Source organism: Neofelis nebulosa, chromosome X (assembly GCF_028018385.1).
Source record: "Neofelis nebulosa isolate mNeoNeb1 chromosome X, mNeoNeb1.pri, whole genome shotgun sequence".
NCBI classification, from domain to species: domain Eukaryota; kingdom Metazoa; phylum Chordata; class Mammalia; order Carnivora; family Felidae; genus Neofelis; species Neofelis nebulosa.
Genome location: NC_080800.1, coordinates 45,042,473 through 45,114,561, shown reverse-complemented (window position 1 = coordinate 45,114,561; position 72,089 = coordinate 45,042,473). Strand labels below are relative to the sequence as shown.

General features: G+C 40.8%; 1 protein-coding gene, 1 long non-coding RNA gene and 1 pseudogene across 5 annotated transcripts; 2 read left to right on the top strand and 1 right to left on the bottom strand.

Moving 5' to 3' along the window:
• The first annotated feature begins 9,659 nt into the window (after positions 1 to 9,659).
• LOC131502067 (dynactin subunit 6-like) lies at positions 9,660 to 10,390 on the top strand (annotated as a pseudogene).
• Positions 10,391 to 26,978: 16,588 nt separating this feature from the next.
• LOC131502360 (uncharacterized) lies at positions 26,979 to 34,808 on the bottom strand. Of its 2 annotated transcripts, none has more exons than XR_009257022.1 (5): positions 34,659 to 34,808; positions 32,873 to 32,962; positions 29,957 to 30,063; positions 28,910 to 29,207; positions 26,979 to 27,430 (listed from the first exon to the last, which is right to left on the bottom strand). It is a non-coding gene; the product is annotated as an uncharacterized LOC131502360 (long non-coding RNA). The 2 variants fall into 2 exon arrangements; XR_009257021.1 differs by lacking the exon at positions 34,659 to 34,808 and adding an exon at positions 34,334 to 34,601.
• Positions 34,809 to 34,850: 42 nt separating this feature from the next.
• LOC131502359 (diphosphoinositol polyphosphate phosphohydrolase 3-beta) lies at positions 34,851 to 41,000 on the top strand. Of its 3 annotated transcripts, none has more exons than XM_058713100.1 (2): positions 34,851 to 35,537; positions 39,827 to 41,000. In XM_058713100.1, coding segments are annotated over exons 1-2 (495 nt in total). In that variant the 5' UTR covers positions 34,851 to 35,043; the 3' UTR covers positions 39,828 to 41,000. The 3 variants fall into 3 exon arrangements, with proteins under 3 accessions (XP_058569083.1, XP_058569082.1, XP_058569080.1); XM_058713099.1 differs by having other exon boundaries at positions 34,851 to 35,776; XM_058713097.1 differs by having other exon boundaries at positions 34,851 to 35,776; positions 39,432 to 41,000.
• The last annotated feature ends 31,089 nt before the right edge of the window (positions 41,001 to 72,089 follow it).

The window sequence follows — 72,089 nt, the reverse complement described above, 5'->3', positions numbered from 1 at the left end:
GCAATCAAAACAGTATGGCACTGGCATAATAATAGATACATAGGTCAATGGAACAGAATAGAAAGCCCAGAAGTAAACCCACAATTATATGGTTAATTAATCTTCAACAAAGGAGACAAGAATATGCAATAGGAAAAATACAGTCTCTTCAACAAATGGTGTTGGAAGAAGTGGACAGTTCCATGTAAAAGAATGAAACTGGATCATTTTCTTACACCATACACAAAAACAATCTCAGAATGGATTAAAGACCTAACTGTGAGATATGAAACCATAACAATCCTAGAAGAGAGCACAGACGGTAATGACCCTGATATCAGTTGTAACAACATTTTTTTCTAGATATGTCTCCTAAGGCAAGGGAAATAAAAGCAAAAGTGAACAATTGGGACTACATCAAAACAAAAAGCTTATTTACAGGTAAGGAAACAATCAGCAAAACTAAAAGGTAAGCCACTGAATGGGAGAAGATACTTGCAAATGACATATACGATAAACGCTTTCTATCCAAAATACATAAGGAACTTATACAAATCAACACCCAAAACCCAAAAAATCTAATTTACATATTGACTGAAGATACGAACAGACGTTTCTTCAAAGAAGACATCCAGATGGCCAACAGAGCCATGAAAAGTTGCTCAACATCACTCATCATCAGGAAAATGCAAATCTAAAGTGCAATGAGCTATCACCTCACACCTGTCAGAATGGCTAAAATCAAACACACAAGAAACAACTGTTGGTGAGGATGTGGTGGAAAAAAGAAACTTCTTGGGGCGCCTGGGTGGCTCAGTCGGTTAAGTGGCCGACTTCGGCTCAGGTCATGATCTCGCGGTCTGTGAGTTTGAGCCCCGCGTCGGGCTCTGTGCTGACAGCTCAGAGCCTGGAGCCTGTTTCAGATTCTGTGTCTCCCTCTCTCTGACCCTCCCCCGTTCATGCTCTGTCTCTCTCTGTCTCAAAAATAAATAAACATTAAAAAATTTTTTTTAAAAAAAAGGAAACTTCTTGCACTATTGGTGGGAATCCAAACTGGTGCAGCCACAATGGAAAACAGTACGGAGGTTCATTGAAAATTGAAAAAATAAAGCTGTCCTGCAATCCAGTAATTGCACTACTGTGTTTACACAAAAAATGTAAATAAACATAGGTGTTTATTGCAGCATTATTTATAAAGGCCATCTTACGGAAGCAAGGGAAATGTCCATCGACAGGTGAATGGATAAAGAATGGATAAAGAATACATGTACATATGAATATACATATATACACACACACATATATATATGTCACTCAGATATAAAAAAGAATGAAATCTTGCCATTTGCAATGATATGGATGGAGCTAGAGAGTATAATGCTAAGTGAAATAAGTCAGAGAAAGACAAATACCATATAACTTCACTCATATGTGGAATTTAAGAAACAAATGAGCAAAAGCAAAAAAAAAGGAGAAATAGAGAAATAGACTCTTAATTATAGAGAATTATGGCTATTAGAGGGAAGATGGATGGGGAAATGGGTGAAATAGGTGATAAGAAGCAAGTAGGGTACTTGTAATAAGCACTGGGTGATGTATGGAATTGTTGAATCACTATATTGTACACCTGCAATTAATATAAAACTGTATGCTAATTATACTGGAATTTAAAAAACTACAATGTAGTATCATCTCACAATTGTCAGAATGGCTAAACTCAAAAGCTAAAAAATAAGTGTTGGTGAGGATGTGGAGAATAAGGAACCCTCCTGAACTGTTGGTTGAAATGAAAACTTGTACAGCCACTGTGCAAAACAGTATGGAGTTTCCTTAAAAAGTTAAAAATAGAACTGCCCTACTATTCAGTAACTGCACTACTGTGTATTTACCCAAAAAATACAAAAACACTAATTCAGAAGGATACATGCACTCCTATGTATATTGCAGCGTTATTTACAATAGCCAAATTGTGGGAGAAGTCCAAGTGTCTATTGCTAGATGAATGAATAAAGAAGATGTGGTGTGTCTATATACAAAATGATTAGTTTTTAACATAGCTCCTTAAGTAGTTTTTACTTTTTTGCTGTAGAACCTGTTGAATGAATATGCGTCTGATAATTACATTATTTTATTTCAAAGTGTAAAGATATATTTTACTCAGGTTTATACTGACAGAATCAAGAAAGTGAATTCAAAGATGAATGTAATAGTCACTTACAAGTGAATACTTCAACCTTAGCAAGGAACAGACAGCTCTCTGGCTCCCATTCTACATTTTGGGATACTCCTGCTCTGTCCATTTCTTTGGTTCACTTCCCCTGTGCCCCTCCTTAGTATTCCCACTATAGTCTATACTCATTTGCATTTCAGAATCTACAGTTTGTGTTTTTTGTTTTCAAATTTTTATTTATATTCTAGTTAATTAACATATAGTGTAATATTGGTTTAGGGAGTAGAATTTAGTGATTCATCACATACATATAACACCCAGTGCTCATCATAACAAGTGCCCTCCTTAATGCCCATCACACACCTAGCCCATTCCCCACTCACCTCGCTCCATCAATCCTCCATTTGTTCACTATTGTTAAAGTCTCTTATGGTTTGTTCCCCTCTCTTTTTTTCCCTTTCCATGTGTTCATCTGTTTTGTTTCTTTTTAAAAATTTTTTAATATTTATTTATTTTTGAGAGAGTGAGACAGAGGGCAAACAAGGAAGGGGCAGGGAGAGAGAGAGGGTGAGACAAAATCCAAAGTAGGCTCCAAGCTCTAAGCTGTCAGCACAGAGCCTGACACGGGCTCAAACTCACAAACTGAGATCACAACCTGAGCTGAAGTCAGACACTTAACCAATGGAGCCAACCAGGAGTCCCTCTCGTCTGTTTTGTTTCTTTTTTTTTTTTTTTAATTAATTAATTTATTTATTTTTTAATATATGAAATTTACTGTCAAATTGGTTTCCATACAACACCCAGTGCTCATCCCAAAAGGTGCCCTCCTCAATACCCATCACCCACCCTGCCCTCCCTCCCACCCCCCATCAACCATCAGTTTGTTCTCAGTTTTTAACAGTCTCTTATGCTTTGGCTCTCTCCCACTCTAACCTCTTTTTTTTTTTTCCCTTCCCCTCCCCCATGGGTTTCTGTTACGTTTCTCAGGATCCACATAAGAGTGAAACCATATGGTATCTGTCTTTCTCTGTATGGCTTATTTCACTTAGCATCACACTCTCCAGTTCCATCCACGTTGCTACAAAAGGCCATATTTCATTTTTTCTCATTGCCACGTAGTATTCCATTGTGTATATAAACCACAATTTCTTTATCCATTCATCAGTTGATGGACATTTAGGCTCTTTCCATAATTTGGCTATTGTTGAGAGTGCTGCTATAGACATTGGGGTACAAGTGCCCCTATGCATCAGTACTCCTGTATCCCTTGGATAAATTCCTAGCAGTGCTATTGCTGGGTCATAGGGTAGGTCTATTTTTAATTTTCTGAGGAACCTCCACACTGCTTTCCAGAGCGGCTGCACCAATTTGCATTCCCACCAACAGTGCAAGAGGGTTCCCGTCTCTCCACATCCTCTCCAGCATCTATAGTCTCCTGATTTCTTCATTTTGGCCACTCTGACTGGCGTGAGGTGGTATCTGAGTGTGGTTTTGATTTGTATTTCCCTGATGAGGAGCGACGTTGAACATCTTTTCATGTGCCTGTTGGCCATCCGGATGTCTTCTTTAGAGAAGTGTCTATTCATGTTTTCTGCCCATTTCTTCACTGGGTTATTTGTTTTTCGGGTGTGGAGTTTGATGAGCTCTTTATAGATTTTGGATACTAGCCCTTTGTCCGATGTGTCATTTGCAAATATCTTTTCCCATTCCGTTGGTTGCCTTTTAGTTTTGTTGGTTGTTTCCTTTGCTGTGCAGAAGCTTTTTATCTTCATAAGGTCCCAGTAATTCACTTTTGCTTTTAATTCCCTTGCCTTTGGGGATGTGCCGAGTAAGAGATTGCTACGGCTGAGGTCAGAGAGGTCTTTTCCTGCTTTCTCCTCTAAGGTTTTGATGGTTTCCTGTCTCACATTCAGGTCCTTTATCCATTTTGAGTTTATTTTTGTGAATGGTGTGAGAAAGTGGTCTAGTTTCAACCTTCTGCATGTTGCTGTCCAGTTCTCCCAGCACCATTTGTTAAAGAGACTGTCTTTTTTCCATTGGATGTTCTTTCCTGCTTTGTCAAAAATGAGTTGGCCATACGTTTGTGGGTCTAGTTCTGGGGTTTCTATTCGATTCCATTGGTCTATGTGTCTGTTTTTATGCCAATACCATGCTGTCTTGATGATGACAGCTTTGTAGTAGAGGCTAAAGTCTGGGATTGTGATGCCTCCTGCTTTGGTCTTCTTCTTCAAAATTACTTTGGCTATTCGGGGCCTTTTGTGGTTCCATATGAATTTTAGGATGGCTTGTTCTAGTTTCAAGAAGAATGCTGGTGCAATTTTGATTGGGATTGCATTGAATATGTAGATAGCTTTGGGTAGTATTGACATTTTGACAATATTTATTCTTCCAATCCATGAGCAGGGAATGTCTTTCCATTTCTTTATATCTTCTTCAATTACCTGCATAAGCTTTCTATAGTTTTCAGGATACAGATCTTTTACATCTTTGGTTAGATTTATTCCTAGGTATTTTATGCTTCTTGGTGCAATTGTGAATGGGATCAGTTTCTTTATTTGTCTTTCTGTTGCTTCATTGTTAGTGTATAAGAATGCGACTGATTTCTGTACATTGATTTTGTATCCTGCAACTTTGCTGAATTCATGTATCAGTTCTAGCAGACTTTTGGTGGAGTCTATCGGATTTTCCATGTATAATATCATGTCATCTGCAAAAAGCGAAAGCTTGACTTCATCTTTGCCAATTTGGATGCCTTTGATTTCCTTTTGTTGTCTGATTGCTGATGCTAGAACTTCCAGCACTATATTAAACAACAGCGGTGGGCATCCCTGTCGTGTTCCTGATCTCAGGGAAAAAGCTCTCAGTTTTTCCCCATTGAGGATGATGTTAGCTGTGGGCTTTTCATAAATGGCTTTTATGATCTTTAAGTATGTTCCTTCTATCCCGACTTTCTCAAGGGTTTTTATTAAGAAAGGGTGCTGGATTTTGTCAAAGGCCTTTTCTGCATCGATTGACAGGATCATATGGTTCTTCTCTTTTTTTTTGTTAATGTGATGTATCACGTTGATCGATTTGCGAATGTTGAACCAGCCCTGCATCCCAGGAATGAATCCCACTTGATCATGGTGAATAATTCTTTTTATATGCTGTTGAATTCGATTTGCTAGTATCTTATTGAGAATTTTTGCATCCATATTCATCAGGGATATTGGCCTGTAGTTCTCTTTTTTTACTGGGTCTCTGTCTGGTTTAGGAATCAAAGTAATACTGGCTTCCTAGAATGAGTCTGGAAGTTTTCCTTCCCTTTCTATTTCTTGGAATAGCTTGAGAAGGATAGGTATTATCTCTGCTTTAAACGTCTGGTAGAACTCCCCTGGGAAGCCATCTGGTCCTGGACTCTTATTTGTTGGGAGATTTTTGATAACCGATTCAATTTCTTCGTTGGTTATGGGTCTGTTCAAGCTTTCTATTTCCTCCTGATTGAGTTTTGGAAGAGTGTGGGTGTTTAGGAATTTGTCCATTTCTTCCAGGTTGTCCAATTGGTTAGCATATAATTTTTCATAGTATTCCCTGATAATTGTTTGTATCTCTGAGGGATTGGTTGTAATAATTCCATTTTCATTCATGATTTTATCTATTTGGATCATCTCCCTTTTCTTTTTGAGAAGCCTGGCTAGAGGTTTGTCAATTTTGTTTATTTTTTCAAAAAACCAACTCTTGGTTTCGTTGATCTGCTCTACAGTTTTTTTAGATTCTATATTGTTTATTTCTGCTCTGATCTTTATGATTTCTCTTCTTCTGCTGGGTTTAGGCTGCCTTTGCTGTTCTGCTTCTATTTCCTTTAGGTGTGCTGTTAGATTTTGTATTTGGGATTTTTCTTGTTTCTTGAGATAGGCCTGGATTGCAATGTATTTTCCTCTCAGGACTGCCTTCGCTGCGTCCCAAAGCGTTTGGATTGTTGTATTTTCATTTTCGTTTGTTTCCATATATTTTTTAATTTCTTCTCTAATTGCCTGGTTGACCCACTCATTCGTGAGTAGGGTGTTCTTTAACCTCCATGCTTTTGGAGGTTTTCCAGACTTTTTCCTGTGGTTGATTTCAAGCTTCATAGCATTGTGGTCTGAAAGTATGCATGGTATAATTTCAATTCTTGTAAACTTATGAAGGGCTGTTTTGTGACCCAGTATATGATCTATCTTGGAGAATGTTCCATGTGCACTCGAGAAGAAAGTATATTCTGTTGCTTTGGGATGCAGAGTTCTAAATATATCTGTCAAGTCCATCTGATCCAATGTATCATTCAGGGCCCTTGTTTCTTTATTGACTGTGTGTCTAGATGATCTATCCATTTCTGTAAGTGGGGTGTTAAAGTCCCCTGCAATGATCACATTCTTATCAATAAGGTTGCTTATGTTTATGAATAACTGTTTTATATATCTGGGGGCTCCGGTATTTGCCGCATAGACATTTATAATTGTTCGCTCTTCCTGATGGATAGACCCTGTAATTATTATATAATGCCCTTCTTCATCTCTTGTTACAGCCTTTAATTTAAAGTCTAGTTTGTCTGATATAAGTATGGCTACTCCAGCTTTCTTTTGGCTTCCAGTAGCATGATAAATAGTTCTCCATCCCCTCACTCTCAATCTAAAGGTGTCCTCAGATCTCAAATGAGTCTCTTGTAGACAGCAAATAGATGGGTCTTGTTTTTTTATCCATTCTGATACCCTATGTCTTTTGGTTGGCACATTTAATCCATTTACATTCAGTGTTATTATAGAAAGATACGGGTTTAGAGTCATTGTGATGTCTCTATACTTGTAGTGATGTCTCTGGTACTTTGTCTCACAGGATCCCCCTTAGGATCTCTTGTAGGGCTGGTTTCGTGGTGACAAATTCCTTCAGTTTTTGTTTGTTTGGGAAGACCTTTATCTCTCCTTCTATTCTAAATGACAGACTTGCTGGATAAAGGATTCTCGGCTGCATATTTTTTCTGTTTAGCACACTGAAGATATCGTGCCAAGCCTTTCTGGCCTGCCAAGTTTCAAAGGAGAGATCAGTCACGAGTCTTATAGGTCTCCCTTTATATGTGAGGGCACGTTTATCCCTTGCTGCTTTCAGAATTTTCTCTTTATCCTTGTATTTTGCCAGTTTCACTATGATATGTCGTGCAGAAGATCGATTCAAGTTACGTCTGAAGGGAGTTCTCTGTGCCTCTTGGATTTCAATGTCTTTTTCCTTCCCCAGTTCAGGGAAGTTCTCAGCTATAATTTCTTCAAGTACCCCTTCAGCACCTTTCCCTCTCTCTTCCTCCTCTGGGATACCAATTATGCGTATATTATTTCTTTTTAGTGTATCACTTAGTTCTCTAATTTTCCCCTCATACTCCTGGATTTTTTTATCTCTCTTTCTTTCAGCTTCCTCTTTCTCCATAACTTTATCTTCTAGTTCACCTATTCTCTCCTCTGCCTCTTCAATCCGAGCCGTCGTGGTTTCCATTTTGTTTTGCATTTCGTTTAAAGCGCTTTTCAGCTCCTCGTGACTGTTCCTTAGTCCCCTGATCTCTGTAGCAAGAGATTCTCTGCTGTCCTGTATACTGTTTTCAAGCCCAGCGATTAATTTTATGACTATTATTCTAAATTCACTTTCTGTTATATTATTTAAATCCTTTTTGATCAGTTCATTAGCTGTTGTTATTTCCTGGAGATTCTTCTGAGGGGAATTCTTCCGTTTGGTCATTTTGGATAGTCCCTGGAGCGGTGAGGACCTGCAAGGCACTTCCCCCGTGCTGTGGTGTATAACTGGAGTTGGTGGGCGGGGCCGCAGTCCGACCTGATGTCTACCCCCAGCCCACCGCTGGGGCCACAGTCAGACTGGTGTGTGCCTTCTCTTCCCCTCTCCTAGGGGCGGGATTCACTGTGGGGTGGTGTGGCCCGTCTGGTCTACTTACACACTGCCAGGCTTGTGGTGCTGGGGAGCTGGCGTATTAGCTGGGGTGGGTAGGCAAGGTGCACGGGGGCGGGAGGGGCAGGCTTAGCTCGCTTCTCCTTAGGTGATCCACTTCAGGAGGGGCCCTGTGGCAGCGGGAGGGAGTCAGATCCACTGCCGGAGGTTTGGCTCCGCAGAAGCACAGAGTTGGGTGTTTGCGCGGAGCGAGCAAGTTCCCTGGGAGGAACTGGTTCTCTTTGGGATTTTGGCTGGGGGATGGGCGGGGGAGATGGCGCTGGCGAGCGCCTTTGTTCCCCGCCAAGCTGAGCTCTGCCGGCCGGGGGCTCAGCAGCTCTCCCTGTCTTTGTCCTCCAGCCTTCCCGCTTTCTGAGCAGAGCTGTTAACTTATGACCTCCCAGACTCTAAGTCGCACTTGCTGTCGGAACACAGTCCGTCCAGCCCCTCCGCTTTTGCCAGCCCGACTCGGGGGCTCTGCTTGGCCGGCGAGCTGCCCCTCCGCCCCGGCTCCCTCCCGCCAGTCCGTGGAGCTCGCACCGCCTCGCCGCCCTTCCTACCCTCTTCTACGAGACGGGCCTCTCGTCTGCACTTGGCTCCGGAGACTCAGTTCTGCTAATCCTCTGGCGGTTTTCTGGGTTCTTTAGGCAGGTGTAGGTGGAATCTAAGTGATCAGCAGGACGCGCGGTGAGCCCAGCGTCCTCCTACGCCACCATCTTCCGGAACTCTGTTTTGTTTCTTAAATTCCACACAAGTTTGTTTTTATTTATCTGCTTCCAACACAAAGTTGTGAAATCCAAGATTATGACAAACAATGTTTCATTCATCTTTGCATATCCAGGGTCCAGAACACCTATGGAAATATGGTGGGCAGAACTATTTGATGTTATAATAAATTAATATTTTATAGACAACACAGATAGGGAAAATGTGCACTTGTAATAGGGACTTAATATAGTGGATGATATTTTTGGAGGCATGATTTCTTTTCAAGCAAACTTCTAGGGTACTGTGAGGCTTTCTGGGAGAATCTCTAACAAAAGAATTTGTTAGCAGCCCCACCTGCTATCTAGTAAACTTCTCATTATAAAGCCTGACTTAGAACAATGTTTTCAACAACACCCCAATCATTCATGTGATATAACTCCAGGACTTAAAAGATGTATTCAAAGCCCATGTTAGTATTTCTTTCTTTTAATTTTTACATGTATTTATTTTTGAGAGACAGAGAGAGACAGAACACAAGTGGGGGAGTGGCAGAGAGAGAAGGAGACACAGAATACAAACCAGGATCCAGGCTCTGAGCTGTCAGCACAGACACTGAGACAGGGCTCGAATTCACAAACTGTGAAATCATGAACTGAGCGGAAGTCAGACACCGAACCGACTGAGCACCCAGGCACCCGTCATGTTAGTATTTCTTAATACATTCATTTATATTCTATCATCTTTTAGTCAAACTCAATGTAAAGGAAATTTCCTATCACTATTGAAAATACAAAACATGCATTATATGCTATGGTAAATATGTTCAGAAATTAATTCCATGAGAGACAGGGGCCAAACTATGGTGGAGAAGGATGAAAAGACTGTGAAGTTTGCTCTTGGAGCAGTTGTGTGTGTAGAAAGTGAAATGTGGGTGATGTAACTATAGGACCTAGGGCAGTGATCCACTCTAAAGCACAAATTATTGCAGAAGCCAGGCCAATAGGTATTGGTGAGGGTTACCTAATAGAAGAACAGGTAGGTGCTTATCATAAATGCTCAACCTGATAATATCACCCCTAATGCTGAAGATCTGGAACTAAAATATCTATGATCATTGGCACTAATAATGTGTTTGAAATTGGCTGTTATTCCCAAGCCATGAAAATGGAAGACAATAATGTTATTGAATCAAAAGCCAGTGTGGGCAGAAAGGTAATATTGAGAAGTGGTTGCATCATTGGGACTTGTTGCAACCTGAATACATTTGAGTTCATCCTTGAGAATACAGTGATCTGTGGTGCAGATTGCCTTCATGGGGTGCAGACTGAGCAACCACAGCCCCAGATACCACAGCTGGATTTCCTGAAGATAACCTTGCCAACCTACCACGACCTAAAGAAAACTATGAAAGGAAGGTCAACACCAGTAATGTGTGAAGACAACAGTGAGATACCTCCTAAAGACTTGGTAATAAGATACCCCCAGAGAGTTAAACTACTTAAGTCAACATGTGGCAAGGTAGTATCAGTTTATCTATCAAGACTTACAGTACCTCAAGACTCACCACTTTTGGTTCAGTTGCAACCTTAACTGAACCACCTTCTGATTTGCTAATATGGCCTCCAAGCTATCATGCAGAGAAAGGAGGAACTCTGGATGAGAGCACCAGAATTCTACTCTGCACATAGTAAATTTAGAGAAGCTTTCTTATTTATACATTAGTCTAATATGAATATGGTTTGTATAGTTTGGCCCCCAAGTCTGCCAATTGTCTATGAGTTCTAAATATTCTGATAAAATAGTTTCTGACTCTTTAGGACAAAGAACCAATCAAAGCCCAGACAGTGTACTGTGCAGACATCACTCTTTGGGGCTTCTCCACAGCCAGACTAACAGCCTTCTGTTACCAACTATCTCACTGAAACTGAACTCAAACTTCATCACAGAGAGGGAGTTCTGGAAGATGGCGGCGTAGGAGGACGGTGGGCTCACCGCGCGTCCTGCTGATCACTTAGAGTCCACCTACACCTGCCTAAAGAACCCAGAAAACCGCCAGAGGATTAGCAGAACGGAGTCTCCGGAGCCAAGCGCAGACGAGAGGCCCATGGAAGAGGGTAGGAAGGGCGGCGAGACGGTGCGCGCTCCACGGACTGGCAGGAGGGAGCCGGGGTGGAGGGGCGGCTCGCCGGCCAAGCAGAGCCCCCGAGTCTGGCTGGCAAAAGCGGAGGGGCCGGACGGACTGTGTTCCGGCAGCAAGCGCGACTTAGCGTCTGGGAGGTCAGAAGTTAACAGCTCTGCTCAGAAAGCGGGAAGGCTGGAGGACAAAGGGAGGGAGAGCTGCTGAGCCCCGGGACGGCAGAGCTCAGCTTGGCGGGGAACAAAGGCGCTCGCCAGCACCATCTCCCCCCGCCCATCCCCCAGCCAAAATCCCAAAGAGAACCAGTTCCTGCCAGGGAACTTGCTCGCTCCGCGCAAACACCCAACTCTGTGCTTCTGCGGAGCCAAACCTCCGGCAGCGGATCTGACTCCCTCCCGCTGCCACAGGGCCCCTCCTGAAGTGGATCACCTAAGGAGAAGCGAGCTAAGCCTGCCCCTCCTGCCCCCGTGAACCTTGCCTACCCACCCCAGCTAATACGTCAGATCCCCAGCACCACAAGCCTGGCAGTGTGCAAGTAGCCCAGACGGGCCACGCCACCCCACAGTGAATCCCGCCCCTAGGAGAGGGGAAGAGAAGGCACACATCAGTCTGACTGTGGCCCCAGCGGTGGGCTGGGGGCAGACATCAGGTCGGACTGCGGCCCCGCCCACCAACTCCAGTTATACACCACAGCACGGGGGAAGTGCCCTGCAGGTCCTCACCGCTCCAGGGACTATCCAAAATGACCAAACGGAAGAATTCCCCTCAGAAGAATCTCCAGGAAATAACAAGAGCTAATGAACTGATCAAAAAGGATTTAAATAATATAACAGAAAGTGAATTTAGAATAATAGTCATAAAATTAATCGCTGGGCTTGAAAACAGTATACAGGACAGCAGAGAATCTCTTGCTACAGAGATCAAGGGACTAAGGAACAGTCACGAGGAGCTGAAAAGCGCTTTAAACGAAATGCAAAACAAAATGGAAACCACGACGGCTCGGATTGAAGAGGCAGAGGAGAGAATAGGTGAACTAGAAGATAAAGTTATGGAGAAAGAGGAAGCTGAAAGAAAGAGAGATTAAAAAAATCCAGGAGTATGAGGGGAAAATTAGAGAACTAAGTGATACACTAAAAAGAAATAATATACGCATAATTGGTATCCCAGAGGAGGAAGAGAGAGGGAAAGGTGCTGAAGGGGTACTTGAAGAAATTATAGCTGAGAACTTCCCTGAACTGGGGAAGGAAAAAGACATTGAAATCCAAGAGGCACAGAGAGACGTAACTTGAATCGATCTTCTGCACGACATATCATAGTGAAACTGGCAAAATACAAGGATAAAGAGAAAATTCTGAAAGCAGCAAGGGATAAACGTGCCCTCACATATAAAGGGAGACCTATAAGACTCGTGACTGATCTCTCCTTTGAAACTTGGCAGGCCAGAAAGGCTTGGCACGATATCTTCAGTGTGCTAAACAGAAAAAATATGCAGCCGAGAATCCTTTATCCAGCAAGTCTGTCATTTAGAATAGAAGGAGAGATAAAGGTCTTCCCAAACAAAAACTGAAGGAATTTGTCACCACGAAACCAGCCCTACAAGAGATCCTAAGGGGGATCCTGTGAGACAAAGTACCAGAGACATCACTACAAGCATAAAACATACAGACATCACAATGACTCTAAACCCGTATCTTTCTATAATAACACTGAATGTAAATGGATTAAATGTGCCAACCAAAAGACATAGGGTATCAGAATGGATAAAAAAACAAACTTCATCACAGACATTCTAGGCAATTATGCTAAGCGGTAGGACAGACCCTGACGTGCTTGTGACATAAAAAGCAGCAACTGGCAGGAAGATAGAAATGATTTTATCAATAGCGACTTACTGCAATGTGGCCATAGCTCTTGCGTCAAGATAATAGACTTTCACCAGGTGAATAGTATCAAGTCTAGAAAGGGTACTTCACACTGTTCTCTTATTCATCCATGAACACACAGTATAGTAGTTATCTATGCTGTGTAGAAAATTACCCCCAAAATGTAGAAGCTTATTATCTTTTGAGCATTTACTATCTTACACAGTTTCTGCAGATCAAATATCTAGGAATGGCTCAGCTGGCAGTTCTGGCTCAGTGTGCCTCATGAGGTTTCTTTCAAGAAGTCGGTCAGACCGGTGGTCATCTGAGGACTTGAGTGGGGCTGGATGGTCCACTTACAACATGACTGCCTCACAGGGCTGTTGGCAGGAGGCCTCAGTTCCATACCAGGTGAGCCTCTCCACAGGGCTGGTGGGTATCCTCATGACATGGCAGTTGGCTTCCCTCAGCTTCCTTCAGATCCAAGTGAGGAAGGACTCAATCCCTAAAGTTGCACACCATCACTTCCACTTCATTTTATTTCTTAGAAGCAAGTCACTAAGTCCATCTCACAGTCAAGAGGGAGGGGATTAAGCTCCACCTTTTCTACCTTTAGAAGGGAGGAGAATCTAAGAATTCATGTTCATATACCAAAACCACCATCACAAACACACATATCCATTTATACCTGGTATTCTCACTAGTGCACAATCAGCACCTCTCAAGGGTTTCCACATTGAGGAAGATGGGTTCAGGAAGGACTTCTCTTTATTAATGGGAATGGCACATGACATCATCCGAGGTCTTCATCCTATAACGTTCTGTAAATACCACCAACTTAGACATTTAAATTTTTGTCCCAAAATATACCATATATTTCATTAAGCATAATTTAACTTCTCTAGACTTAATAGAAATTATTATAAATAAAATCATGAGGGATAAAAAATTTAACTCCATGAAATAAAAAATTATAAAAGTTTAAAATTAAGAATGAAATATAAATAATACATGTAACTGATTTCCCTTTTACTAAGCATTCTGTAAATGCTTTGTCATTTAATCTTCCTAATAGCCATTTTGTGTACCACTCAATTGTTCTTGGTTTCCACCTCTTGCCTGAGTGCCACTTTTAGAAAATAGAAAAGGGCGCCTGGGTGGCTCAGTTGGTTGAGTGTCCAATTCTCGGTTTCAGCTCAGGTCGAGATCTCACGTTTCATAAGTTCAAGCCCCACATCAGGTTCTAAGCTGACATCATGGAGCCTGCTTGGGTATCTCTCTCCCTCTCTCGCTGCCCCTCACTGGCATGTGCTGTCTCTGTCTTTCTCAAATTAAATAAACTGATATAGATATAGATATAGATATAGATATAGATATAGATATAAAGAAAATAGAAAAAAGAATGTTCAAACAAAAGAACAAGCTCTTTGAAATTAGACAGGATTTAATCCTAATACCTGCCATCTACTGCTATCCAACATTGTAAAGTATGAAAATCCCCACTACTGTTCCTCATAGAGGAATAAATAAATATGTAAAACAACTAGCACAGTGCCTAACAAATAGCAACACTCAAAAATACCAGCTATAATTATTGTCATTATTGTTTAAAAACAGAAAAGAACATTAATGATTTTAGATTGGAGCTTTACACATTTGTCACACATTTTCTCAGATGTTTAAAACCCTCTTTTCTTGTCAAAACCACTAGGCCCAGAGAAGTTAAGTGACATTTTCTTGTGGATTCTACTTTCTAATTTCCTTCCTGAACCCTCAGCCTGTATCCTACTCTACTTCCAGCCATTACAAACTACTCCAAGTTCCCTGAAACCAGCAAGTTCTCACCTCCACATTCACTCTTTCTTCTGTACACACACATGCTGGATGATTCTCTATTTGTTAATCAAGCTTTAATTTCTCCACCATTCTAAATTTTATGAGTCTCTTTGTTCATTGTCTCTCCCCTTAGAACCAAATATTGATGAAAGCAGGGGATCTGACTATTGTGCTCTCAGCTGTACCCCCAAAACCTGAAAGACCTATAGTAAATGACCACCCATAAATATTTAATGAATTAATTATCTGTCCCTTGAACCAGTCTAGGGTACACAGTTTGGTGCATATGGGGCTTCCACTTGAACTCTGGGAAACATAGAAACTGGGGAGGGTTATCTTTCTGGGAACGCCTATCATCCAAAGAGGCAATACAACTAAGGCTTCAGGCTTCTAGACTCAGACCAGTATGGAATAGGTCAGCCTTTATCTCCTCCTCTTGTTAGTTATCATGACGAGCTATTAGAAACTGCTCAACACATTCATTCATTCATTTATTTATTCATTTATTCAGCACACACTTCTTGGATGTCTCCTATACTGATAGGCACTGATTTAGGGGTCAAGGATAAGTCATAAACAAGTTACTTCTATGAGGCCACAGGTGAATGAACGGGCAGACAAATACCTGTCTGCTTATAACACGGTGCTGTTAGGACCATGACAAGGAAAGTACTGGGTTCTAGTATCAGGTTCTAGGAGTGGTTGATGTTCTTCATTTCATGTTGTTTGTCTCTAATACTGAAGCCTCAGTCATCAAGTCCTGAGGCATCCTTCTGGAATCATTCTTCATGTTTCTATTCTTGCAGGCTCTGCAATGCTTGATCTGGCCTGGATTTCACAAGACAAATACTGGAATCCTGAGGTTTTTTGCCAGAGGTGGATCTTATCAACATCCAGAGTATTTGATAGTAATAATTAAAAAAATAATGATAATATCAGCTACCGCTTGTTTTCAAATATACTTATAGATTCTTATTTTATTCATTGGTTTACAATCCATTATTATTATTATTCATTGTGATGCTCAACATGTCCCATTTTAAAACATTACCCATGTGGGGCTCCTGGGTGGCTCAGTCAGATGAGCCAACTCTTCGGTCAGTCAGATGAGCGAACTCTTCGGTTCGCTCAGGTCATGATCCCACAGTTCATAAGTTTCAGCCCCACATTGGGCTCTGTGCTGATGGTGCGGAGCCTGCTTGGGATTCTCTCTCTCTCTCTCCATCTCTCTCTTCCCCTCCCCTGCTCATGCTCTGTCTCTGTCTGTCTGTCTGTCTGTCTGTCTCTCTCAAAATAAATAAATAAACTTAAAAATAACGTAATAAATAAATGAAACATTACCCATGTGCCAAGCACAGTACTAAATGCTTTCTTTACTATGTCTAAACCTTGCCACATACCCATTAAGAAATTCCTATTTTTTGTGCCAATTCTACATATTGGGTAACTGAAGTTAAGGTAAATGTAGGGAATTGTCAAGTTATAGTTCCAGTAGAAAATGGTGGTTCAAAGTGCAGGCTCAATTCTAAATACCATTCTATACTAAAAGAACCTGGTCTCCTCGGAAAAATGGCTGATTCCAGGGCTGGCACAGCAGAAGTACAAAAAGAGGCAGGAACATCTCGCTGCACCAAAAACGGTTTCAAAGAAAAATAGACACATATCAAGAAGACACAGGAGCAGGAATCAAGGGGCTTTCACTGGCCAAATCTGGGGAAATTCGAGCATCAAAATAAATCATGATTGTAATGGGTTATTATACACTGAATAAAATATATATCCATGAACCAATACTGAAACATATGAAGACATGAATAATTAATAAATGAGGGAGAGAGAACAGCTCTTCGTTGCAGAAGAATCCTCACCAGTAAAATGGGGGGGGGGGAATACTGGAGTTGGAAACACACACTTTTTACACCATCATATATTAATGGATTCAGTCAAGAATCGTCAATGGGTCATAGAACACAATATTACCATAGCCTTCAAGTATCTCCACACAAAACATTTAAGTGAACAATGGGCAAATATTAACTTTACATTAGAGTAATCTGATGAATACTACCTTAGCCAAGAGATCAAATTTAATATTGCCAATTACAGAATAAATGGATATCATGTGCCAACTTATATAATGCACTGCGAAGGATATAGTATCACTTTGTGGTATTCCTGACAGAAACGCATACGTGGAATCTAATCATAAGCATAGAATCAGGTAAACCCAAGTTGAGGGGCACTCTAGTAAATGGTTCATACTTCTCAGAATTGTTATGGTTGTGCGAGACAATAAGTTTGAGGACTTATTCCAGAGGGAATAAGAATAAAGTGTAATAACAATGAAATAAAATGCATGATAGTAGACTGGAGAGAAGAATGGACAAACTATAAAATTTATAAAATTTTCTACAAATAGCATTATTGAGATAATTGGTCATATTTGAATAAGGTCTATAATGAGATGTATAATACAGATATATAACCAATGTTCATGTGTTGATTTTCATAATTGTAGTGTGTTTATGCAAAAGGATGTCCTTGTTCTAAAGTATTTAGAATACTAAATATTTAATGTATCTATAGCTTACTGTCAAAGAGATTAGAAAAATTTGTATGTATGTGTATCTTTGTGTAGTGTGTGCAAGGAGAAGAAAAAGAGGAGGGGAAAAAGAGAGTGAAAGACAAGGAGTGAGAAAGATAGTGAAAGATAAAAAATATGCAAAATATTAACAATTGAGGTATTTGGGTCAAGTAAAAACAGGAGTTTCCTGGCCTATTATTTCAATTTTTTGTAAGTTTGTAATTATTTCAAACTAAAATGTATCTCCCCCACAAAAAGTATGTGTTCTGAATACCGATGGGATAAACGCCTGGCTCCTTCATTTATTAACTCTATGATCACAGAAATGTTACTTGATCTCTGATTCAAAGTTTTTGACCTGTAAATAGGGATAATCATTGACCAATTGCAATTACATGAAATGATACATACAATATGTTTTGAGCAGTATTTTGGACCTAGGGAATACTCAATAAAAATTAAATCTCTCTACTATTTTTGATTTAAAAAAAAAAGGCTGAAAAGTACATCATTAACCTAACATTTCTGGTTCCAAGTAACTCAGATCTAACCATGTCACTGAGGTGCCCACCAGCAGTCAGACTCTATGGGCTCCTGGGGCATTTAGCTCAGTAAAAGGTAGCTTTCATCACAATTGGAACTATTAATCCCAGCACTTCTGATCTTAATGCCTAGCCTCTTACCACTCCACTTAGCTGCCTAAGTGTGTTCTTGGGGGTCAAGAAATCCTCACGTTAACATCTAGTATGTACTAAACTCACTAGACTTGTATATATGCCTTCTACATTGTTCAGGGAGAGCTGAATTATTTTTGACCCTTCCTTCTGACTAGTACAATGTATTACAGTAACAGGATCTACCATTTATTGGCAGCCTACAAAGTACCATACTTGACAACCCTGGGAGCAGGTTTTAAATATCTCTGCCTCTTTAAGGATTAAATACACAGGTTCAGAGAGGTAGAGACTTGCCCCAGACACAAAGCCAGTAAGAAGTGGCACATAGGATATCTCACCACAATACGCATGCTCTTACTACTATCCTGAGCTGTCTTCAGTCCTAACAATGTACACTATCAATTAACCACCACCTTCCAAACAGACTATCCTATCACTTAAGGTAAAGAATACCAGTTGGCCTCACGTTTACCTTGGCATCTAGTTTGCTTCTAAGCACATAGTAGGTCCCCAAGTACCTACCTGGGAAGAGGATTTCTCTCTAACCTGGGAAGAGGGAGTACCTTTAAACATTTAAGGAGTCTCTAAAAACAAGCTTAAAAAAGGGTGGTTTGCTAACTGTACAGTAAAAACTCAAAGCAGAGATGTGATGCCATAAAGCTGGAAAGAACTCAACTAGATATTTTAGCATTGTTTATAAAGATGGTGAAGCTACAATAAGCAGCAAGGAAGAGATACTGAACATTTGTCAGGATGGTAGATATCTCGCTCGGGAGTTAAAAAGCTGTAGTGAGGGAGGGGAGCATCATGCACTCTGGGGGTATAATAATATATGATTTTATTGGTTTGGGTGGTGATTACATAGGTTTTCACTTTATATTGTTCATCATCGATATCTGAATATATATTCTATGCACTTTTTTGTATGTATGTATATGGTATTTCAAAATTGAAACCAAAAATTTAAAAAATAGATTAGGAAGGTCCCAGCTCAGAGAAACACCAAAAATTGAATAAAGGTATTTATATGGCTACATGAAGAATGTGTCAGTCAGGAGGAGTGGTTGGTCATCCATGAAAGGAAATGCTTTTTTAAAAAATTTTTTTAAATGTTTATTTATTATTTTTGAGAGAGAGAGAGAGAGTCAGAGTGCGAGTGGGGGGAGGGCAGAGAGAGAGAGAGAGAGAGACGACAGAGAGAGACAGAATCTGAAGCAGGATCCGGGCTCTTAGCTGTCAGCACAGAGCCCAACACAGGGCTCGAACTCATGAGCCATGAGATCATGACCTGAGCTGAAGTGGGACTATCAACCGACTGAGTGACCCAGGCACCCCTGAAAAGAAATACTTTTAATGCCTATCTAAGCACTGTGTAAAAATTGTCTCTACCAAGTGACTGGGATTATTTCTGGCCTCCTTGTTAAAGTATTACTCAGTGTGAGATGCACATACTGGATGATGTTAGCTTCATGCCTTGACAGAGAGAGTTTTCATGCAAGATGTCTACTCTTGCCCCATCTTCTGGATCCTAAATTACATTAATTTGTTTCTTTTCACTCTGCAAGAACTGAGTACCAGAATGCATCTCCCAAGCAGGTACACAAACACTCACACGCACACATACATCCTATCACACCAGTGCACTGATGTGTTTCAGGGGGACATTGTGGTGACTCTACATCCATTTGATGTTGTATTCATCTAAACCAGTCACAACATATCTAATATTTTGATAATCACTGGTTTCGAACTGGCCATGTGACCAAATTCAGTCCCATATACTGGGGATGATGGGGGTGTATATCTTCTGGAAAGCATTTTGTCACAGCTTCCTGTCTCACAAAAAAGGGACACTGGAAGAGATTTTTCCTTTCTGCCTAAATACCACCATGCCTAGATATGAGGCCTGGAATTGCTACAGACATCTTGGGACCAGTCTGGTGGGACACTGAGGATGGCAGAGAAAATAGAGGGAAAGAATCTGAAGCCTGATGAGCCAGAGGCCTCCATGTCTAGAACCCACCCTATTTTGATTTTCAGTCTATTTGGCAAATGGACCAAATATTTAATAAGTAATACCTAACTTCCAGGTACTACTACTGGCCCTAAAAATGCTGTTGTAGACAAAGAGACAAATGTCTTTGCCCTCATAGAACTTATATGTTTGGATAATTGTACAAACAATAAATAAAATAAATAACTAAGATATACTACATGTAGGAAAATGATAAAGCTATGAAAAACATTAGAGTAAGTTAAGAAAGATCTGGAGTGATGAGAAATTGGAATTTTTTTTTTTTAAAAAACGGTCAGGATAAGCCAACCTTGGAAGGTGATATTTGCGAAAAGACTTGAGGAGATGATGGAATGAGCCATTAAATACATGGAGGAAGGACACTTCAAGCAAAGAAAACAGCCAGTGAAAAAGCTTTTGTGTAAAAGTGTAACTATTGTAGCTAATGTAGACATGAGAGATCCTGTGGGAGTATAGTTGGATTTTACACAAGTAACACGACGTCAAATCATGTACAAACTTCTCATCCATGTAAATACTTTAATTTTTGCTCCTCTCAGTGAGATGGAGTACAATTGCATAACAGTGGCAGGATCTGACTTAGATTTTAAAAGGGAGGTGGGTGTGGGATGGGCTAGATGGCTGATGGGTACTAAGGAGGGCTGTTGGTATGATGAGCACTAAGTGATGAATCACTTGCAATTCTACTCCTGAAAACTATATTGCACTGTATGTTAACTAACTAGAATTTAAAGAAAAATTTGAATTGAAAAAAAAAGAAAACAAAGCAAAAAAAATTATTTCTACACTGGTTTACATGGATATTCACTACATTCTGAAATATCTCGGAATAAAAGGATACCTCTGGTTGGTGTGATTTAGACTATACATCAGAGACAAAGTTATAGGAAGATAAACCAGTAAGGATGCTATTACAATAATCCAGGCAAGAAACTGTAGTGGCCTTGAGTCAAGTGGAAGCAGAGGAGGTGGCAAACTTGTTCACATTCTCAGTCTATTTAGAACACGGAATCAACAGGATTTCTGCGTAGATTTAATGCTAAAATTGACCCCAATATCTTTAAGTGAGCATCTAGAAGCATAATGTTGATGGTAACTGAGATGAGAAAGAGCTAAAGGAGATGAAGTGAGGGGTGAAAAAAGAATTTGTTTTTTCATGGTTAAAACCAAAAGGTCTATAAGACACGCCAAGTGGACAGTTGGATATAGACTTTGGCGTTTAAGTTGGAGATGTAAATTGTAGAGAGAAAAGGGCATCGATGGCATATAAAGTCACAATACTGGATGAGATCACCAAGGGAATGAGTGTAGGCATAGAAGAGAAAGGGATCGAGGATTGAGTTCCCAGGCAGGTCAATGTCAAGAGGTCACAGGAAAGGAGGAGACCCAGCCAAGCAGATTGAGGAGGTCAGAGAACAACCAGGAAAGTACTGTCCTGGAACCCAGGTGGGTATATGTCAAGCTGGCTTTGTTTCGCTGGAGGGCCCTGAATGGTACACCAGGAAAGAAGGTCCTTCCAGGAGGAGTGAGCGATCAACTCTGTCCAAAATTATTGATAAGTCAGCTGAGGAGAGGACTGTGGGATAGCCATTTGATTTAGAAATACTGATGACATTGCTACCTTGACCACACAGTTTCCTTTTCATAGAAGTTGTATAAGCCTGATTGGCGTGTGATTAAGACAGAATGGGAAAAGTGGAAGCAGTGAGTGTAGAAAACTCTCTCTCTGGGAGGTTTGCTATCAAGAGGAGGATAAAAGGCCCTGCAGGTGGTGGAGGGAGTAGGTAAAAAGGTTTTTTGATTGTTTAGTTTTGGGTTTTGTTGTCTTTTGTTTTTAAGAGGAAAATAACACCAGTTTGTATGCTGACAGGAATACTCTAGCAGAGGGTGGAAAAGTGATGAATATCATACAAATGCCATGAGATCATGGATTTCTTTTTTGATTTAGCCAATCTACATGAGAATTCCCTGATACTTGCAACTGAAAGAATATTCCCTAAGCGAGTCAGCAATGTACTGGTATGTCTAGGACTTTGCTATTTTATGCTTTGTGAGCAGGTATAATTTATAAAAGTACTCTCTTTCATTCTGGCTCAGATGATAAATATTATGAACTAGTTTGGATGACAAATTACATAGTCACATGAATTAGTTAGGAATATCGGTACTGAAGCCATAGATTCCGATCCTGGGCCTGTCACTTACAAGCTGTCATGACAGAAAAATTAGTTAATGTCTGTGTTCAGGTTCTTCATATGAAAATGGGGCTACTGATGACACATATGTCGTGGCATTTTGCTGACCAAATGGGGTAAAACACCTATGGAGCTTGCAAAAAGGATTTGCCAAATATGGTAAACATGTCATAAATATAAGGTATTACTAAATTTGCATGCAGCATGATGCAAATTTCCCCTTTGCAGTAAAGAATGTAAACTGCTCGTGGATCAATTTTCCCTTTCATACATATAACCTTAAAGGTAATTAACATGCAACTAAATGTGAAATCATTAACAGATACATTTTAGGAATGCATGGAAACATGTTTAGGAAACATGGAAGTAGAGTATTTAACTAAGATACAAAGGAAATTTAAAAAGAAATGTTAATCGATGGACTGTGTCAAGAGGCTTCGTGTTATGTATAAATTTATATGTCAACATGACTCACCCAGAGGGTGGCCAGATATTAGGTCAAACACTATTCTGAATGTGTCTGGCAGGGCATTTATAAATGAGGGTAATATTTGAATAGGTATACTGAGTAAAACAGTAAAAAAGTAAAAAAAAAAAATATATTGCCTTCTCTAATGCGGGTGTCCTGTATCCAATCAGCTTAAGGCCTACATGGAACAAAACGGCTGACTTTCCCTCAAGCAGGAGGGAACCCCTCCTGCCTGACTGCTTGAAGTGGGACACTGGTCTTGTCCTGCCTCTAGACTCAAACTGAAGATCAGAATTCATGACACCTGATCCCAGCAGCTTTTGGACTGCAACTCACATCACTGCCTGTCCTGGGTCTCAGGAATTTTGACTTGGACTGGAACTACTCCTGCTCTCCTAGCTCTCCACCGTGCCCACAAACATGTTGGGTCTTCCCAGCCTCATAATCTTGTGAGCCAAATTCTTATAACAAATCTCTCTCTCTCTCTCTCTCTCTCTCTCTCTCTCTCTCTCTCTCTCGACAGATAGATAGACAGACAGACATAGATGATATAGATATAGGTATAAGTATAAATATATAAGTAATCCTATTGAATCGGTTCATCTGGAAGACTCTGATTATTACACTTTGGAAGGTACAAGCCACTTGTTGAAGTACAACTACATGATGACATGATGTAACTCAGTAAAGAGTGGGCAGTATGTTCACAAGACTCAGATCATCAGGGTCACAAAAAAGGCCTTCATAAGTAATTACCTCATGGTTATTAAAGGTTGTGGTAGGTAGAATTCTAAGAATGGTCTCCCAAGATTTCCCATCATAATCCCAGGTACCATGAGTAAGACGAGTTATCTTGTACATATTTGTGTTCGTTTACATGGCTAGAGGGATTTTCCAGTTACAATGAAGGTTACTAAACAACTGACCTTAAAGAGAGAGATTATCCAAAAGAGCCTAATCTAATCACAGGAGCTCCTTAAAGGCACACACTTTTCTGTGGCCGGCAGCAGAAGGGAAGCAAGAGAGATCTGAAGCACAAGGATTTGACACACTATTGCTTGCTTGAAGATGGAGAGAACCACATGAGGAGAAATACAGGCAGCCTCTAGAATCTGAGAGCAGCCCCAACAACATCCTGCACCACAGGAGCTGAATTCCTACAACCACCTGGATGAGCTTGGAAAGAGCTTCCTCTCCAGAGCCTCCAGGTAAGATCCCAGCCCAGCTGACACCTTGATTTCAGCCTTGTGTGACCCTAAGCAGAGAACTCGCTGGATCTTCACATGTCTGACCTATAGGAACTGTGAAATAATACACATGGGTTGATTTAAGATGCTAAAGTTGTGGCAACTTGTTATGCAGCAATAGAAAACTGGTATCAGGCACTTAAGTTATTAGTGTATTGAATCTGTTGTGGTTAAGGTAATTCTCTATCATCCAACTTCCTGGAGAGAATGAGAAATAATTTCTCACCCAGCCATAACCGCATGTAGCTCTAAGGTGCAAATTAAAATAAGCACAGCCAGAGTCACAGTGCAGAGAATTCTAATTCTTGTGTAGTGAAGACTAATTGCAATTTAGAGGCAAGAACAGACAGCTTGAAGTGTGACAGTAACAATGAGGACATTTCCTGGTAAGATGTGTGCCATACTCAGTGTGAAGGACTTGCACGCTAGAGCTGCCCATTCAGCCCCTGCCCTTCAGATAAGGCAGAACATTAAGTTCCAAGGATCTCTTATGGGGCAACAACAGACATGCACAGCCAGGGGAATTGCAGGTAGTGGCTCTGAATTAATTTCAAATAGATTATTATGAAAAAGGGTCTGATGTCATAGACATTCTTTGAGGCTTTAGAGTCAGACAGACTGGCTCCAGCACTCTGTGATCCCAGCTGAGTTCCAGAATTCTAATTTGTTAGGTGTGTGTGTGTGTGTGTGTGTGTGTGTGTGTGTAAAACACTTCCTTGATAAACAATGTTGACAAATCTTTACAGATCCCTGGGGTTAAGATCTGCCTGCATGATTTTCTGTACTAAGACAGCTGGATCAGCTTGAATGATCCCTCTAATCCCAGAGCCTTCCACAGTGTGTGGGACATACGGATTTTCTGACTTTCATCCCAGTTCCCTATGCTCAATAGCTTCTAGTACTAGTGTATGACCTCCCGGCCTTATAATCAGTGTCGGCCTTTCTAATAATCTCTCAGTTTCTGAAACGTCCTCTCGGTCGGAGAAGTTCTGCAATTCCCCTAGGCTTTGCAAATGCAAACTGATCTATACACAAAAAACACACATATCAAGAAATTTAACTGAAGAAATTAATCAATAAATATAAGACTGGTAATGTGATTATTGTTTTGGTGAAAATTATGTACATTCAGGAACATGGAATCAAGTCTGTGAGTCCCCAAAGAATGCAATTTTCAGCTACAGGCATGCATGTTCACAGTCACAAGGACTCAGTTCCCCTGATCGGACTCCTGCTCCTATTGCCTTTATTCTTTCTCAGTCCAATTCTTTGTCTCCTCTTCCTCTTTTCCTGTTCCGCACTGCAAATGTACCCTGTGGTGACTTCTAATTCACAAATTACATTCCACTTTTTGTTTTTTATCCTACAATGTACTTAAGTGCTGGAACCATGTTTTATTTCTTCTTTGCATATCTTGTATGAAGCACACTACATGAAACATGGTAGGCATTGAAGATTTGTTGAATTCATCTATTTCACACAGAAACATTGACACCCAAAACACCCACTTCCAGTCTGGATGTAGTGCAGTAGATGTTTTCTGTATCAGTACCATATGTGTGGCTTTTGAGTATCAGGTGCCATGCAAACCCTTCTAGAAGGTGGGATGTGTTGGGGGAATAGAAATCTGGTCCATCTGTCCATGTGCCTCTACATAGCACATAGCATACTTTTCATCACACAATATAGCTTACAGCAACAATTCCCAGGACTTAGTCATGTTTACGCCTTTCCATATCTGCCACCCCCAACTGTAATGTTATAAACTTAGTATTTCATGTAAAGGAAAAGTATTACTTGCAAGAGCAAAACTCTAAAAGTAAAATAGAGTGATAATATCACAATAGTAGAGAATGTTTTCATTAACGATGACTTTCACAAACACAAATTTTTTTTTTCATTTTTTTTTTTTAAATGTCAGGATACGCTGACCAATGCAGTCAATGGATTGTGACTGCAGTCCTAATGTCAGCTCTGCCACTCTACTCACGTGTCAGGGCCAACGTATCTATCTTTCTGGGCCTCAATATCCTCATTTGTGAAATTGGAGTAACGGTACTTATGTCATAGGAATTGTATGACAATTATCAGCAAGATAAGCAAAAGACCTGAAACATGGTAGGCCCTTGAAGAGCTTTTATTGGGTCTTCTGTTATAGTAGCTAAGAAACAAAGAAACAAAAAACCAAGTAGGATTCCTTTATGAGGATTTTAAGAATTATAGACATCAGAAAGTTCATCCAAAGCAACAAATCCAGGATACTTCCTTTGAGATGTAGGCTGGTAGAAAAAGCTATTTGATCAAAGTTAAAATGAACTTCAGAAGCTAAGAGTCTAATTGGTGTCCTCTACTAGGAGATACAATATTGTACTTTGGGAAAAAGAACAAAACCAATAATTTTTGAACTTGCCTTGAAGTAAGTAACCCAAAGGAAGATGGAAAAAAAGAAAAGGAAATGCTGTTTTCTTAACAATATCAAATTTCAGAGAAAGTGCTTGGCTCAGAACCCCTGGTCATAGCTACTCTACCATAGTGCTCACTAACGGTGCATCTTTCCACACAGGCTGATTTTACTGGGGGTACTCAAAGCTTTTACTCTGAAAGAAGGGATGCAGCTGTTTTCCTTTTCCCAAATTGATGCCAAACATCATTTGCATGTGCCTTGTTATCTTTATCTAAGGAGCCTATGAAATTTGTGGAAGAGCTCGGTGACCCTGAGAAACCTGTTTTGCCGCTGAGGGAACTGGTCTAGTGGTGTCCGGGCCTGTGGGTGCTCAGTGTCATTGATAAGGAAACTATCTTTCCTCCTGGGCAGGTCTGATACCTTTGTGGAAGAGAAGGGCGTCCTGCCAAAAATAGGGTTTTTGTTTGTTTGTTTGTTTGTTTGTTTTAAGAATAGGGTTCTTGGGGCGCCTGGGTGGCGCAGTCGGTTAAGCGTCCGACTTCAGCCAGGTCACGATCTTGCGGTCCGTGAGTTCGAGCCCCGCGTCAGGCTCTGGGCTGATGGCTCGGAGCCTGGAGCCTGTTTCTGATTCTGTGTCTCCCTCTCTCTGCCCCTCCCCCGTTCATGCTCTGTCTCTCTCTGTCCCAAAAACAAATAAAAAACGTTGAAAAAAAAATTAAAAAAAAAAAAAAAAAGAATAGGGTTCTTGCACAAGGAAACCAGCTCTGCAGCCAAGGACCTTCCTCAGGATCCACAATCATCAAAAGTCATGAAAGAGTTATAAATCACAATTACTCTGTTCCTTCAGAAGGACGCAAAACAGTCAACTTTCATCTGCCACAACCAGAACCAGTGTTGAATATACCAACACTGTGCCAAAGAAGCAGGGGACAGAATCCTGGGAAGAGAGCTTCTGAAATGCTGGCAGACACGATGAAATGGTGGATGAAATGGTGGAGGTGAAACAGCAGAAAGTGGAAGGGGAACAAACAGGACTGCTGGGGGCAAGTTAAGCAGGGTCGGCCTCCACTGCAGACTTTCTGGGGTGTTATCATCAATGAGCCCCAAGTTTCCACCTCGTGTAGCTACCATTAGCTTTCAGATCCTGGGCAATTTCCACTATGTCCTTGATCTCAATATCTTCCCTGAAGAAAGAGAAATAGGAATGAGGATATTTCCTTTGAAGTATTTTTTTTGTAGGATCAAATGAAAGATCAATGAAGAGCCTAGTGCAGTGGCCATCATTATGTACACTATTACTTAACATGAACCTCAACATTTATTTCAACTACATCAGTTCATTGCCTTCATTTTGTCTGTTTAATTATATAATTATCTTTTATTCCCAAAGATACAGTTTTATTTTGAAACATATTATGTAAATTATGGTACACATCCTGCACAGATAAAGCCATCCAGTGATGAATGACAAAGATCTGGAAACACCACTCTACATCCTGCTGTGCAGGAAGAACAGTGCTAGCCCTATGAGGGATCCACAAAAAATGAGGCAGACTTCTAGCCAGCAGACATCTCCCAGCTGACTAGCCTAGTTAGCATGGCAGCTGATCCATAAATGGTGCTGACACCAATGGCACCTACTAGAATAACTGCAGTTTGGAAACAGAATGTTTGCCCTACCAGTGTCACTTTCAAAGGATCAATTAACTAATTAATTCAACAAATATTCAGCGATGCCTTTCCACTTGTATCAGAAATTGTTCTGGATGGTGGACTGACAAAGAACAATGAAACATGGCCCTTGCCTTCAAGGGTGTCACAATGTAGCAAGGGAGACAGATAGGTCCATTATACCAACAGATAGGGTCCCGACGACTACAATGTGTGCTCAGCAATGTTCTGAGCTGCTCTTGCCCAGTGGGCAAGAGACAAAGATTCCTAAGATCAAGAGGTTCTAGTCAAGCAGGAGCTATGGTGGGGGGGGGAGGAGAGAGAAATAAGCAATCAACATAATAAACAAGTAAATAACACAGTGTTTTAGGTGATAAGTGTAACTAAGAGGCAATTCAGGCCAAGGTAAAGGGGATCAGGAATATGGGGTGGGGGGAGGGAGATGAATGCACTTAGCAATATACAATAGGGGTGGAGGGTGCTTACAGTTCCTTCCTGAGGATTTAGCATTCCACTCTGACATGTGACAGAGGAACACTAGAAAGGGTTTAGGTGCTGAATGAGAAGAATGCACAGGGACAATGTCAGTGAAAAGGAGAGACAGAGCAGTCAGGGAACTAGAGGTAGTGACCAAAGAAGCAGGAGAAATAAAGGAGTGCTGCCTCTTGGAGAGAACGGAAGGACTCACCTGGATTTGACATCCATTCATCTTTGTGTTCACGCCCTTGGTTGCCCATCTGTGCCATTACTCACAGAACACAGAAGTAAAAGTCCTGTATTTACCCTGTGATACACTCATGGATCAAAGGGAAAAATTTGAGAGGTATTTTTTGCTCAGATCACTTTGTATTTGGGAGATTTTACTGAATTTTCGAGCACAGACACCATATGAAGCCAATTCTGTATTTGAGGGAAAAACAGAGCATCCAAGATACACAAAGAAGCAAAGACTCTGGGAACACATGGGGAGTGATTTGAAAGACACAACTCACCCAACCTCTGCATGTGGAGATACCTATGTTCACCCATCTTTCACTTCCTATCACCGATAAAGAGTTAACAGGTACAGTAATAACTGGCCTTTGATCCACGTAGCTTCTGGAACACTCTCTCGCTCAAACAATGTATTTTGAATCCCTCCTGGACACCAAGTTCCAGGCACTGTGCTGACTCAGGGGCAACAGGTATGCTTCAGGCTGGCTCCCAGTCTTGAAATTTCTTACAAACACACAGGCCAATCATTACAGAGCTCCTTGATTAGAGTGATGACAGAATTAACGTCAAGGGAGCCTGGAAAGGAAGAAAAAGAGGGAGATAATTTAATCCCAGTGTAAAGGGAGGGTGAGCACACATGGTCAGGAATATCTTTCCAGGCAATGTGAGGTTGGTGAAGTAGGTACTTTTGTAATCCCCACTTCACAGACGAGAAATAACATAGTCAGAAATAGTCCTTTGCTAAAGGCTGCATAACTACTCGAGAGAGCCAGATTTAAAATTCTAGGTCATTTGATTTCTAAAACACTGTATGTTCTCTCATTGACTACTACTAAAATCACTGAAACGATTTACTTTAGTACATCTTTTTTTTTTTTTAAGTTTACTTATTTATTTTGAGAAAGACAGAGACAGCGCGAGTAGGGGAGGGGCAGAGATAGAGGGAGAGAGAGATTCTTAAGAAAGCTTCATGCTGCCATCACAGAGCAGGACTCAGACTCAAACTCTTGAAACCATAAGATCGTGACCCGAGCCAAAACCAAGCGTCAGACACTTAACCAACTGAATCATGCTCCTCTCCCTTTAATACATCTTGCAATCTTTTCAGGTATATTGTGGTCACTCTCCTGAAAGCTGGTTCCAGCTGTGGGTACTAAAAGGCTCTGGGAATGTCTGTAACATTCTCTATCCCAGGAAACAGTGGGTCTGGAGAGCCCATCTCTCTTAGAATTGTAGTCTATCATCTCACTAAGTAAGGTGCTCGACTTTCCACAACGATGCTTCTTGTGTTGCTGTCACTTTCCCATCTGCCTGCTCCTTCCTACCTGAGAAAAAAGGCAGAAATATGTATCGGACTGTTGGTCTCAGAACAGATCCCCCCAGTGTTAGAACATTACAGAGAAGCTATGTTCTCCTGGGTGCCTGGGTCTTCCTGGCAGGAAAAAAAAAGGAGAGAAGAGTAAGTCTGTACCACAGGAATGGCACGTACTGTGCATCTCAGCAACTCTCAACATACGTGAAATTTGTCACAGTGAAAGGAAGGGGATTACCTCTAGAGTCAGACAGACCAAGGTGTGAACCTTGGCTCCCTCACTTACTGTCTTACTTAAACCCATCTCAGCCTGTTTCTTAATCTGTTGAAGGGGAATTTTGATACTCATTGTTCAGGTTTGTTAGTAGATAAATATTAAGTGTGTAAAAACAATCAGACCATCAATAAATCAAAAGCAATGTCTAGAGTGATGACAAAATAGAATATCTTCTATTCTGTATCACTTAATTCCATTTTCTGTGTGTAGAAGTTATCGAACTTCAAGTTGTCAAGTAACATGTCAAGGTGACACACTTGATTGCTGGGAGTGAGGTAGGCACTCAGGTGTTCTTTTCCCTATATTGTGCGGGAAATGGAAAATACCTTTCTTTGAACCCAGTGACTCTTAGCAAATGAACACCTTACATAAGAAGTCAACTCTGAACATCATCAAAAAATGACACAACAAACCATAGCTCTTGGCAAAAATAATCCTTTTGATAAGACATGGTGATGTTGTGAGAGCATAGGCTGTAGAGACACGAAGACTTGAATTCAAATACAAACTGCACTCTAAGTCTTTCTCTTCTAAGAATTGCAAATAGTAACCTCCTCTTTAAGATTTAATGGGCTGTTAGTTAAATAGGATACAGAGATCAACACAGGGCTTGGCATACAGACTGTCCTCGACAACTATCAGGTTTTAATTCATCCCTTTCCAGGGCAAGTTCACTGTCAACCTTTCCAAGCAGAGGTTAAATTTCCACTATGAACCTTACTTTCCCTCTCTTTTGTTTTTGGTTGTATTTTGATGGGTGGCAGTTACTGGTTGTACCAGCCAGTTTCTGCTGCACAACAAACCATCCAAAATCTAGTGACTGTAAACAACCAATTCTTTTGGTCACAATTCCGCAGCTCGACAATTTCAGCTGGGCTTAGCTGAGTGGACCTTTTGCTGTTCTCAGAAGGTGTGTTTATGCATCTGTGGTCAGTGCCCTGTCTGCTAGAAGGCTCTGCTGGGGGCTAGATGGTCTATGACGGCTTCACCCACCCACATTTCTGGCAACTGGTTCACTGTCAGCTATGGTGAAGGGGATGCATGGGCCCCGGGTGTCTCATCACCCACCTAACTCATGCTTCTTGTTATCTTGTGTCAAGAGCAGCAAGAGAGGGCAAACTCCGGTGTGCAAGCAGTTTTCAATTCTCTGCTTGCTTCACACTTGCTATTGTTCCACTGGACATAGCAAATTTCCTCGCCAAGGCCAAGGACAATGTGGGAGGAGATACAGGCAGGCATTCACATATTACAGTTGTTACTGTAACAGTCTACTGTTAAAATAGTTTGTGAAATGACCATGTTTATCATCAGAAAAATAGTTAACTATGGGTACACCAGATACTAGAATGCAGTCTCTCGAAAAGGATTTTTATTCTTCTGTAGAAAAAAATCAAAGCTATCTTGCCCTATTCTCTAATAGGTGAATAATAAAATCATTGTATGAAATTCTAAAAAAAAAAACACATTTGAAAATATTCTGGAATTGTACTAAATCTGTAAGCTGTGGATCTCTTTATCCGGAAGTGTGCTATGACTTTGCCAGTAGGAACCCAGCCCGTACCTCTCTCCATACTATAAAGTTGCTCTACTCTCCCTTCCAAAAAAATATGCCTCCACCAGAAGCCTACTGCATAGGCACACTCTGATGTGCAAGTTATGGACTAGACTAGAAGGCAGCACCTCTGCTGAGACAAGGACAAGGAGATAGGTACTGGTAATAGTGAAGGAACTTGTGATGTGGCTGGGGCCGAGTTGGGCCACTCCTTCCCGCAGACACCAGCCCAATCTCCCAGCTTTGCTAGAGTTCCTCTTGATTCATTCAAATCATCTTTCAAAGCTGAGTCCAAGTTCTATCATTTCCTACTACAATGTCTTTACCTACGCTGTTCAGGATCCCTTGGTATTTTATTTATTGTGTGGTGGCTGATAACTGCTACTATGAATGCCATCATTTCCCCATTATATTTTCTATATGATTATTGCTGGCATACATGAAAGCTTTGGTATTTTCAATATTAGTATTTCATTCTACCACTTAAAGGAATTCACTCTTATATCATTTCTTAGGCTTTTCCCAAGAATATAATCCCATCGCTTGGAAATAATGAAAATGTTGTCTTCTTTACTAAAACAATACTTTTTTTTTCTCTTTACAATCTAATTGCACTGGAACGACCATCTAAAGCGAGCTTTAATAATATTGGTGATAATAGGTATATTTGCCTAAATCCTGATTGTGATGGAATTTTTTTCTAGTTGTTCGACATCACTGGTGTATTTGTGTATTAGACACACTGAGGACTACAACCTTCTAATATCTATTTTCCCAGTTTGTTTTTAATTACGGGGTGTCACATTCCTTCAAATGTTCTTTCATCGTCCATTTATCCTTAAAATATGGTCAGTAGTAGTAGTATCTCTATTGGTTGAAGTCATTCTCTTTATGTCTCCATTCTATCATTTTCTTCATATGCAACCCACACATTTGTGTCATATTATGCTCTAGATATCACAGGTGTCTGTTGCCACTGGGAACAGGATCGTTTGTATGAGCTATTCTGGGTATAAATGGAGTAGAGCAGACCCTGGGAAGCTGATCTAACTTGTTATTTAAAACTGGGGCTGTATGTTTCCTCAGTACTTTGCACTTACATTTCAGATTCAGTTTCCCTTTGATGCAGGGATTCTTTCACTGGAAAAGTGAGTTTTCAAGATCCTGCTTGCTTGATGCCAGCAGAGGGTCTGTGGGTAAGAGAGAGGCAGAGATGCCTAAGTTGCAGTATGGCAAAAGTTGGGGGACATCAGAGGCCTTCTCCATAAGGCTACTGTTAGAGCAGGGAAACAGTAAGAAAAAATGAAAAAGTGGGGGAAGCCTTTGGGGTTGTTACATATTGGGCTGTGAGGGGCCACTTCCTGGCCAAGAGGACAGCTTGAGCACACAAAGAGGTGACAGAGCACCAAGTGGCCTTGTTGGAGGCCCATCCCAGAAGGCTTGTAAACATCACACTGTAAAATGAGAAGGGATTTCCATAGGCATGTTTTCCAAAACCCCAAGCTGTACTTCTCAATGAGAAAGAGAGAGGAGGGTGGAGTGGGTGGAGGGTGGAGACTGTTGGCATTTAATAAAAGGCTAATTGGGGTGGTTCTGCAGCTGTTGGGTGAATAGGACTCCAAGTACAAAGGGCTGAAACAAGTAGGAGAGAAGTTTACTGATAGGAAACTGAGGAAAGATGTCAGTAGGGGTTCAAGAATAGTGTTAAGTGATGGGCTGTGCCAACATGCCAGGCAAGGTGAAGAACCTGCCACGCCGAATAAAGGAAACCTCATTTTGGAAGGTGGGGGGGGGGGAGTGCGGTGGGGGTGGGGGGAGCAGGGCAGAGGGAGAGAGAGAGAATCGTAAGCAGTCTCTACACTCAGCGCAGAGCAAGACTGTGGCTCGGTCTCACCATCTTGAGATCAAGACCTGAGTGGGAATCCACAGCTGGAGGCTTAACTGACCTTGCCACCCAAGTGCCTCAAGGAAACCTTATTAAAATGGGAGTCCATAGGCCAGCAGGGGGAGCTTTCACACCCTACCACTGCAATCAATTGTGGACCCCAACAAGGACAAACAGTGCCTTGAATTCCCAGCAGGAAGAAGTTTACTTTCCTACTCCAGCAGGAGGAAGGAGGAATTTCTCCTGCCCCAGCAACAAGCTCAGCCAATAGGAAAATACCACAACTCTGCCACTTGAGAAACTGTCATCACTCTGAACTGTCGTTTTCCTGCAATGGACTTTTCCTTCTCAGGAATCCCTCCCAACTTCCTCTTTTTCCTACAAAGGAAGGTTCCCCTGCTCGGATCTCCAGACTTGTCCAAGGTGTGCCACGCTTTGCGTGTCCCGAATCGCAATTCCTCTGCTACTCCCAAATAACCCCATTTTGCTGATAAACGAACTGGCTGTTTGACCTTCAAGGTGGACAAACCCGTTGAAGAAATAGAACGGCATGCTATGACTCAGCAAAGATTAGGTACTGTTTTGCCAGGAATACTGAGGGTCATTTAGACAACCCTGGGCCCTCCTAAAACGTAAGGAGGTACCATTTGTTACGGACAGTGATGATGCCCTTTACCTTATCGCGGGTAAAATAAGTGCACGTGTTTCATGCAACCTGCTGGGCAGGGTGAGGAGAAACGTCTGGCCGCGCCACGGCCAAGTTCGACTCAAAAGGCACACGTGGAAACGATCCCGGCCCAAGTCACGGTGCAGGGATTGGCGAACCGAAGTCCCGCTGGCAGGAGATTCCCAGCCCGCGAGGTGCGGGGCGCCTGCGCAGTGGGCCCCCGGCGCCGCCGCGCGCGCTGCGGGAGCCACGAGACCCCCGCCCCCGCCCCTCGCCCTCCAACGTGAACGCGCACGTGAATGGGGACACGGACGCGCACGCGAATGCGCCTCACCTCGCTCAACCCCTGCCCGGCGGCTGAGGAGGGAGGGGGGCGCGCGCGGGAGTCGCGGGTGGGCTCTGTGCGGAGTGGCGGACCCGCTGGCGGCGGCGCGGGGCCGGGGTCGCGGGCTCCGGCTCCGGCGCGGGCGCGGGGGCGGCGGCGGCGGCGGCGCTCGGGACCCTCTGGCCGCACGGGGGGACGAACTGACTGACGTATCTCGCCCGCCCCCGTCCCCGCCCCCGCCCCTGCCTCATCTACCCGGGGCTCCTGGCCAGAGCGCTTTCTCTCGCTGCTCCTCTCTTCGGCCCTTTCTCTCTCTGGCACCTCGGGCGGCTGCGGTGGCGGCGGCGACAGCGACCCCAGCAGCAGCGAGCGGCGGGAGCGGGCGGCCGTGACGATGAAGTGCAAGCCCAACCAGACGCGCACCTACGACCCGGAGGGGTTCAAGAAGCGGGCAGCGTGCCTGTGCTTCCGGAGCGAGCGCGAGGACGAGGTGCTGTTAGTGAGTAGCAGTCGGTACCCGGACCGCTGGATCGTGCCGGGCGGGGGCATGGAGCCCGAGGAGGAGCCGGGCAGTGCGGCTGTCCGAGAGGTGTTCGAAGAGGCGGGAGTCAAGGGGAAGTTAGGCCGGCTCCTGGGCATTTTCGAACAGAACCAAGACCGCAAGCACAGAACGTACGTGTACGTACTGACCGTCACCGAGATTCTGGAGGATTGGGAAGATTCGGTTAGCATTGGAAGGAAGCGAGAGTGGTTCAAAATCGAAGATGCGATCAAGGTTCTCCAGTGCCACAAGCCCGTGCATGCCGAATATCTGGAGAAACTAAAGCTGGGCGGTCCCCCAACCAATGGAAACTCGGTGGCCCCGTCTCTGCCACAGAGCGATCCCTAGTATGTACCGCTCCTGCACAGACTTCTGCTTTCCGCCTACCTTAGAATAAATAGTGCCCGGAGCACCTCTGCTGCCTAGTGCGGTCTCTCGGGGAGGAGGGGGGCTTCTTTTGTTTCCTTGGCAGACCTCTGAATCACGCTTGCAAACTGTCTCAGTTGCCAGGCACTGTTTTCAGACAATTTGCACGTTTTTCAGATGCTTTGAAAATCGCTGCTTCGTAGGACTGTAACAGATTTCGGTAAGCCTAAACCACGTGGGTTTGTTTGTTTGTTTGTTTGTTTTTTAAAGGTGCCTTAACTGCTTGCTCAGCTCTTAGTGTGTGTGTGTGTGTGTGTGTGTGTGTGTGTGTGTGTGTACAAGTGTGTTCACGCTGTGGGTTCTTTTCTTTTACGTTTCCACACACGTGTGTATGTGCACGTGTGCATTTTTGGTACCATAGCCTTGCGGTTTGTTTTGTAGTGAAGGCCTTTTAAATCTGAACATCTTGGTGGTGTGGCATCTTTAATTTTTTTTTTTCTTAACCTCCTTTCTCATTCACAGCATTAGCGCCAGCCCTTCTGTGATGGCAATTGGTTTAAAGATCATTGATGGATTTTTTTTTTTTTAATATTTAAGAAATTTCACATCTTGTGGTCTTTCCTTACTGGGCAATAATTTTGTGTTCAGTGATGTGATCTAATTTGGCCTTTTCAGAAGTTTCTTTACTCATAGGTACATAATTTGATTTTCAAAAAAATTTCACCAGTGGTAATTTTTTGCTGCTTATTTGAAGTGGCCATTTCCCATACAGCCCAAATGTACTTTAACAAATATTACTTTAGACAGTGAATATCTTCTTGGATAAGTATTGTTAACCAAACACATCCTGATGTGTACATGTTATCATGAAAACTGTGTTCATAGGGAGTGATTTCGTGTTCAACTTGCAATTTCATTGCCCATTTCTTAATACCCTAGAATAACCATGGTTCTCCCAATATTAACTAGTCTTTGAAAGAAAGTTATTTCACATATTTGAATTGAGGGGACATTCCAGTTAACCTTCCTGACTACCAATAACCATACGCATGGAATTTATATGGTGATTACATTCCAATCCAGTGATGTACCTTTCTTGATACTTGGCTGGTACAGACTTCTTAAACTGTCAGGACACCTGAACAATCTCTATCAAAGATTTAGGATAAATGTTTTCTGTCACAAGACAAACTCTTTTGGGTGCCAAACTAAAAACTCATACATTTGCCTTGTTAACTTGCCTAGGACCACGACTCTCAGCTAATTTTGGGGGGATCACTTTTATGTACTCTGTATTAAAAAATTTTGAAAGTCTTGATTCTTCTTAGAACTCCTTATCTTCTCTTAGGAAGGTTGAGAAAAAGTCTATATTGTGAAGAGAGTATAGGTGGGTGATATCTTTTTACATATAATAACTAACAACTAGAAAATATTCTATAGGCTAGTAATAAATATAAGTGGGTAATAACTATAATTCAAATATTTTGTTATTTTGCATAGTAACATTTTAAAAAGAATACAAACGCTGGCTGGTAGTATTGACTCTTGTTATATTTTTTAAAACTTTGATGCATTTGTTTTTTTTAAATCTTTGCCATATATAAATATGTCTGAATAAAGCACATATTTAAGAAAAATTAATATTATCAAAGGAATGAGTAGAAAACCAATGGCTTTTAAAAAACAATTATATAAATTCATATTGTAAATTATGCAGATCATCTGTTTTTCAAAAATATATTTCTTTATACAGAAAGACATAATTAAAAAAAAAACTTTCTAAATCCTACCTCTTGGCCTTTTATTACAATAGTCCAAATCAACTAATAGATATTCCTGGTAACTTGAGATTTTTCAAGGTATACACTAATAGCAAAGGAACTGGATCATTGCTTTACACCTGTTTCGTACATAAGACTGCCCTCATCTAAAATGCTGCCACAGGGGCACCTGGGTGGCTCAGTCGGTTGAGCATCCTACTTCAGCTTAGGTCATGCTCTCACGGTTTGTGGGTTCAAGCCCTGCGTTGGGCTCTGTGCTGACAGCTCAGAGCCTGGAGCCTGCTTCGAATTCTGTGTCTCCTCCTCTCTCTGCCCCTCCCATGCTCATGCTCTGCCTCTCTCTGTCTCTGAATAATAAATAAATGTTTAAAAAAATAAAAATAAAAAATAAAAAAATAAAAATACTGCCACAAATACCTGGGTATAACCTATACATGGAATTCTTAGAGAGAATAATGCACAATCTCATGTTTTGACTTTTGAACTATGTATTTGGCAAATGTAGATAGTATAGTGTTGATATTAATCAAATCTTAAGAATTGTTAGCCTGTAAATATTTGCTGTATTTTATTTAGAAACATTTGGATTGAGGTCTATCACTTGCTAGAATTTTCTTCACTGCCAAGGTCTTTAATTTTTGTAATTTGTAAAACTTCCAAGGCTTGCACTTCTTTTCTTTTAATGTTTATGAGAGAGAGAGAGAGTGAGAGTGAAGGAGGGGCAGAGAGAAGCTGGAGACACAGAATCCAAAGCAGGCTACAAGCTGTCAGCACAGAGGCTGACGTGGGGCTCGAACCCACAAACCAGGAGCTCATGACCTGAGCCAAAGTACAACACTTAACTGACTGAGCCATCCAGGTGCCCCCCAAGGCTTGCATTTCTAAGTTGTAGCAGAACATTTTACAGTTATCACAATAAGTTAAGCTTTCAGATTCACATAGGCAGTTCTTGTTATATATGCTTCTGGAGTTCAGTCTAGAAAAATTTAAGTGAAAGAACCCAAGCCTTTCATTTTTTTTTAATTTTTAAAGGTTTATTTATTTACTTTTTAGAGAGAGACTGTGAGCTGGGAAAGGGCAGAGAGAGGGAGAGAGAGAGAATCCCAAGCAGACTACACATTGCCAGCAGGGAGCCCAATGCAGGGCTCAAACTCATGAACCGTGAGATCATGGCTTGAGATCTAGAGTCAGATGCTTAAGTGACTAAGCCACCCGGGCGCCCAAAGAACCCAAAAAGCCGTTCACTTTAAAAGAGAAATCCAAACAATTCAGGCCAAAACAGTTGACACAGAGCTAACAAACCTAATTGTGTCAATGACTTACATCCTCTAAGAGTTTGATGCACAGTTGAATTTTTTTCCCTGGAGAGTCAGTATATAGCACCCATATTATTTATGTGATGATTTCACAAAAAATGAACAGATGAATCTTTCTGCTCATACCTCCCCCCCAATAAACAGAGCATTGATCAAAGATAATTAAGACTTTAAAATATGAGGTAGAATTTGTTTCTAGCATGTTTTTGTAAACGCTGGGTTTCCCGCCCCTCACCCCCAACTGGACAAGTACCTATTATCTTTTTAAAAACATTTTTAAAAGACATGTTGGAGTAAAGGTAATATCGATATGCTTGATATATAAATTTCCCTGGATGTATAGAGTATTATATTTTCTAAGAAACCTATTTTTTGTGTATCAAATCACTGTTGGAAGAACTAACTCTGAAAGGGATGGGGGTAGCTATAAATACTATGAATTCCTTTGTAGGGTTTCATAAGAGAATTGTAAAGATTTCAACATTTTTGTATTAAGAAACATCAAATAAGAAAGAGTGTGTGTGTGTGTGTGTGTGTGTGTGTGTGTGTTTAAGAGCAGGAACAGGCAGTTTTTAAAGTAGCAACATTAGAGGGCCTTTCTGGGACAGATGGTTTAAAGCGCTCTGAAGCTGGAGCTGCTCCTCTCACTTCCCATTAAATGGAGTCCAATTGTAAGAAAGACAATTCCTTTATCAAAAGTTGTTAACTGGGAAAAGTGAGGTGAAAAATCTGCCTTAGAGCCTAAGTACGAACAGCTGGCTAGAGTTTTCTTTTTCAGGGTCCCTTTTGTGGAAGCACCAAGAGAAACAGGAAATATTTTCAGGACCATTCTAGTATTGTACTCATCTTTCTGAATGATTGTTGGCCTGTTAGACTACGAACTCTTTGAGGTGTAGGACCCAGCCTGAATCCTGTCCATATTCTCAGAGCCTAGAAGAGTGGCCAGAGTTTGGAGACATTTGTCACTGAACCACAGATTAGAAATGTCTACTACTAGTGTATTCTTGATTTCTTAGCTTCATGTTTTATCTGGACAGTCTCTTATTTTCACCTGGCCTCAGAGTGGAACTGCATTGGATAATTCACTGAAAGCTTTTACAAGAGTCTCAATAAATATTTGTTGACTGGAGGAATTGATAAACCAATAAAACTATTAATAAGATTTTTTTTTAGGTGAGTGGCACAGATGTGATTCAGATGTACTTTGAAAGAAATATGTGCACCCAATGATGAATGGAATTGTGAAACACAGATGAGCTCTTTCACACTCCCGAGGACAAGCTCATCCTATGCTTTTGAACACTTCTCTGTTTATTGCAATGACCGTTCTCCAGATTGTTGCACTACCACTATCTCTGTATGAACTTCTATTTTGGCACCTATGGCCTTTTTTTGTGCTTTTATGATTATCTGTATTTCCCACCAGCTTGGTTATAGTGCAAGGACCTTGTTTCCTTAGTCTTTTTATGTATCTAGCATGCAAGACATCACTTGAAATATGGTAGATATTACTGAAGATTTGTCTAAATAATATTTTGTAATGATACAGAGTATCATGTAAAGCATTCACCTTCTAATCTGGTGTTAGCACACTAAATTGCTGTCTAGCATATACATGTTTTTTGTATATTAGGTGTCACATACCGTTTCTAGGCCATGAAATATTAGAAAGCAAAACTTCTTACTCCTATGTCTCTATCATCCCAGACATGTGCCTCCTAATGGTAGTATACTACACCACCTATGAAATATATTTGCCACAATTTTGAACCTAAATCAACCTGTGCCTCTAGACATTCCTGATCTATAGAAAATACAGGAAATAGAGAAACATTACAGCCCAGAGTTGATGTCTGCAGAATCCAGGCTGTAGGAAACTGTAGGACAAATGATCCAGTTTCTTCAGTAAACGGATCGCCAGGATGAAAGAAAGAAATGGAAGAAGAACGTATAGATTAAAATGGACTTGAGACATATAAATCAATTGTAATATATGGATATTTTTGGGATCCTGATTTGACCAAACTGTAAAATAAATACATTTATGAGACAATCCAGATAATTATAAAATTGACTTGATATTTGATATTCATTGGGATAATGGAGATTATGTCAAAAACAAGAGTCCTTAACTTTTAGAGATCCATTCTTAAATATTTATGGTTGAAATGATATCTGGAATTTGCTTCATAATAAGTGGATGTTAAGTGCATAGATCAATATAACAAGATTGGCCTTGACTTGATTTAAAGCTGGGTGATGGTTAAATGATGGTTCATTATATATATATATTCTTCTCTACTTTTGTATGTTTGACATTTTCCATAATAAAAAGTTAATGAAAATAGTTTTCAGAGTTCTTGTTAAAGCTAGTATATAAGGCACAGAGAAAAAAGAGGAGGAAGAAAAATTTTAGATTGTGTAGAGAATGTTTGCTCTGAGGTGCCTCTTCTAGGCCAGGAAGTCAAATGCCCAAAAAGAGAGGGCTGACAAACTCTGGAGTGGCTAGTGTTTATCTTGCTACAGACCACTGTCAGCAGGTTTTTTTTTCCCTCTTAATTTGGCTCATTTAAATAGGAAGAGTTAAATTCTTATTTATTGGAAAATGGGAATGGATTCTCCTATTGAGCAGGATATTTGACACAGTGTAGTTCATATCACTGTGAAAGAGCAAAGGGATGGAGTCTCCAGGGAACAAATTTACGGAATTTTATAAAAATCAATAAAATGCCATTTTCAAATAGTATTTTTTTAGGAGAATAGTGGCTGTAAACTTGTTAGTTGCATACTCATTAACTGTATATTTTAAGGTAGGTGACACAGGAAAGTAAGCACACACTCCTGACTGCAGATATTCCTTCTGCTTTGCACTGTGTTTAGAATTCCTGTAAAGGCTAAAGCCTGCTAAGCCAGAGTTAGTGAAGCTGTGCTGAAATCAACAGACACGTGGTCTGTCCCAACTTTTGCGGGTAAAGAAGGAGCAGACAGGAAGAAAAACATTGAAGGTCTCTTCTAAGAAAGATGAATACCTTTGTACGTGTGAAGAACTGTAAAGCTGAAGCTGCTCATTCTGCTACTCTCAAAGTGTTTCAATTCCAAGAGCAAGCAGTTCCCCAGAAACAGCTGTTTCCTGGAAAAGGATAGATGAAAGGTTTACCTTAGAGTGCACCTTACTCCCCCCACAGCTGGACAGAGCTTTCCCTTCCAGGATTCCTCTGCTAAAAGGAACGGAAAAATTCCATAAAATTTTTCATCCATATTTTCCTGGAAGTCGTTTCTTATCTTGAGTTTACTCTGATTTTAGTAGGTTTTTAAAATTTGGAGGCAGAAAGCACCAGGGGAATGGAACTGTTGGTGGTGGTTGTAAATTAAAACAAACAGTGGCTTGGAATCCAATAGGCCATGGCTCAAAACCGGTTGTGTGCCCTCTTCCAAGTTACTTTACCTCTGTAATCTTCAATTTTCCCTTCCATAAAATGGGGGCAATCATAGACCCTACCTTTGCAAACAGCACTGCTTCTGAGAAGCCCTTCTTGATCTCTTGGGGGTACAGTATACTACTGTGTTTCCAGGTACCCCACTACTTTGTTATTTCATAGTTCTTACCAAAATTACATTATACTTCTTAGCCTAAATGTTTCTGCCTTCTGAACTCTGCAGTCCCCTGGCTTTGGGACTGAGACTAGATTGTCTCTGTGTCCACAGTCTGGCACAGAGCCTGGAACATGGTATCCCACAGGTGCTCATAACACATTTGTTATAAAAATGATTGTCATACCTCCTACTTGTCAAAAATATATTGGTGTTATTTTACCAGGTATTTGCTGGAAAATGTGAAAATTGAGATGCCATAAGACTGGTCTATACTCAAATTTCTCTTAATTGGGAAAAAAAATTTGTCTATCAATCATGGTTCCATTTTTCAGAATCTTCCAGTAACAATTATTCCTAACTTCTTAGCTTCATAAAGTACTATGGGATAATACAAATGTTTGAAAGACATGGTAAGCCCTTGGTATTTATTCAGTTTAGTAACTAGTAAATGAATATAATTATGCCAATTATTTTATGGATAAAAGATAGCAATTAGGATTATATGGTAACAAATTCACATATACAAGACAAGGCAAGTCCAAGGCCTGACTGATTCTACTGGTAAAGATATAATGAGCTACTTTAAGATTTAGTGTATTACTTAAATATACAATGCAAAGAAGAATGAACAAATGGTGCCAGCTCCCCAGGTTCTTGTCCCACATACCCTAAATGAAAACAAAGAAATAAAAGGGATTGTATGTGAATAGAAATTTTTCCAAAGAAAACCTACAGATGGCTAACAGACAAATGAAAATATGTTCAACATCACTCATCATCAGGGAAATACAAATCAAAACTACAATGAGATATTACCTCACACCTGTCAGAATGACTAAAATTAACAACACAGGAAACAACAGGTGTAGGCAAGAATGCAGAGAAAGGGGAACCCTCTTGCATGGTTGGTGGGAATGCAAACTGGTGCAGCCACTCTGGAAAAATAGTATGGTTCCTCAAAAAGTTAAAAGTAGAACTATTCTACGGCCCAGCAATTGTACTACTAAGTATTTGCCCAAAGGATACAAAAATATGATTCGAAGGGGTACATGCACCCCAATGTTTATAGCAGCCTTATCAACAATAGCCAAACTATGGAAAAAGCCCACATGTCCATCAACTGGTGAATGGATAAAGATTATATATATGTATGTGTATACATATATATATATACACACACATATACATAAAACAGAACTTGACTCAGCCATAAAAAAGAATGAAATATTGCCATTTGCAACAATGTGGAGGGAGCTAGAGAGTATTATGCTAAGTGAAATAAGTCATACAAATACTATATGATTTGACCCATATTCAGAATTTAAGAACCAAAACAAATGGAGAAAAAAGAGGCAAACCAAGAAACAGACTCTTAGCTATTGAGAACAAACAGATGGTCACTGGAGGGGAAGTGGGTGGGGGGATGGATTATATAGGTGATAGGTATTAAGGAGTACACCTGTTTTGATGAGCATTGGGTGTTGTATGGAAGTGATGAATCACTAAATTCTATACCAGAAACTAATATTGCACTGTGTTAACAAGCTGGAATTTAAATAAAAACTTGGGGGAAAAAGAGGGGGGTGCTATATGACTGTGTTCTGGGAGGCCACAGGGCATTTAACTTAGATTAGCTGCAGTTCAAACCTATATGAATACATGCAAGTGTGCCAGACACCATGGAGATTCCACAATTCCACTTTCCTATCACATATCCCACTAGGAATTCTGTCTATAAACAGGCCACCAGTTGTGACTACTCTGCAGATACAGAATGGGCCCCACCCCTATCCAAAATTTAGTTCAGATGTTTAGACTGATGATGTCACTTACACACCAAGAGGATATTCAAAGGTTTATTACTCACATAATGAGGCTTTACAGGGAACGCAGAACAGGCTTCCAAAGCTGGTGTGAAAATGTCTTGAGAAAACAAGGAAAGGAGATTGGCTTGGATTTTTGTTGTGGCTAGAGGGTGACACCGAGCTGAAGGCTCTGATACACAGCCAGGGGCATGAATGGTTTGAAACTCTCTGCCATCAAAGGAGAGCGCACCCAGGGTTTTTATTAGCTTGCCCAGATGTACAGCTGAAAGGGAAGAGTGAGGTGTGATGTTTCAGAGCTGTCAGCAAACATCAAAATAAAATGGAGACATACTTTATTAAAATTCATCCCTGATGTTTGATGACTAAAATGTATTGTTTCTTTAATTGAATCTGAGCAGGTTTAATAAGCCATTAAGGTATTCTGTGAGGTCTGGAGCCTGAGGCCTGTAAGGACAATGAAATGTCCGTCAAATGTCTTGCCCAGCTTGTGTATTCTGAGAAATGAAATGAATACCTTGGTCATAGTCAGCAATGCCAAGAACTCTGAAGGGGATAAGGACTCTATTGATGAGGGCTTGTATTATAGCTTCAGTATATGTAGAGATGTGTGTGGATGTTAATTTATATTTTCTTGTTTGTGAAGCAAGAGATTCCCAGAGTCTTTACCCCAAAAGGGACTTTTTTTTCTTTTTTTCCTTTTTTTAAATTTATTTTTTTTAACTTACACCCAAGTTAGTTAGCATAGAGTGCAATAATGATTTCACGAGTAAAATCCAGTGACTCATCCCCTACATATAACACCGAGTGCTCATCCCAAAAGTGTCCTCCTTAGTGCCTCTTGCCCATTTAGCCAATCCCCTCACTCACAACCCCTCCAGCAACCCTCATGTTGCTCTCTATATTTAAGACTCTTTTACGTTTTGTGTCCCTCCCTGTTTTTATATTATTTTTTGCTTCCCTTCCCTTATGTTCATCTGTTTTGTATCTTAAATTCCACATATGAGTGAAATCATATGATATTTTTCTTTCTCTGACTAATCTTGCTTAGCATAATACACTCTAGTTCCATCCACATTGTTGCAAATGACAAGATTTCATTTTGTTTGCCAAGTAATATTCCATTACACACACACACACACACACACACACACACACACCCCACATCTTCCAAAAGGGACAATCTTGAATTAAAAAAATTTATGTTGCTGCCATTGGCCAAACCAGATAACCAGGCCATTGAAAATGGCCTAGGGGTCTAAAAATTTGCAGAAGTGAGGCACCTGGGTGGCTCAGTCAGTAAAGACTCTGACTCTTGATCTCAGCTCAGGTCATGATCTCATGGTTCGTGGGATTAAGCCCCATATTAGGCTCCGTGCTGACAGCATGGAGCCTGCTTGGGATTCTCTCTCTCTCTCTCTCTCTCTCTCTCTCTCTCTCTCTCTCTCTCCCCTCTCCTGTTCCCTCTTCCCCCAGCTCAAAATAAATAAATAAACATTTTTAAAAAATATTTAAAATTTTCAGAAGGGGCCAATTATTGCCCAGGGCATCCAGTGCTAAAACAACTGCCTGAAGTTTGGCTAATTGTGCTGATCTTTGAGTCTAGTACTTTGTCAGATACATATGGGTTAAGAGATGAAAAGCAGAAATAATCCACTTAGTTCCATCATGTTTGATTATGACAGTATATCCATAAAGCAAGCTCCCACTGCTATCCACTACATTGATCCCAAGATGATCTTCAGGTAACCAAGGGGTGACATCTTCCAGTACCATGACATCTGGCAAGAGGCTGAAGACAGGGAAGACCATTGCCATGTGCAAGTGTGATATGCTAGAGGACTCAGGTTTGGCCCCATACCATAGCAAAGAGGCTTTGGTGACTGATGAGTCTGCAGGGCACCTCTTCCAAGGCCTAAGGCATAATTAGCTGGATATGGAGGGTCAAAAACTCAGGGCCTGTGAGAGCCTCTACTTCCAGGAGATCCCAGTATTCAGCCAGCAATTGCATTCTAATGATACATAACATGGGAACTAGTAGTGCAGTTTCTTGTGTCAAAATGCCACAGGCAATTTATGGCTATCGCGGTTGGTGCAGAGATTCTAAGATGCTTAAGAGTAGGTTGCTAAGCCTTAAAGTGAAAGTCTCTGGGAGACACTAATAGGAGTGCCTATATTTGTTAGGGGGTGGGGATGCCATTCAAGTTGAACCTATTTGCAGAAAACAGCATAAATAGGCTAAAATAAAATTTGAGGAATATGTTACCTCCAGAACCCAAAAAGGATTAAAAGATTTTGGGCTTGTTTTAATGTGAGTGCTGAGAGGGTGAGTTGTGCTTTTTTGGCAGTGTCAAGAATTGGAAGCTCTCAGATTACTAATTTTCAGGAACTTATCTGAAATGGTGAGACATTGCACTTAAGTGTGGGTCAATGGCCCCCACACTTTTTTGTGAACACCTTTTTGAATATTTGAATATCCTGAATGAGTGTTTCTAAGGAATCCCCTCAGAAGAGAATGGCATCAATGCAATGGCATCAATGGCATATTTGTGCCCCTGGAGAAAGCTGTGTTCAGTTAAGGTCTTGCCTGCGAAGACTGTGTGAGATAGAAGAACTGTCGAGGTACCCTATGGGTAGCCAGGTAAACGTGTATCATTTCCCTTTGAAAGGGAAGGAAAACTGGGGTGAGAAGCATTTGAAATAGGCACTAAGCAGAACATATTGGCCAAATCTATAATAGAAAAATATTTATCAGTTGCTGATTGTACAAGGTCAGTAAGTTCCATAATATTAATTATGGGGGCTTTTAATGGGTGGTACTATGGCATTAAGACTAGTAATCCATTGTGAAGTCCCATTTGCTCTTCCCAAGTGAAGAACAGGCCAAATTAGGCTGTTAAATGAAGAAGTAGTGAGGCTCAGGGTGTCTGAGTGGCTCAGTAGGTTGAGCATCCGACTTCAGCTAAGGTCATGATCTCGTAGTTGATGAGTTCAAGACCCGCGTTGGGCTCTGTGCTGACAGCTCAGAGCCTGGAACCTGCTTCCGATTCTGTGTCTTCCTCTCTCTCTCTGCCTCTCCCCTGCTCATGCTCTGTCTCTCTCTGTCTCAAAAATAAACATTAAAAAAAAATTTTTAAAGGTGGTGAGGCTCAACCCTTCTCTAAATAGGTCTTGTATAATGGTTTTAAATCCTTGAAAGGCTATGTTTTAATTTACATTGGGACATATTAAATAGAAAAAGGTGTGGAGGATATCCACAACATTCTGTTTCTTCAAACCAGTTTGTATGTGCCAAAGACTTAATTTAACTTTGGTTTATTAATGGGTCAGAGTGTCCATGCCCACTATTGGATATTTAAGGGCAATGGGTACTATTACCACGGGGAATTTAGTCAAGGAAACAATTATGATGGTTAAAATAAGGCATACCTGTTTTTCCTCTATTTAATATTAAGTAACTACTGTAGCCACGCACTGAAGAAAAAGTCCTCAGACACTTAAAATGAGCGGATGTGTAAGGCTGCCTCTGCCAGTGAGACAGCAGCAGCAGCAAACTGCACATAGACTTTATTTCGTGTTCGCCAGGTATAAATATCGAGGAATGTCAAAGCATGGGAGGAAAACACAAAGAGCCTCCAAACATAGACCAAACACACATCTGATGTTTATGGGAAAGCATGCAGGGAAGATGTGCAGTTTCAAGGACTGCTAGGCAATTATAGTGGGTCTGTTCCCTAACTGGCTCCTGGAGGATCATGGGGCTCTGGATCTCATAATGCTATCACGTTTGACAGCCTTGAGACCAGAACATCGCTGATGTTTCAGCAATTACCCCATTCACTTTCCCAGGGCTTACACTACACTCTCTAGAAATAACTCTACAAACTACCCTAAGATTATAGGCCTTACCATATTTACTGGTCAAGGTTCTCCAGAGAAGCAGCCAGTAGGATATATATACATTTAGAAGGAGACTTACTATACAGAATTGACTTACAAGATTATGGAGACTAGTAAATCCAAAATTTTCAGTGTGGGCTGACAGCCAAATGAAGAAGAGCTAATGGTGCAGTTCCAACCTGAAGGCTGGTATTACATTATGATGTTTGAATGACATTTGTTGGAGAATTCCCTCTTGCTCAAGGAAGTCAGTCTTGTTGTCCTATTCAGGCTTCAACTGATTAAATGAGGCCCACTCACATCATGGAAGGCAATCTTAAACAAAGTTCACTAATTAAAGTGTTAATCCATCCAAAAACCACCTCCAAGTTGACACAAAAAAATTAAGCATCACAGGTCTATGTCTTGTCAATCTGACACCCATACACATATCTTTAAGCCATACTTAATTTCCAAATGAGGTCAATAGCAAGATCATCCTTCCACCTAACATGATACAATGGTCCTGCATATAACCAAAAACACATTAACCCCTTCCCTAGAAGAGGAGGTAAAGTCCTTGAATGATGTTTACTCTTCTCCTTGATATCCCATAACTTAAATACAATAGTTAAATAGTAGGATATAAAGTCTAATATATCTTATATGATAAGACATTAAAACAGGGAAGAAATATGAGTATTAGATATACACACCCAAACACAAAAACATATTCATAACAAGGAAGAAATACTCATGATAATTAAAGTTCTCATTTCTGTAATAGACCACATGATTATAAATGGTATTTATAAATACCTTCTTCCTCTAACCATCCCATATTTCCTTTGCCTTCAACAAGCACCTCAGCTGGTTGTGGTTCTTTATTTGGGGTTGGAAGATAGTGACCCAAACCTTCTGGACTTTCTGGACTATTAGTGATCCTGCCTGGATTGGGTTGTTGTCGTTTTCTACTGATTTTAATCACAGGGCATAGTAATACTGAGACACTCCCTGAAGGGACCTCCTGTATTCCAAACATGATCTTCCTTACCTCTGTTGTGGAGTAGCAGTCCAATTTCCCCTTGATAGTCAGGATCAGACACCCCAGCCAACACAGTAACTCCTTTTTTTCCTATTGATACAGTGGGATGAGTCCAAAAGGGACAGGTTGCAGTCTTAGTTTCTAGTTAATGGAATTATTGTTGTGCTTCCTAGAAGAAAAAGAAATCAATTTTTTTTTGGAACTAAGACCTCTAGGCCAGCAGAGCATAAGGTTGCATGAAGAAGAAGCTAAAGTTTTGCTAGTGGGTCACCAGGAGTATAGTGAGTAGTACCACTACCATTCAACCCCTTGATTCCTGGACCTATGAATCCTGGCTATGGGAGAATCAGCATCATATATTGGATGCTGATTCAGAGCATACACAGCCTGTTGGAGAATCTTTCCTAGCTCTTCAAGGTATTACCACCTAGTTTGTGCTATAACTGAATATTCAAAAAGCCATTCCACAGTTTTATCAAGCCAGCTGCTTTAAGATGGTGGGGACCATTTTAAACCAGTGAATTCCATGAGCATGGGCCCATTGCTGCATCTCATTTGCTGTGAAGTGAGTTCCTTGATCAGACACAATACTATATGGAATACAATGATGGTGGTAAAGCATTCTGTAAATCATGGATGATGGTTTTGGCAGAAACAATGCATGCAGAGAAGGCAAATCTATATCCAGAGTAAGTGTCTATTCCAATAAGAACAAAAATACTGCCTATTCCATATGGAAGCTGTCCAGTATAATCAAACTGCCATGAAGTAGCTGGCTAATTGATAACCCTAGGGAATGGTGCCATATCAGGGGCTTAGTGTTGGTCTGTGCTGCTGGCAGGTTGGGAACTCAGTAGTGATCATAGCCAGGTCAGCCTTGGTGAATGGAACTTCATATTGCAGAGCCCACAAATAACCTCCATTCTTGCCACCTTGGCTACTTTGTTCATGAGTGCTTTGCTCATGAGACAGGGATTGGCTGGGGAAAAAGGCTGACTGGTATCTATAGAATGGGCCATCCTCTGCACCTGATTATTAAATTCTCCTCTACCAAGGTCACCCCTTGGTAAGAATTCACATAAGATACAAATATCTTCACTTTTTTTTCCTATAAGAAGGGATATTTCAACATTCCCCATACTATTGGACCCTGAGAAATTTCACTGATGTAGAAAACCTTTTAATTTTTGTCAGATGTATTTCCCATTCCATGGCATGCGAATGTCTTACCAATAAATCTAGAGTAGTTGCTACTTCTTGCTTACTGGGTCCAATCCATACAATGTCATAAATATAAAGGACCAGTGTGATATTTATTGGAAGAGAAAGTTGAACAAGATCCAAGGTAACTAAATTATGACATAGAGCTGAAGAATTGATATATCTTGAGGTAGAACAGTGAAGGTGTATTTCTGGCCTTTCCAACTGAAAGCAAACTGATTCTGGTGAACCTTAGACTGGTATGGAGAAAAAGACTTTTGTAAGATTAATAGCTGGGTACCAGATACCAAGGGATGTGTTAATTTGCTTAAACAATGAAACCACATTTAATACAGCAGCTGCTATTGGAACTACCATCTGGTTAAGCTTATGATAATCAACTGTCATTCTCCAAGATCCATCTGTCCTATGCATAGGCCAAGTGTAGAGTTGAATAGGGATGTGTGGAGAATCACCACCCCTGCATCTTTCAATTCCTTGATGGTGGGACTAAACTCTGCAATACTTCACAAATGCAGTTTTGCTTTTGGTTTACTATTTTCCTAGGTGGAGGTAGTTGTAGTGTCATACACTAGGCCCTTCTCACCATGATAGCCCTCACTCCACAGGTCAGGGAACCAATGTAGGGATTCTGCCAGCTGCAATCCAATTATTTATTCTAGAACTGGCAAAATAACCACAGGATTCTTATGGAGGCCAACTAGGCCCACTGTGAGACAGACCTGAGCTAAAACTCCACTGATCACCTGACCCCCATAAGCTCTTACTCTCACTGGTGGGTCACAGTGACATTTCAGGTCTCCTGGAATCAGTGTCAGTTCAGAGCCAATGGCCAGTAAATCCTGAAAGATCTAATTTTTTTTCTTCTTCAATGTTCAGTTACCCTGTAAAATGGCTTCAGGTCTCTTTGGAAGCATGGGGAGAAATAGTAACAGTATAATTTATCAGTAGCATACCAGGGTCCTTACTCAAAGGGTCTCAGTCTCCCTGTTGGAAAATGAATAGTTTTACACCATAAGATGGCCAACGGGACTAAAACAAGCTCTGGTCTCTAGCTTAGAGACACCTCTTCCGGGTTCTTCTTGACCCATTTGCCACGTGTGCAAAAACCTGCCACAGATATGGAAGCTGACAACTATAAATCACCCTTCCCCCCCTTAATTTGGAGCTCAGATCTTTGGAGAAATGGTCTCCTCTGAACCTGCCGGTGTTACATAAATCTCTGATCCACCAAGATCTCTGAGTGCTGCTTGGTTTTTTCGCCAGTGCTCCAGCCTGGTTCTGTAACATATTTGGTCCCCTGACCAGGAAACCCAACCCTGCTGGCCCATTGTTGTCACCCGTTTGGGAGAATGGTGAAGCGGTGATAGAACAAGGAATCACAAGGGAGAAGGCGCGCCCTGCCTGAATTTTGACAGTCTCCCACTTGGTCGCCTCAGGCTGGCCCCGCTCCTCCGTTCCCACTGGACTCAAGGAGACTTGGCAGGTGAGGACCTGGACCCAACATTGGAACCGGTAAGGTTAGGGCCCAATCTAGTCAGGCCCACTCACAAGAGTGGAAGGGGGACCTGATCACTCCCCGGAGACCTCAAAGGTCTCACAGGTAGGAATTCTGTGGGAGGGAATGTAATAACTCTGGTATGTATGTGAGTGTGAATGTGCAACTTGGTCTAGCTTGCCTGCCAAGTTTGATTCTGTGTCTCCACAGGTGGGTACCTGTAAGGTCCCCAAAAGCCCACAGAGCCTGAGTGGGCCCGTCTGTGATTCCATGATGAATGGCATACAGTCTATGGTGGCATCGGAATAGTTTCCAATCATAAGTCACAAAGCTCAGACCGCTACAGCTAAGCCTCACCTAAGTTCCTTCAGGACACGGTGAGACGGGCATCTGACTGGTCTCCTCATTAGAGGGGGCACCCCTATCCCTCTGTCTGTTTTTGCAACTCTGCCTCAAGGGAACATTATGGGGTCGGGACAGAGCAAAGAAGGGATTTTGGGGAGACTATGGAATTAAGATAACCCCCGGCAAGTTAAGGACCCTATGTGAGTTATAATGGCCCACTTTTGGTGTAGGAGGACCCTCTGAGGGAATGTCCCAATGGTCCGTTGCATCTGGCATGTTGTCTCCAGAGACCCAGGTCACACTGATCAATTTCCATACATCAACTCCTGGCTTGAAATTGCCCGAAATCCTCTGCCTTGGGTGCAATTCATCTATAGCAAGCAAAATCAGGCAAAGGTTTTAGCCGCCTTATCTGGAGGAATTCCCTCACCCAGGGAACCAAAGAAGCAACCCACTGCTTCCCTAATGTGTGCAGGAGACCCGGCAGAAGAGCCTGTCTTTCCTCTACCTTATGACCCACCGGGCTCCCTCCCCCCTGCCCCTGAGCTTGAAACTCCTCCCCTGTCTGTCACTCCTCTGGCCCTGGACGCTGCCCATCTCTCTTCCCCTCCTGGACCCGGAGAACCCTCCCCCACAAGGACCAGTGGCCAGATTGCGCCCTCGGCCAGATGCAGACGCTCTCCAGATGCCGGTCCATATTTGCTTGTCCCAAGAGGATTTCCTCCAGGGGATCAGAGCAGGGGCTGAGAAGCCCATGAATATGCCCAGCAGAGAGGGGATTCCCCCAGGGATTATTATGAGAGGCTATGCGAGGCTTATACCCTGTTTGCTCCAGAGGCACAAGAGAGCCACAACAAAAGGACGGGGAAGGTCTAGCCACCAAGAGGGGGGAGGCCCAGAACCTCCTTAGCAAGGGGTCAGTGAACCTACTGCAAGGAGAAAGGACATTAAAAGAATAAATGTCCCAACCAGGGAAAGTCCCAGAAACCCAACCGATACCAGGAGGAACCTTGAGAAGGGGACCTTATTGGTCTGGCCGAGATAGAATCAGACTGAAGGGGACACTGACTCCCTCTCCCTGTTCCTCTGCCTAACAGATGTGAGGGATTCTCCTTCATTTCCCAGGTTAACAGCTCTAATTGGAGCCAACTGTGGTTAGTCTACCTTGGGATGGGGACTTTAAGGAACATTCCCAAGCAGATGCTGAAACTCCATTTGTTTCGGAAATTCCCTGTCTTTGGCCTGATGTGGACTCCATATTTCCACTTTGGTGAAAAAAAAAACATGATGTCTGCTCCTCTGAGTTAAGGTTTTGAATTAGGTTTTCCTTCTCTGCCTTCTACTGGCACCTTGCTTCTTCTGCCTTCCCCTCCCCCTGATGTTTCTGCACCAACTTGAGTGTGGTCTACATAACTGGTTCCTATACCCTCCTCACTGCCTCAGGCACCATTGGCTCCTCCTCCAATCCTCAAGGTCAAGGAGTAAAGTGGACATCTAGGTCTTTTTCAAATAGAATGAATTGCTAAAGCTTTGATTACTGAACATAGGTTTGTGTTTTTAACTTCTTATTGCAGAGAAATTAAGGCTATTTGGATCTATTGGAAAACGTGCTTTGTACTTAATTGGTTCATGAATTTACTATCTAAAAAAATCTAATGTAAACACCTCTCAGTGGGTTACTAAGTCCTCAATTGGAGACTAAGGTTGAGATGAATGGAATTTTTTTTTCAATATATGAAGTTTATTGTCAAATTGGTTTCCATACAACACCCAGTGCTCATCCCAAAAGGTGCCCTCCTCAATACCCATCACCCACCCTCCCCGCCCTCCCACCCCCCATCAACCCTCAGTTTGTTCTCAGTTTTTAAGAGTCTCTTATGCTTTGGCTCTGGAAAACAGTGTGGAGGTTCCTCGAAAAATTAAAAATAGACCTACCCTATGACCCAGCAATAGCACTCCTAGGAATTTACCCAAGGGATACAGGAGTGCTGATGCATAGGGGCACTTGTACCCCAATGTTTATAGCAGCACTCTCAACAATAGCCAAATTATGGAGAGATGAATGGAATTTTAAAAGTACACTGGTATAAGGTTGAAATTCTGCTTTTCTCTCTGCTCAAATGACAAAGTTTTCTTGGACTGTTGATCTGCTCTTGATAAGACAATGCAAACAAAGGTTTGTCTTTGTGGAAAACCAAAGTTTTAGGTTTCATCTTTAAAAATTTTTTTAATGTTTTTATTTATTTTTGAGACAGAGAGAGACAGAGCATGAGCAGGGGAGGGGCAGAGAGAGAGACACAGAATCAGAAGTAGGATCCAGGCTCTGAGCTGTCAGCACAGAGCCCAACACGGGGCTCGAACTCACAGACTGAGAGATCATGACCTGAGCCGAAGTCAGACTCTTAACCAACTGAGCCACCCAGGCACCCCAGTTTTAGGTTTCATCTTTATCAGGTCTTTGATTCCTTAGTTAAAACTTCTCAATGTTAAAGGAGCTAGGTTTTGGTAAGAACTATATAATGCTATACATTCACCTTTAGTATCTTTTATTGCCACCTTGGTTGAATAAATAAAATTTTAAGATTTGTAATGATCTGTAATCCTATTTAGGATGTACTTTAACTTCCTAAGGTTTTAACAAACTTCCCAGGATTTAAAGGTAAATGAAATCTTTTTGACCAATTAGGTCCTTTTATTTGGGATGCTAAGTTACTTGGAAAGGCACTGTCGTACAATGGTAAACCTTAGGTTGTACTGCACAGGTAAATGCTATAACTGCCCAAATATATATGCAATTCCTAAAGTTTTAATGTTTTGGTATAAGGTCATCACTTAATATTCTGATTACTTGAAGTGTTATGTGTCACAGAAATAACCGAATTTCTTTGTCAATTGCATCATAATGAATTCTCATCAGATCTTTAACAATGTCTGTTTATGAGATTTTGTCATTTATAATTGTTCTTATTCTCTCACAAAACATGTTTATTCTTCGAGGAAATTTATAAAAAGGACTTTGGGGACAAATACAGGTATTTGACATCTTTAAGATTAATACTAAAATGGGTAGGAATTTCCAGAACTAAAAAGCTGCATTCAAATTGAACAAGAATTAGGAACATGGGATTAAATGAACTGGGGAAGATAATTATTTTGTGATTCTGGTTGAAAATATTGCTGGTTCTCTAATGTTTGCTCTTCCAGATTAAGGAAACTCTCTCTTAAGATATCTATGATATTCAGAAATGTCATAAAGTATTCACCTGTAAACTGAAGCATTTATCTTTTCTGTCTACATAACTCCCCTGAAATTCAAAAACTCTCAGTGAGTATTCTTTCTTTTATGGCAATTACAATTGTTTGCATAAATTCAAAAAGAATCTGTTCATCTTGTAACATGTCACCATTGGAAATACTGGTTATTATACAAAGGGTTTGACTGGAATGTCATATTTGAGAATGACATTCATAGACTCAGATATGACCAGACAGGTTTAAGGAACTAAGTTTGGCTTTATGAAACATGGAGCCATAAAGCCCCTTGGAAATGTTGGCCTGATACCTTGCTTACAGAGTTCCCAGAAGCCTCACCAGGTGAGTAAAGAAGGTCACTTCCTGGCAGGTGCAGGAACCTCAGGATATCTTGGGGACCTCATGAAGAGGAATTTTCCCAATTCTACAGGTATTGCAGGCCTATATGATGACAAGTATTTGGCTTGGCTTCTGGCCTGGAGAGGCTACTAAAAGTTCAACCCGGAGATTCCTTATAAAAGGTTCCAGCAAAGCAAACTTTAAAGGATCCTCATGGTCAATCACTATTCTTGCTGAGCTTATGTTAATAATTAGGCCAGGTTTGTTAAGACTCGACTTGTTCTACAAATGCATTGGTCTCAATTTGGCTATCTCTGGAAAGGGGGGGGGGCGTTTAGAGAAAACAACTATGTTTCAACAATGCACCATTATGGATGTTAAATTCTAGTTATGGTTGCCTTTAAATGTTTGTTGTTTGCCTAAACTAGACAACTTGAGGTAAACTTCAGAAAAATTGTCACAGTATTTCATGTATAGACAATCTTCTGTGCTTGTTATTCTGTGGGGATAATAATAAGATCCCATGGGCATATGATTATTTAAACAACTGGAAAACGGATGGATCTCTAAATATGCAAACCATATCTTCCCTAAACCTGATCTGACAGTTACCAGAAACCCACCACTTTCGAAGACTTGGAGGTGGACTTTACAGACATACAACCAAATAGAGGATTCATTTTCAGGTATCACCCCATGGGTCCATCACTCCAGAGTTAAGAAGGCCATCTCAGAGGAACCCTTAACCTGGAGAAGTGATCCAGATCCAGTCATCCTGCCTAAACTGACCCTCAAAAAGATACTGGCCCCTAATATCTCCAGCCCTGCTCCAGCCACACCCTGGAAGCTGGCTGGCCTGCACATGGCAGAAGCTTGAGGAATCAATGTGTGGACCGATCCCAGGGGTCCAGATGCAACTCTGCCAGCCCTTGCCCCTTACAGGTGTCATAGCCCTGATCTTGCTTCTTGCTGTTGGGCTAATAGAGACTGCACCAACAAGCTGGACATGGAACGGATGGCAGACTCCCTGGTAACCTTACAAAGCCAAATAAACTCCCCGGCAGCTGTATCCCTCCAAAATAGTGAGCCCTCGATCTCCTCACTTCAGAAAAAGGAGGGACTTGCATTTTTTTTGGGGGGGGGAGGAATGTTGCTATTTTGTAAACCAATTAGGAATAGTCAGGACTAAGGTTAAGGAACTCAAGGAAAGAATTCAACATAGACAACAGGAAAATATCAGTTAATGAAGAGGATGGCATCTCACAGACTGGGCATCCTGGCTCCCTGCCCTGGCAGGGCCCCTCCTTTCCATAATTTTACTTGTGACCATCAGCCCCTATATACTAAAACCCTGGTACATTTTATTGAAAACACTGTTGCTCGCCAAACTACAGCATGTATCTTATCCCTCCGAGGGTACCAACCCCTAGAGCTAAAAAGTAATGCCTAAAAAAGATTTTTAAAAAGGCATCAAAGGGGGGAATGTTGGGGAAATGAATAAGGTTTTACACTATAAGATGGCCGATGGGACTAAAACAAGCTCTGGTCTCTAGCTTAGAGACACCTCTTCCGGGTTCTTCTTGACCCATTTGCCACGTGTGCAAAAACCTGCCACAGATATGGAAGCTGACAACTATAAATTACCCTTCCTCCCTTCATTCAGAGCTCAGATCTTTGGAGAAATGGCCTCCTCTGGGCCCGCTGGTGTTAAATAAATCTCCGATTGACCAAGATCTCTGAGTGCTGCTTGGTTTTTCTGCCAGCATCCAGCCTGGTTCTGTAACATCCCCTTCATTCAAGGAATTCTAGGCCTGTAAACTGGAAATTGAGGAGTTATGAGTCTCTCTCTCTCTTATGATTCAGATTAAACTTTTGTTCATTTGATCTAAAAAATTTCTGTTTATACAGATCAAGTAAAAATTTAGTAGGTTTCCTATCAATTTCACTGGTAGGAATACAATGACCACCTAGCCAGTGGCATGTCTGAATGAGTCAGACTATTCTGATTGCTGCTTTGTCTCTGCCATCCATTACAGTAACCACACTCACTTTACCTTTGGTGGATGAATGGTACCACCTGGCCCATGACACTCCTGGATCCAATTATTCCAATTGCTTTAAGTTTCCCAATTCAATGACTGCAGTTTCTACTGTGAGATCTGACCTAAAGAAAAGAGTATTAAAAAAAAAAAAAAAAAAGAGTATTCACAGAGCTCTTCAAGGTGCTGGAGATTTTCTCAAAAATGTATTTCTCATGGTATTGGTAAAAGGTATGGCTTCAGGACTCTCCCAGTGTGGGTGAGTAGGTCTTAAATGATTCTAACGTTTCAATCTCCCTAAGCCTTTGAACACTTTCCTCTACATTAAACTGTTATGGAACTAGACTGGAACGCTGGTAGAAAAACCAAGCGGCACTTGGAGATCTTGGTGGATCAGAGATTTAGTTAACACCGGCGGGTTCAGAGGAGACCTTTTCTCCAAAGATCTGAGCACCGAATGCAAGTGGGGAGGGTAATTTATAGTTGTCAGTTTCCATATTTGTGTGGGTTTTCACGCGCACAGCAAATAAAGGAAGAAGGACACAGAGGAGGGGTCTCTAAGCTAGAGACCAGAGTTTGTTTTAGCCCCATGGCCATCTTTGGCATACTTTTTTTTTTTCTTTTTTTTTTATTTGTCTTTTTATTTTCTGTTTTTTAAAATTTTTTTTAAATTTTTTTATTTATTTATTTATTTATTTTTTAATATATGAAATTTACTGTCAAATTGGTTTCCATACAACACCCAGTGCTCATCCCAAAAGGTGCCCTCCTCAATACCCATCACCCACCCTGCCCTCCCTCCCACCCCTCATCAACCCTCAGTTTGTTCTCAGTTTTTAACAGTCTCTTATGCTTTGGCTCTCTCCCACTCTAACCTCTTTTTTTTTTTTTTCCCTTCCCCTCCCCCATGGGTTTCTGTTACGTTTCTCAGGATCCACATAAGAGTGAAACCATATGGTATCTGTCTTTCTCTGTATGGCTTATTTCACTTAGCATCACACTCTCCAGTTCCATCCACGTTGCTACAAAAGGCCATATTTCTTTCTTTCTCATTGCCACGTAGTATTCCATTGTGTATATAAACCACAATTTCTTTATCCATTCATCAGTTGATGGACATTTAGGCTCTTTCCATAATTTGGCGATTGTTGAGAGTGCTGCTATAAACATTGGGGTACAAGTGCCCCTATGCATCAGTACTCCTGTATCCCTTGGATAAATTCCTAGCAGTGCTATTGCTGGGTCATAGGGTAGGTCTATTTTTAATTTTCTGAGGAACCTCCACACTGCTTTCCAGAGCGGCTGCACCAATTTGCATTCCCACCAACAGTGCAAGAGGGTTCCCGTTTCTCCACATCCTCTCCAGCATCTATAGTCTCCTGATTTCTTCATTTTGGCCACTCTGACTGGCGTGAGGTGGTATCTGAGTGTGGTTTTGATTTGTATTTCCCTGATGAGGAGCGACGTTGAACATCTTTTCATGTGCCTGTTGGCCATCCGTATCTTTGGCATACTTTATTCACTTCTCCAACAAAACCAAGGCAGGTCAGGAATTTCCATTTTATTCACTTTGGGCCACTTAAAGTCCATGCTTCAGCCAACAGACCAAACAAATTGCTTGAGTTCTTCCTAACTCTTTGAGCTGTAACAATAAATGTGAAATCTTTGCTTAGTGGCCCATATCAATAAATTCAGCCTGAGCCAACTTTAAGTTCATTTCACTGTTATTCCATATTCCATGGATATTCTTAGCATCCATTCCCACACATGTTCCTCAGATTTCTGTCTGTATAAATTAAAAACTCAAGTAGTTCTTTTGCAACATAGCACACCTCCTCATGGGTCACATAGTGCCTCACCTTAAGGGGCTTTCTGGGGATGCGAGTCTAGTTACAGGTCTAAAAGCAAAGAAGAGCAATGCAAGTAAGTCCTGAGGAGACTCAACATTGTAATGCATGGAAACTGCCTCAAGGGAGGCCCTTACTATTTGCTCTGGCAATGCAGGGTTAATAGCCTCAGACACAGGTTAAAAGGTCATACTACTGTGAGTAGGGAGGCTACCACTGGGGGTGGGAAGACCAATTCCACTGGAGATGGGGAGATATCATCTACTGGCATATAAGACTCATCAGAATTTAGAGGCTCAATGTACACAGCTTCATCACGGCCTTCCCACACATTCCCATTCCAATTTACAGTCTCCTTTTCTTTCCCAATCTCCTTCACTTCATCAGTAGACACCCTGCAGGCTAGGGCTTCAGCTTCCATTGTAATTAAGCCAAGGATAAGATTCTGCATTTGATTTTTAGCAATTTCAACTGTGTGGCTACAGGAGATAAGGCACTGCTTCAGGACACAACTAGAAAATCTTAAGTCATTTATACTCAGAACTCAAATTCTTCACTTCATCTTTTTCTTTTACTACTTTGTCCAGGGACATTTGGAGAAACCAACCAATTATATTTCTTAGTTTTCAAAAAATGTTCTAAAGTATCATATACAGAGTCACTTATTTCCTCACTCCTTATATGTGGCTAATTAGGAGTATCCAATGCAGACATTTTGCATATCTCTATAGAGTTCGTGAACTATCTCTCTTTACTACCGGAAATAGAGTCATTAACTTTAAATCCAATAATACTAGACAGTCAATATCAGAAACTCAAGAATCAATTCAGAAAACTCATCCATAAAATTCATTTCCTCTAAGACCATTCTCAGTACCAGAATGTGCATTAGTCAGTGTTCTCCAGAGATACAGAACCAATAGGATATAGATATAGATAAATACAAAAGCATATTTATTGTAGGAATTGGCTCATGTGATTGTGAGGGTAGAAGTCTCACAGTTTGCTGTCTGCAAGGCTGGAGAAAAAGGAAAGAGTGCTATGATTCAGTACGAGTATGAAAGCTTAAGAATCTTAGGGCTGATGGTGTAAGTCGCAGTCCAAGTCTGAAAGCCTAAGAACCAGGAACATTGATGTCTGAGGGCAAAAGATGGATGTCTCAGATCAAGCAGAGAGTAAATTCTCATTCTACCTTTTTGTTTTCTTTAGGACCACAACAAATTGGATGATGCCTATCTTCATTGATAAGGGCAATCTTCTTTACTCATTCTACTGATTCAAATGTTAATCTCCTCTGGAAACACTGTTACAGGCAAACCCAGAAATAATGTTATACAAGCTGCCTGGGCATACCTTACCCAAGTCAAGTTGACACATAAAATGAACTATCACACCAGTGAAGCCACAAGAGCCTTAAATTTTATTTGAAGAAAAGACTTTTGATTTGTTGTTTTGTTTTATTTCTTTGTTGTCCTTAGAAAATTACTACAAGGGGCTCCTGGGTGGTTAATTGCTTGAGTGTCCAAGTCTTGATTTTGGCTCAGGTCATGATCTTGTGGTCATGGGATCAAGCCCCTTTTTGGGCTCTGTGCTGATAGGGTGAAGCCTGCTTGGGATTCTCTGTCTCTCTCTGTCTCTCTCTCGAAAGAAAGAAAGAAAGAAAGAAAGAAAGAAAGAAAGAAAAATAAAATTCCTTTAATACATATAAGATATTCATGTTATCTGTTTCTTCTTCTTAAGGGGCAGCAGGTGCCTGTAGCTTCTTGTTCTCTTGGTGTCTTGTGAAGACTGTGCTTGGGCTGGGACATAGCTGAAGGTTAAGCATTGCTGGGCTGTATCAAAATGATCCCGTATCCTACTATGCTCCCATCTTATGAGGCAAGTATGAGAGTTGCATTTCACATGATAAGTAATACATAAGTTGACCTCAACCACCAAGCAGTATGAGCTTAGATGCCAGCTCTTTATACCAACTCAGAAAATGGTAGCTGCCCTGAATCTGTAGAACTTGCTCGATGTCCCACTCTCACCCTTGGTCCTGTTGAAATTTAAATTGTTTTCTAGATCCTCTTGTTTGAAAGAAAGGAAGTTCTTGTCATGTGGGAAACTGCAGCACTCCCACAGGTAGAACAGCTGCCAGCAGTCCTAAATCTTAACTCCTTGCTTAGCAGCCCAGAGAGAGTTCCTGGAGTCATGAATGAGACAATTCTTGTTTTTATAATGTCTTTCTTTTTTTAATGTTTATTTATTTATTTAGTTAGTTATTTTAAAAGAGAGCATGTGCACATGCAAGCAGGGGTGGGGCAGAGAGAGATGGAGAGAGAGAGAATGCCAAGCAGGCTCCATCCATGCTGGCAGTGCAGAGCCTGATGTGGGGCTCAAACTCACAAACTGTGAGATCATGACCTGAGCTGAAATCAAGAGTGGGACACTTAACCAACTGAGCCACCCAGGTGCCCCTACAATGTCTTTTGTACATTCTGCTACTTCCTGTGTGTCACCAGAGCTGCTTCACAACTAGCTTTCATCCAAATCCAATTATGGCCCTCAAATAAGTTGGGAAACAGTTATCTCCCACAAGAATGGTAGGAGAAGGCTGAAGATTGGCATCAGACAGAAATCTGCCCTTTGAAGTGGACTGGAACAATTCAGAAATAATCAAAGTCCAGGTCCTCATGAACCATAGCTATCTAGCCATCTGATGGCATGAATTTGACTATTTGCTGGTTAGGTGCTCACAGAAGTCTAAATCCAGAAATCACTATCTCCCATTCTTTGAGCACACAAGTGCACTGCATTAATAACTAGTGTTAAGAGAAAAAAAGCAAGTAAAATTCAGTAATGATAGTGGCCTTGCTAAGAAGATAAAAAAAATATAAAAGATAAAAGATAAATGAAAGACCAAGGATTATGATTAGACTCTCTTAAAAATTTTTTTTGAAGAAATGCAATTCCTATTCAACCTGCTTTTTAGGGGGAGAGAGAGAGAGACTAAGAAACCTCCCTTACACCACTCAAGGTATTTCCTTAAAAGAAACCTACCTGGGTGGAATACTTAAGAGTCAGTTCAACAACATATCCTAATTTATTTTCAAAACGCTACTTTCTGATTAGGGCCCCCTTCTTGTCCTTTCCTTTCATATACTACTTCTCACAGGAAACTGGTAAGTTATACAAAAGTAATAAGAAAGGAAATCTGCACACAGCTCCCTGTTTATGGAGTTCATACTCCACTGGATTCCTCAACATAACTTTACTAATCCAGGATTCTCTTGCCTAAGAAGATAAAAATTGTAAATAACTCTTATTCATTCCAGGAACTACCTACAAGACCCATTGACTCTTCAGTAAAAAGTGCCAAGTGACATTTTTCAACCTTATGACCCTTTGAATCATTTGTCTTAAAACTCTTGCCTCACTGTGTTCACTAAACCCAAACCATTCTATTATGATTGTTAACCAATCCTAACTACACCCTCCCCTGACATTTGAAGACCTGCTCTACACCAACTTCATATCTGAATAAATATCTGTCCTGCTCTGCCACCTCAAGACTCTGCTAAGGCTCTGTCCAGGTAGTGCTCTCCCTGACAGTGTTATGCAATAATGTCAGTTTCACTTAGCAAACTGGTTGATATTTTGGAAGTACAGTATATGAGGAGCATAGTTATGCTGCTTTATGCCATGTGATAGTGGAAAACACTGCCACAGGGTATTCAGATAGTGACTGAAAACCCAGAAGCATAGAAGAAAATGATTAATCTAAGCATGTATAAAAATAAATAGTAAGATACTTAATACCTATTTCTGTCACGTTTTTCTAAGAAACATTCTTCACTAAGGGTAACCTGGGGCTGTCTGTCCCCAAATTTTCTGGATGCATAGGAAAAATTGGGTAGGAAGAAAAAAACACTCTTCATGCCTCTTTCTCCTTCTCAGGGGACCCTGTAGTTCTGAGTCTCAGTGGCAACCTCTAGCAAACCTCAACCCACACTTCACGTGCCCCAATCAGTGCGCATGACACTTGCTGTGCATGTCAGTTGCCGCACATGCACCTTGCTACCGGCGTTCTGTGAGTGGAGCTGAGGCGGAGGTGGTCCTGTTCCTTCTGTCTTGATTGTTTGTCACTATCTCACTCTCTACTGGTAAGCCCACAAATCTTTCTAGGAATTTAAGCGTGAGTGAATTTAAGCATGAGTGAGTGTGAGGAGAGAGCCGGTGGGCCTCAGGAAAGTCCCCGTGGCACATTCTGTGGCCTCCCAAGAAGGAAGTTTCTGGAGGCAGTCATCCTTCTTCCTCACAGGCATCGTGACCGCCGTGGCCTCGTTATGGTGGGGGATAGGGGGGTGGGACAAGGGAGGACCGTGGGCTGGAGGGAAGGGGTCAGATAAAGATAGGGGTGCGACTTGGGGTATTATTTGAGGTATCTGAGTCCCAGAAGTACCTGGAACTGCCGGCAGAGCACGGAAGCTGGGTTCCTTGCTGGAGCCCTGGGCAGGGAGCCAGGTATGCAGTAAAAAACAGGTCTAGATACGGGGAACGCTGTGGAGTTGTAACTGCATCTCCAAGACTTGTGATGTACCGCGCAAAGTGCAAAGGAGGACAGGACCCTTTGGTCTATATTGCAATTAGACATCTCAGCCCTCCTAGTGTGAAGACAGCCAGCCATATATCTTGGGAATTATTTTGAAGGTATTCTCAAAGTTAAAAAAGTAAACAAAAGAAAGCATTTAGCCATGGTAGTGGTATAGCTATTCTCTTGCATACATTTTCCAAATAGCAATATTCTACTTTCAGGGTGAAATATGAGTAGGCATGTAAGATCAAGATCCAAATCTATGCAAAGAGATGATCTAGAGTCTAACCAGCAAGCTGCACCTGTGGTTGTGAGTACTTCAATATTTGATGTTTTCATTAACCAGAAATTTATTTTTCTGAAAATTTTGTTGAACTGTAGATACAGTGATAAGTTTTCTCAGGTGATAATGGGAGGGAAACATTGATCCAGGAGAATTCCAATCTGGTGTTGCCTATGGAAATACACCCTGTGACTTCTTCCCCCACGTTTTAAAAAAATGGATTGCATGCATCTATTCTAGCATAGTTTAAAATAGCCTCCAACTCTTAAATATAGACAACAGAGGGTTGCTGGAGAGGTTGTGGTGGGGGATGGGCTAAATGAGTAAGGGGCATTAAGGAAGACACTTGTTGGGATGAGCACCGGGTGTTATACATAGGGGATGAATCACTAGAATCTACTCCTGAAATCATTGTTGCACTATATCCTAACTAACTTGGATGTAAATAAATAAATAATAAAATAGCCTCCAAAGTTCTTGTGGGTGCCTCTTCTTCAGTAGTCATTCTATGGGAAGAGTAACTTCAGTAAGAATAAGTATATAGAATCTGGTTTTTAAAATGCCCTTATGGGTGCCTGGGTGGCTCAGTCCATCAAGCCTCAGACTTTCGCTCAGGACATGATCTCACGGTTCATGGATTTGAGCCCTGCGTTGGGCTCTGTGCTGACACCTCAGAGCCTGGAGACTGCTTCGGATTCTGTGTCTCTCTCTCTCTCTCTTCCCCTCCCCTGCTCGTGCTCTGTCTCTTTCTCTCAAAAATAAATACACATTAAAAAATTTTAAATGCCTTTATACTTATTTATGACTAGATATATCTATGTATTATGTGATTTATATTGTTGGCATGTATTAACAACACAACTTTTTATTTGCGCGCACACACACACACACCCCTAGGTACAATAGCCTAGTGATGAGCAACCTCAACAAGAGAAGACACCAACTGAGAGCCAGGATATTATACCCAATCACAAGGAAGAAAATTAAGAAGCACCTGTGGTTCAAGGTGAAGGGAAAGGGAGGAAGAATTCTATGGGAACAGGGAGCATTTGTGAGCATCATGCATTATGACATAACAACAGGAGGAAAGAAATTACAGATTACCAATTACTGAAAATTGGCTGAAAATGTGAAGAGACTATACTTATCAGCTTTGGGTAATCCTTCACTCTAATGAATTTGCCATTTTTCTATAAGACTGGTTTTTTGTGTGCTTGAAAATACAGACCTTGCTAAAGCCAAGGAAACTGTAAAAAAATGCACATTATTTCAGTAGTTTTATATGTTCTTCTCAGAACATTGTGTGACCTTTTTAGTCATTGTATCAAAAGTGTAAGTAACTTAAAAAAAGTGTAAGCAACTTTTACCAACATGTGCAAAGTGCCAAGTCAGCATAGCATATAACACCTGGAATAAAGGCCATTTGTATAGGGATGGTAGCCTCATTTCATGAGAAAGCCTCAGGGATTCTGGTTTGCCAAAGAGCATTTAACTCATGGAGGCATAATTCACATTTCATTCCAACGTTTATGTTATTCTTATCATCTGTGTTGTTGTACAAAAAGTGAATGAAATCTTGCCATTTGCAATGATGTGGATGGAGCTAGAGAATATTATGCTAAGCACAATAAGGCAGTCAGAGAAAGAGAAATACCATATGATTTCACTCATATGTGGAATTTAAGAAACAAAACAGATGAACATAGGGGGAAAAAGAGAGGTAAACCAGGAAACAGACTCTTAACTATAGAGAACAAACTGAGGGTTACTAAAAGGGAGGTGGGCAGGGGAATGGGTTAAATAAGTGATGAGTATTAAGGAGCGCACTTGTTATGATGAGCACTGGGTGTTGTGTGTAAGTGATCAATCACTAGATTCTACACCTGAAACTAATATTACACTGTATGTTAACTAACTGGAATTTAGGTAAAAACTTGAAGAAAAAAATAAAAACAAAGTGAATGGTTTTGTATAAAATGCTTAATATTCAAATGTGTCTGTACCATAAAGTAGCTTAGTACTGGCTCAGGAATAAATGCAGTTTAGTGGAGCAGGAGAGAAAATCCAGAAAAGAGTTCAATGAATGATAGCCACTATTTCCTTTTATTGATGGTTCGATATGGCAACTATGGTAATAGCTAGATAATTTAGAATACTGACATTACCTAACTATATTAGTATGGTTTTTAAAGTGGCTTTAGAAAATGTCTAAACACTTGTGTTATTAGGAAACTCAAAAGTACCCTGTAATTATCAAACAACCAGTTATTTTTGATACTTTGTTCTAAATAGGGCTTATTTATGGAAAGTTACATATAGGGTCTTTGCACTTTAATATAGCTAATTTTAACAACATAAGTTTCAGGTTACCCCAAAAGGGGATGTATGTCACTTCTAAAAGATTTGTCATAGGCCCACAAATGCACATGGTTAATCCTTCAGAAATTACATTTTAATTGTAATTAAAATACTATCCATGGTGTAAGCTTCAGATTTCTTAGATAGCTGATGCTCTTTCCTCTTAGCACAGTATGGTAATATATGATGGAAATGTAGATGTAGTGTGGTTTATCTTTAGATTGTCATTTAAAATAGTTTCATAATACAGGAAAACAAAGATGTGAAGTCCATTGTTCCATCATATTTATTATCACACTAGCCTAAGGATTTTATTTCATATATCTAAAGGAATAAATCTTTTTTCCTTATTTATATGTCATGTTCATTGCTTAAATTGTTAACTTTTTTTTAAGGGCCTGATCTGGGAGCTGATCTCCAGAAACTGGCTCCATCAAAGACTTGCAGTAAGGGTAGAGCTGGTCTGAATGTCAAGAGGGCAAGTTTACTAAATTTAGAGCCCATTAAAATGCCAGAAGCAGGTATGTTATCCATTAAGAATGCAAAGTATGTGGTTTAGTTTTATAGAATATTATATCATTAATAATATATATGTAATGTTATTTTTACTTTAATAAAAACAGTTGCATTTTAAATCCTTTCCCTAATGAAACCTCAAATGACTAAATAATAAAATGCCAAGGGATAGTCAAGTGTATTACTGTTCACAAAATAAAGATTATTTGAAAGGTAATTCAGACCCTAAATGCCTGACTGCCTTACTTTAAAGACTATCAGATCTAGAAGCAAATTGGGTCAAAACCATTTTGAGCTATGAAATATAAAAACATTTTCTTACTTTTAAGTACTTTAACCAATAGGTATTAATTTTCAGATTCTTTATAATTGCTGCATTTGTAATAAATGCAGCTTGTGGGAAATATGCTGAGGCACTAAAGTAGGTTCTACTACCAGCTCTAACATAATTTGTGTGATTCTGGGAGAATCCCCTAACTTCTAAATCTACCTTTACTGCTATATAATTAGTGAATTCAAGTCAGATATATTAAAGTCATTTTTAATGCTTGTTTTTACATTCTCTAGTTCTGTTGTATAGCATGCATAGAATACAAAAATGTTCTGTTTTGCATGAATTATTGTGTTAAATCATCTTGGGTCAAATTATAACATCTGCAGTGATATTTCATTGCTACTAAGATAATGAATAAACACTGCTTGATGATTGTTTTTCTATATGGAGACCTGAATAGCTATAAGTAGGCTCTGTCAAATTCTGAATTCTCCTGGCTCTTAAAAAACAATTGTGTTTTAGATCCTTTTTCCCAATGAAGCCTCAAATGACTAAATAATAAAATGGCAAGAGAAAGTCAACTTTCTGGTATCTGTGGCTGGTCAAGTAGACAGAGTGCATGTAGTCACTGATGCTTAAGATGGGTGCAAAATATCTGTGCTTCATGAGCTACTGCCGCTAATAAAAACGTGAACACTGTGATGCAGTCACTGATAGCTGTATCAAACGTGGCATTTTGTAAGTTTCTGTCTTGAGACATAAATTGATAAGATTGGAAATTTAAAATCTGTAACTTTAATAATTACTGATTAATCAACTTATGTTTTATGTATGTGTTTTCCAAATTGATGACCATTATGAAGAGCTTCTGGATTTATTTTTTAAGTTTATTTACTTCTTAGAGAAAGCGAGTGAGTGAGCACGAATGGGCACGAGCATGAGCAGGGGAGGGGCAGAGAGTGAAGAGACAGAGAATCCCAAGTAGGCTCTGCATTGCCAGTGCAGAGACCGATGCGGGGCTCGAACTCACAAACCTCGGGATCATGACTTGGGCCAAAATCAAAAGTCGGATGCCTACCCACCTGAGCCACTAGGCACGCCCCTCAAGCTTGTCCTTTAAATTCAGAAGCTTGGGACACCTGGGTGGCTCAGTCATTTAAGAGTCTGACTCTTGGTTTCAGCTCAGGTCATGATCTCACTGTGGATTCAGGCCCTGCGTCCAGCTTTGCACTGACAGTGTGGAGCCTGCTTGGGTTTCTCTCTCTCTCCCTCTCTCTCTGCTCCTCTCCTGCTCACACACTCTCTCTCAAAATAAATTTAAAAAAAATAAAACTGCCTTTTAATAAGTTCCATTCATTTAGTGTGTTTTGAACTTGAACAGCCTTTTTGTTTCCTCGTACCAATAGAGTGATGTGTTTTAATAAGTGCCATTCATTTAGTGTGTTTTGAACTTGAACAACCTTTTTGTTTCCTTGTACCAATAGAAAGAGTGATGTGTTTAAAAATATTGGTTAGGGGTGCCTGGGTGGCTCAGTTGGTTAAGCGTCTGACTTCAGCTCAGGTCATGATCTTGCGGTTTGTGGGTTTGCGCCCCACATTGGGCTCTGGGCTGACAGCTCAGAGCCTGAAGCCTGCTTCAGATTCTGTGTCTCCCTCTCTCTCTGCCCCTCCCCTGCTGATGCTCTGTCTCTTTTGGTCTCTCAAAAGTAAATAAATGTATTCCCTAATAATTGCTTGTATTTCTGAGGGATTGGTTGTAAATTCCATTTTCATTCATGATTTCATCTATTTGGGTCATCTCTCTTTTTGAGAAGCCTGGCTAGAGGTTTATCAATTTTATTTTTTCAAAAAACCAACTCTTGGTTTCATTGATCTGCTCTACAGTATTTTTAGATTCTATATTGTTTATTTCTGCTCTGATCTTTATTATTTCTCTTCCTCTGCTGGGTTTGGAGTTTCTTTGCTGTTCTGCTTCTATTTCCTTTAGGTGTGCTGTTAGATTTTGTATTTGGGATTTTTCTTGTTTCTGGAGATAGGCCTGGATTTCAATGCATTTTCCTCTCAGGACTGCCTTTGCTGCATCCCAAAGAGTATGGATTGTTGTATTTTCATCTTCATTTGTTTCCATATATTTTTAAATTTCTTCTCTAATTGCCTGGTTGACCCATTCATTCTTTAGTAGGGTGTTCTTTAACCTCCATGCTTTTGGAGGTTTCCCAGACTTTTCCCTGTGGTTGATTTCAAGTTTCATAGCATTGTGGTCTGAAAGTGTGCATGGTATGATCTCAATTCTTTTCTACTTATGAAGGGCTGTTTTGTGACCCAGTATGTGATCTATCTTGGAGAATGTTCCATGTGCACTCGAGAAGAAAGTATATTCTGTTGCTTTGGGATGCAGAGTTCTAAATATATCTGTCAAGTCTTTCTGATCCAATGTATCCTTCAGGGAGAACTGGGAGAACTGGACAGCAACATGCAGAAGAATGAAACTAGACCACTTTCTTACACCATTCACAAAAATAAACTCAAAATGGATAAAGGAACTGAATGTGAGACAGGAAACCATCAAAACCCTAGAGGAGAAAGCAGGAAAAAAACCTCTCTGACCTCAGCTGCAGCAATTTCTTACTTGACACATCTCCAAAGACAAGGGAATTAAAAGCAAAAATTAACTATTGGGACCTCATCAAGATAAAAAGCTTCTGCACTGCACAGAAAACAACCAACAAAACTAAAAGGCAACCAACGGAATGGGAAGAGATATTTGCAAATGACATATTAGACAAAGGGCTAGTATCCAAAATCTATAAAGAGCACACCAAACTCCACACCCGAAAAACAAATAATTCAGTGAAGAAATGGGCAGAAAACATGAATAGGCACTTCTCTAAAGAAGACATCCAGATGGCCAACAGGCACATGAAAAGATGCTCAACGTCACTCCTCATCAGGGAAATACAAATCAAAACCACACTGAGATACCACCTCATGCCAGTCAGAGTGGCTAAAATGAACAAATCAGGAGACTATAGATGCTGGCGAGGATATGGAGAAACGGGAACCCTCTTGCACTGTTGGTGGGAATGCAAACTGGTGCAGCCTCTCTGGAAAACAGTGTGGAGGTTCCAAAAGATTAAAAATAGATGTACCCTATCACCCAGCAATAGCACTGCTAGGAATTTACCCAAGGGATACAGGAGTGCTGATGCTGAGGGGCACTTGTACCGCAGTGTTTATAGCAACACTTTCAACAATAGTCAAATTATGGAAAGAGTCTAAATGTCCATCAACTGATGAATGGATAAAGAAATTGTGGTTTATATACACAATGGAATACTACTTGGCAATGAGAAAGAATGAAATATGGCCTTTTGTCTCAACGTGGATGGAACTGGAGAGTGTTATGCTAAGTGAAATAAGTCATACAGAGAAAGACAGATACCATATGCTTTCACTCTTATGTGGATCATGAGAAAGTTAACAGAAGACCACGGGGGAAGGGAAGGAAAACAAAGTTAGAGAGGGAGGGAGCCAAACCATAAGAGACTCTTAAAAACTGAGAATAAACTGAGGGTTGATGGGGAGGGGGGCGTGGGTGATGGGCATTGAGGAGGGCACCTTTTGGAAGGAGCACTGGGTGTTGTATGGAAACCAATTTGACAATAAATTTCATATAAAAATAAAGCAAAAAAGTAAAGATAAATGTAAAAAAAAATTAAATATCGGTTAAATATATGCCTGGAAATCTATCTTATAAATCCAAAACAGTAGTAGTTATTGTATACCTTTAATATGATATAAATAAAATTCTGCTAAGTAATGTTCTTAACTGTTTTGCTTACCTTACAGGTGGACAATCACAGGTTTAAAGGAAGACCAGCTGAAGCCATCCATGTTGGATGGATATTTCACTGTTAAAATTCTCTCAATAAAGTTTTACAACTTTCTCCACAGAATCATGCCAATGTTTTGTTAAACTTATTTCTAAGCATTTGATGCTATTGGAAATTATATCATTATTTCATTTATTGTCCCGAGAGAGAGAGAGTATTTATTAGCATCTGCTTTGTAATTTTAATGTCTTTTTTATTCAAGTATAATTAACATTCAGTGTTATATTAGTTTCAAGTGTACAGTATAATGATTCAACAGTTCCATATATCACCTGGTGCTCAGCAAGATAAGTCTACTCTTAATCCCCTTTACCTATTTCACCCATCCCCCCACCCACATCTGCCCTGACAACCATCACTTTGTTCTCTGTATATGAGTCTGTTTTTTATTTGTCTCCTTTTTCTTTGTTGGTTTTGTTCATTTTACATTTTACATTGTGATTTATTTGGTATCTACAGATATATTTGTAAATTGATGTTGTCTCCAGCAACTTTGCTGAATATGCATTTTAATTTCAAAAGTCTATGTCTAGCTCTTTTTTGGTTTTCTAAATACACGATCATATAATCATTGAATACTAACAGTTGGTTTCTTCTCTTTTAAATATTATGACCTTTTTTTTTTTCCTTCTCTCATTATACAACACTGGACAG

What these genes read in the sequence shown, in the direction of transcription:
- LOC131502359 (XM_058713100.1), top strand. Translation starts at nt 35,044, where the DNA reads ATGAAGTGCAAGCCCAACCAGACGCGCACCTACGACCCGGAGGGGTTC.